A 72,089-nucleotide genomic window follows, 5' to 3' on the forward strand; every position below is an offset into this window, starting at 1 on the left:
TCACACCCCTTGTGAGCCGGTACATCAATAGGGACTCCACATGGGATCTGAGAGGAGAATTTTTCCCTGTAAGTGTAATCCATTTATTGGTTTATGGACCAGAGAACCTCTCGGGAGTGTTACAAACTCATGCGCTTTCAGGAGTGATGGGTTTTGCACTTGGATTTCGTATTTAATTGAAAGATGTGTAAAAACTTATGTATACATAGGGTTCCCTGTTGGTTACACATTTGAAGAGTATCTCAAGAGTATAAATTATTCCATCAAGGGGTTGGAATAAATTATACTCAATAATTGGAATCAATTTTCCCTAGAGTAAGCACAAAAAAAAAATTCCCATTAACATGGATAGAGGTTGCATATGAAGCATGAGATGAAACTATAATGTCACCCACAAATTAGCTTTGTGTTCTGGATAGCCAGGGAAACAGTGCAGTGAGATAAGCCCACTCATATAGCCTTTCTCAGTAAAGTTCCCATTGCACTTTGAATATACACAATGTCAGCAGATCAATAGCAGAAAAGAGAATATAGAAGGTAACGGCATAATCAGGGTGCTTCCCAGCTGCCACCTATTACACAACAGTAGGATGGCCTGGTTCTTATATACTGTATAGGAATTCTGGAAACTGCAGTTAGTTATGAAAATATGGCCTTGTCCTTTGAAGAAATAAAAGGTTGAGCCAGCCAGTTAAAGCACTGCTAACAGCAGTAATCAGCAGGCAGGAACAATGTAGGCAGTATTTTACTACACCATCCTGTTTACACAAAAATGCAGCAAAATAGCTACATATGTATACTCGGATCCCGGCGTCTCGGGGCTCAAATGTCAATGATATCCCCTTCTAGCTGAATAACTACATAAAGCACTGGTAAGAATCCCATCTACTTCACAGTGTTGCACAGATTCAACATGGCAGTTCACATGTGGCACACAGTGCATGCCTGGCGCACAGCAACCTCGGCCACCAGCGTTAACATTAGTCACAGGGAAGTGGGCACCATTTTATAGACGCATACACTCTGGGAGCACTGAAAGCTGAAACTTCCTGCTTTCCCACTTGTTTATATAGCAGTGGCATCTTTCCAGCTACTATTTTGAATAACGTATAATCCGCAGTGTTTTCTGCAATAGTCACTGCATTTAAGCTAAATCATTTCCTAGACCAAGTAAGTGATCCTCTTTGTGTTGGGGGGAAAAAGCAAATTTGTAGCAAGAGTTCCAAAATTAATTGATTCTGTACACTGCCTATGGAAGCTACATGACTACATTCAAATTAAAACTAGAAGTGAGCAATTAGTGGATTGTGGTGCATTTCCTATCTTCTTATAAAGAATGAATATTACAGCCGATGACTCATTTTTCAACTAAGATTCTTGACCATATAATAAGGAATTTTTCTTTAAAGAAAGAGGGAAGATGCCCCCATTCAGCTTGTATGGAAGAATGCCGTCTTCCTTACCAACCCTATTGGGATCTCTCCAGGTTGAAGTCATGTTTAACCATCTGATTCGCACTGGGCAATGAAATCTCAAAAGTTAGTGAACTTGATAAGGTCCAGGTGTAACAAAATATCCTTTCTTAAGGGGGAGGGGATGAGAAAAGAAAAGAAAAGAAAAGAAGCCACTCTCGGCTTCCAACCTCTACAAACACATAAGCTCACATATACACAAGCACACATAGTAACATAATTTTAAAGCTACTAATGGCATAGTGGTATAAAAAGAAAAAATAGGGAAAGGGAAAAGAGAAAGAGAAGAAATGGGATCCCAACATACATGTCAAGTCCCGTATGATCTTCTCTGTATCAATTAGGCCTCACCAACTGAAGTGCCTATAACCTGCCCCCAAACATTATCAACCAAAGACCAAAGACCAACTATTCAATGTGTAAGAGTTTTTATTAAAATACTTACTATTTATTCTTTGACAATTTTATGCATGTATACAATGTCTTGATCATATCTTCCCAAACTCCCATTTCTATTCTTCGTAGACTCCTCCAATACTTCTCCCTCCCACTTTATTGTCCTATTCTTTTTGTTTTATGATCATAGAATCTAAGCAGTACTGCTTGCATACTTAAGGAAGAATTACTCTGTTGTCATCAACTATCAATTGCCCACAGCTCCTCAGCTAGAAGTGAGGTCTCCGACCCTTTCCCTAAGTGTTCTGACATGTCTGTCAGCTTGTTCTACAGATCTTGCACAAGTAACCGTAGCTGCCGTGAATTCATGGGTGTTGCAAACCCGTTATTTCCAGAAAAAAGGCATTTCTTAATGGTCTTCGAAATCCAGTGGTTTTTATCTTCTTTCTAATCTCTCTTCTACAATATTCCCCTAGCCTGGGGAAAGCAGAGAGGGGCAGGATTTGATGTAAGTGTCCCATTTAGAGATGAGCACTCAACAGTGCTTCTCCTCAGCATTTTGATCACTATGAACGTCTTCGCTGATTGCTGCGCAGTAAAAGTAGCAGCAATATATGTCTAAACATAACTATTTAGAAGGCAGTTTAAAACTATTTCTACTTAGTAAAATAACAGTAGCAGGTAGCAGGTTCCCTCCTAGGGCCTATGACCTCTTTAGCACTGGGCTTCTGTCCAAGATCACAGTACCAAACATGAATTCTCTCCTATGGAGAAGATTCAAATCCAATCAAAAAATCAGTGAGTGGTTACGTCTATACCAATCATGCCACTATTATACCAGTAGCCACTGCATCTCACCTAGAAGGTTTGTTTTGTATTATGCACTATGGAATAAGTCCATTAATGTCTTTTCTCCTCCAGCATACTGCATCACCATCTAAATGCTAACAGAGAGATTATTTCCAGTTCAGTTTCCTCTTGATTTCCCTACTCCATGCAACCAAAGTGTGTGCTGTCTTCAGCAACAGCGTCTTACCATTTGGTCATGGTAGGCAACTAAAAGCAATAGCAGTATCCTGCCAGTACATGAGCTTTAAGATCCAAATCAAAGTACATAAGGCCTGATTCAAACCCTGAAATTTTGACTACAGAAGCTGAAAATTATAAATATTTCCTGACACTTCTACAAAGACTCTTCCTTTTGGTTGAGGACAAATGTTGCCAGGTATGGTGGCACACATTTTTAATCCCAGCACTTGGGAGGCAGAGACAGGAAGATCTGTGTTCAAAGTTAGCCCGATCTACAAAGTGAGTCCATGACAGCCAGGGCTACACAGAGAAATCCTGTCTCAAAAAAACAAGAACAAAAACAAGAAAGACAAATGTCATGTACATCAACAATCCTAGATTGAAATATAATTAATTTACTACTAATAATAATTAATAATAATAATAATAATAATAATAGATTCCCAGTCACTACTGTGAGCTGAAGTGACCTCATGTGAATGATGGCCACTCACTGAGCAAGACATAAATATTGCCAATAATTGGATTGTGAGCAGAGAGGAGATGTAGTAGAGGCCATTCAGAATGCAAGCAACCAACCTTAGCAACAATGTCTCACTGAGGAAAAACCACCAACACCCCTACTAATAAAAATCAGGGTAAGTGTTTTCATCTTGACTTCAACATCAGTTCTACTGCTGGCAACTCTCAAATAGTGCCTGATTCTAAAGCTAGAAAAAGAAAGCAGCAACTTCAAAAGAACCTTTTTGACATTTATTTCCTTGCTCTAAACACAGCTATAACATTGTCAAGATTTCATTCTTACAGAAACTAATCTCAGGCAGGGTCAGCACTCTCTGGGTCAGCAAATCTGCTCTCATATTTATCTTCCCCTTCAACAGACAGCTCTGCCCTTTCAGGAATCCTTTCTTGGAAATATTTCCAACTCAGCTCATTGCCTTCCCTGATGAGGAGACTGAGGTTCTTGAATAAGTAAAGTGCCCACCCTCTCAAAGGCCTCAGAAGCTTCTGTATCCCAGAGTGGTGTGTGGTTGTCTCTGAAGCCACTAAGGGTGTTGGGAAAGGCAGAAAGTAAAAAAGAAGGAAGGGGAGAGTGGGGTCTGACTTTCACACGAACTCATATTTGACCATGTCCCCTGGGTGGGGAGACCTGGTGGCACTCAGAGGAAGGATAGCAGGCTACCAAGAAGAGACTTGATACCCCATGAGCATATACAAGGGGAGGAAGTCCCCCTCAGTCACAGTCATAGGTGAGGGGAGTAAGAAGAAAATGGGAGAGAAGGAGGAATGCGAGGACACAAGGGATAGGATAACAACTGAGATGTGATATGAATAAATTAATAAAATATATTTTTTAAAAAGAGGCAGAGGGTCTGGAAAGCAGATATATTTGCAAATACATGGGATAGCTGGAGTCAGGTGCACTCCACGTTTAACTTTAGCAATTTTCAGGTTTCCAAAAACTTCAAATTTACACATACGTGAAAATCCACTGCCTACATAGCTTGGAGTAATTGACCTCAGGTCAGAAGAGAATAACAGGTTCTCCTCAAGACTAATAAAATCTGAGACGCCTTCATAAGATTTCAAGTTTTTGAATTAACATTAATCTTTTCCTCACACCATGTACAGATCACTTAATGCTGCATAAATTGCAATTTCATCTTATTCCACTTAGTTAATTTGAAAGACAAAAGTTTACACAATGTCAAATGCAAATAAAACTTCTTCAGTGTGTTCATTATTGTGGGCAGGGTCAGTGCACTTTGGCTTTTGTTTCAGGACAACTCTACACAGAAGCAAATGGACTCATAGAGACATGCGCACTGACTGCAGGCTCTTCCTGAAGAACTCGAAAGACACTGGAGTATGCAACTCCAGAACAAGCTCTCTGGTGACGTTTTGACTAATGGTTGTTAGCCACTTAGAAAAATGCCGAAACCCAGAAATTATTCCTTAAGCAATGACAACAGTTTGGAGTCAGGAAACATTTCTAAAGACACCCGATGAATTCTGTTTTGTTGTTGTTATCGTTTTTAATTTATGTTTCCATCACTCTTTTCAACCTACAAAGGAATGATGGCAAATCACTGTGAAATGCAGCAATCCTTTGAATTTATATTATTTATGCAAGGTAGTAGGATTACTGTCCTGACTTTTAGTTAATGCCTGCTTTAAAAAAAAAATAATAACTTTCCGCTTAATAGCCAGAATCCAAGTTCCTCTTGGTTACCTTTTTTGACCAAAGTACTCTACAGTGAACAAAAAATAGACAAGGAAAAACTTAGAGAAAATAATTTCAATTATGTTTATAAAACCTTGTACCCAGTTTGGGTCCTAACATCAGAAGTCAAATCAAATGAAATAATTGCAAGTAGAAGTTGCTTATCGTAAAGAAGCAATTCTCTGTATCACAAAACACATTCACAATTTATAATCCAAGAAGCCCTACAGAGACCATTCTAATCACTATATGCTATTTAAACATAATAATTATTGAAGTATCCCAGCACAAATTCTTGCTATTAAAAACATGTGAGGATTATCCAGCAAGCCTGACAGCCGCCATAGGGAACTCCTTGCTTATAAACAGTGTGGCTTCCTAAAAAGCTATAAATGATTCAAACATTTCAAAAACTTTTTATTGAATAGTTAACCATAAAATCCATTTCAAATCTGAAGCTAAAAAGAAAGATATAAATCCTATGTTTTTCTTTGAATTTTTGCAAATTTTATAGCATTGGTCAAAAAATGTGACTGGGGTAGTAAAATGTGACTGCTGCTCACTGGGATGGTATGTGTTTGAAATACAACCCATTTGCTTTTTGCTCATTTCTCCTTAATGGCTGGCCAACATTACAGAGTTTTTTCTATAAAATAGTCTTTGTTGTCCTGTTATTATATTTATGTAATTTCTCTATTTTATCTTTCTTGATAAAATATTTTTCCACTCGTGTCTGTCTTTTATCACTTTACAACTTACTGTCACATTCCCTTTTCTCTTGGCAAAGGTTATGAGGCGTCTTAGCTGGGAAAATGCTTGAACAGGCTTATCAGCCAGCAGTTGTCGCCTAGCGCTTGAGTGACCATTATGTTGTGGGCAGTCCTGGACCAGTCTGGTCTCCTGTTTTTACGTATCATGCTATGTGATCACCTTGGAAAAGTGAACCAGACTGGTTTTTCCTAAATTATTATAGGACAACTGGCAGGCAGAGTGCTCTGTTCACTTTCCCTGTCCAGCTCTCATGTACAGAGTTTCCATAAATCACACACGTAGGGCGTTGCTCATATTCCCATGTCAGTGCATCTGTGTGGAGGGAGGAATCGGCAGCAGCTGAGCAAGCTGAGCATTTAAATACCCCACTCATCCCTGGTTTTGGCTTCCATGCATTCATCTAGCTGTTTATGGGCACCCGAAAGCTCCAAAAGCTGTTTTCCTTGGCTGCCAATTGGACTCTATAAAGTGCGTCTTAGTGAGAGTATTGTATTCCTGTCCTGCAAAGCCCAGCCAGGTACTCCAGCTTTGGCAGCCTTGCTGCTGCCTGCATCCACGTGACTTTATTCCTTTACAATTACTGACAACACTCAGGTCCTCCTTGTCTTTCTGAAAGTGTCCTCTTTGCATTTTGTGACAGGACTTTAGATGACAACAGTTGTGCTCCCAATGAACAGTTTACGCTCCTGTAGCATCGAACTGCAGCTAATTATGTCTCCGGTTAAGAAAACACTAAGGCGAGAGCTTGTTCTCCCATTTAGAAACAAAAATTTTAAGGTCTATATTAGAACTTTGTAAAAAAGAAACTGAGCCCAATGTGCTCACAGTAGGCACTGTTTTAGGCAGTTTGTGAAACACAAAAAAAAAAATTGTACATCCCTAACATAGAACAGCATTGTTGACGAAGTAAAAAACATGTACTTCTAAATTAAGTGGAGAATCTCTATAATAAGAGCAAGCAATACATTGTCACCTGAATGTTACAGAATTTACAGTGTCACTTTATGTTAGGGAAAAGCTGTACATCCTTTAAATGTCTTTAGATTACTTATTTTATGTATATGAGTGCTTTGCCTGCATGTGTGCTTGTTCGCCAATTTGTTTCTGGTGCTAGTGAAGGTCAGCAAAGCAGATTGCATCCCCTGGACGGTTGTGGGCCACCATATGTGTGCTAGGAACTGAACCCAAGTCCTCTACAGGAGCAACAAGTGTTCTTTTTATCCCTTACTTATAAAATAAATCATTTAATTGGGGCTTGTTTACAGTTTCAGGGCTTTAGTTCATTAGCACCAGGCCAGGAAGCATGGTGGCATTCAGGCAGATGCTGGAGAAGGAGCTGAAAGTTAAGCAACCAGATTAATAGACAACAGAAAGAACAAGAAACTGGTCCTGGCATTAGACCCTTGACCCCATAAAGCCCAAGGCTCCAACAAGACCACACCTTCTAATCCTTCTAAAGCCATGCTATTCCCTCATGACTGCACATTCAAGTCTGTGAGCTGATGGGGCCCATTCTTAGTCAAACCATCACATTCTTTTTCTGAGTTCCACTTAAAAGTACAGGCATTTATTTAAATTTGTTTTTATAAATCTATTCACTTTACATCTCAATCATAGCCTCCTCCTCTCCTCTTAGTCACACCCTCCCTCCTTCTTTCCTGCCCCCCCTAGTCCTCAGAGAGGGGAGAGCCCTTCTTCCCTATCAACTGACCCCAGCCTACCAAGTCTCATCAGGACTGCCTGCATCCTCTTCCTCTGTGGCCTGGTAAGGCACTCCACCAAGAGGAAGAGATTGAAGAGCCTGCTACAGAGTTCATGGTAGAGACAAACCCTGCTCCCCTTACTAGGGGACCCCTGTGGAGACTGGGCTGCCTATCCACTACATCTGAGCAGGGGGCCTAGGTCCTCTCCATGCATGGTCCTTGTTTGATGCATCAGTTTCCACAGGACCCCCTGAGCCAGATTGCAACAAGCACTCTTTTTTTTTTTTTTAACACAACTTGCCTCAGGGCTTATTTGTAAAAACAGCATAGGACACTGGTCATCTGTAAATAGTGTGTACGTAGGTGTATAACACCAGTCCATCTATCTTCACACTGGCACCTTACAGGGCCTTAACAGAGGCCTGGGTACCCTTGGGAGCCTGAGCTGGGGCCAAAGCCTGGGCCTTAGCTGGAGCTGCAGCCTCTGCCTTGGTTTGCATCTTGGCCTTTGGCAGAGCCTACGACCCTTAGCCATGTAACTTCGAATCTTCATCCCAAGCTTGGGATGAGTGATGAAAGCAAGGCAGCTGAGTTTGTGGCTGGAGCCCTTTGACGTCTTGGGCTTAACGGCCTTAAGCTTCACAAGGGCCTTAATGGCCTCTGTATGTGCACTCATTGCCTTTGCATCTTCTTCAGTACTTTCTTGTGCTTTCTGGCAAAGCACATGTTCCTCAGAAACTTGGGGTCAACCCAAGTTGAGCCGGGTTTCTTGATACCATTCTGTGCCATTTGTGGGACTGGTTGTGTGTGGTGTGGTTCTTGGACTTGGCCATGTCTACCTGGTAACCCACGGCTCCCACAGTGCCTCGGACCGGAAGAGAAAGAGCTCAACAAGAATTCTTAACCATTGAACCATCTCTCCAGCTTGGTAGATGCCCTTTAAACAGAAACAATAGTTCAGAAGGAAAATATCAGTGGCCATTTGATCACAATGGAAGAAACCCCATGCTTCAGCAAGAACAAATAGAAGGTTTCAATTGGAGAAACCAAACCCAGTTCTCCAATTGAAGTATATTAATAAGTGATTGTCCACATACATGGTAAGAGTCCTAAAAGACAGTACCTTCACTTTAGATCTCTAAATGTAGACATGAGAGAGGAACAAAACAAAACAAAACAAACAAACAAGCAAGCAAAAATAGTAAACTGCCTTATTCACAAACTTCAACCTGAACCCTCACTGATGAATTGATGCACAAAAATAAAGACAGTAAATCTCAGGTAGTATCTGCCAAGGAGCTTCACTGAATTGCCCTGCTGGCTGGGACTCCTCTTGGTCTCCCACAATAGCAGCTCATGCAGACATACACACTGCACTCCATGCACACAGCCCATTTTGGAGGAAGGACATTACACTTGAGGCACTTAAAAAGAGATACTTCCGACTGGTGTGTCATGTCTAGGGAACCATGACCATGATACATAAAGATTTCCAACCTGCTCTGGCTAACAATAATGCAAGCCAACTGTGAATTATCAATTTTTAAGGTAGCGCTGAAAGTTTCCTATCCAACATAAATTTCATCTAAGTCTTTAAAACAACAGTAATTAAGGACGTAATGTGAGATTGTGTTATCTCTTGAAGTGACTATGGAGTCTGGGAAATGAAAATTATACAGCTCAACAATTATTCTGCCTATAGCCATTTTTTTTTAACATTGGCACTCATTAACAAATTAGCTTTGGATTCTAATATCCAAAATAAACAGAAGCCAGTCACTGAATTAAGCACCTTCTGTTCTGTCAGAAAGCAGAGCCCAGGGAAAGGTTTAGAAGCTGCTGCTTTATTAAGGAGTGCAATCCCAGGGATCAACAGTGAGGGACAAAGAAAACAGGAAGTAAAGAAGAGAAGCCAGTCATAGGCTGATGACTACTAAGTGTAACTCATGACTCGTCCTACGGCTTCATCCAGCCAAAAGCTCTGTACCTGTCTCTGAGCACACAGTCTGTCCAAACAGACAGAACAAGATAATTTTCCCCTTTTTCCTATTGTCTAATTGTGAACGGTGTGCCACGGGCCACTTTTCCTCCCCCAGCACATCTGGGCTCTGCCCAGGGATGCCCTGAGTAACATCCCTCAGCAACCTCTCCAACATCAGGACCAAAGACCCCAGCAGGTAGCACATGCACTGCTCTAGACTTGAGATGCAGCACTGTGGGGCTGTGGGCTGTCCATTCATTTCCTGCTGCTGTGCCCAGTTATACAGCACACAGCTACTCACAGGTTGACAGGAAGAAGGTATGCTGTCGGAAGCTACATCAAGGAGTCTGACTGCACTCATCACGTCACTTGCTCCTCTCAGCAAGCACATGCTGAGTCCATTCATGCCCCATTTTACACATGGAGAAGTACAGATTGAGCCCAGCAAAGAAGCTCCCTGAAAACCACCGAGCCGTTAGCAAGCTCCATCCATCCTATTGGCATCTGTTGGTCAACCTAGTCAAGTTTATGTCTGCAAAGTGTAAATGTCAAAAAATATACAACCTCATTTAATAAATAGGCAAATTCTTAGTTTGAGCCTCCCAAATGTCACTCAGGTAGGAGAAACTTTTGATGCTTACCTGACTTCTCGTAATGTTAGAAAAGAGTAGTGAAGGCAAATGCCACAGTCTCAAGGTGGAAGTTAAGTTTTACAATTTCCACTTGCCATCATCCTCCAAAAGGATGGGAATGTGTGCCTCAGGAAAACAAAAGCAGCACACTAAAGTGAACTTGTGACATCAGAGGCTGGGAAGACCTGACTTGCACTGGGCTGGATACTGTGAGGCTGAAACTACTATCCTTCCAGAGACCAAGGTGCTGAGCTGTGGGGATGGGGATAGGGAGCACAGGAAGAGAGAAGTAAGAGTGGAAGAGGTAGGAGATGAACAAACAGCATCTTCAGTCTACAGACCTAAGAGTTAAGGTGTCCTGGTCCAAGTTAAAATAGACTAGAAGAAGGGCCCATGTGTGTCTGGTCCTCACAGCTTCTTTTTCCCCAAGTGCCAGGTATCTGGCTGCTGCTATACATGGATAAATGCTGGACCCATTTATTTTTCTTTTCAGAACTTACTAAGATCTCTGTGTGCTGGGGGACGTTCTATGAGCTAAAGTACACTCAGTGTTAAGGAGATATGAAAGTCGACTGCCCTCTTAGAGTTCATATTCAACTGATAGTCCAATTAAAAGAGAGGAATGTATAGGAGGCCGAAAGGAGGAAGCTTAAATGGTAACAAGTGTGAACGTTTTGGGATGTGAAAGGGGAACAAATTGTTCAGCCTGGCTGGACTGTGGCTTTGTTATTTACAAAATGAAGATGAAACTTAATTCTCAAGATCACTAAAGATGGTAGATATATATGTGACATAATTTTCTAAAATGAAAAACATTCAATTTCTTTGCTAGTTTATTGTCAACTTGACACAAGTTAGAGTTATCTGAGAAGAGAGAATTACACTTTAGAAAATGGCTGCAAAGATGGGCCTGTAGGCAATTTTGTGGACATTTTCTTAATTAGTGATTGATGTGGAATTGCCCAGCTCATTGTGGGTGGTGTTAGTGTTTGGTAGGTGGTCCTAGGTGTATAAGAAAGCAGGCTAAGCAAACAGACCAAGCAAGCCAGTGAGCAGCATTTCTGCATGACCTCTCCATCAGTTCCTGGCTCCAGGTTGTGTCTTGAGTTCCTGCCGCCTTCCCTCAGTGATGAAGGAACAGTGAGCAGAAATAAACCCTTTCCTCTTCAAAAATTTTTTTTTGGTATGGTCTTTTATCACAGCAATGGAAAAGCAATTGCATTATTCAGCAAACATCACCTGTTGTTGTGGTCCTACTATTCTGTATCCATTTTTTTATCCAAATGCACAGCCTATCATTTTTCAGATCTTCAGGTGATTTCATGACATGTACAATTACATACATGTACACACCTGTGAATCCATTTAATAAATGTAAAACTAGACAGCATATAAGCAGATATATCCTGACATGAGCATAATCAGCTGGCAAATGAAGCTAAATTGAGTAAGTTCTATCTATGCATGTTTTATTGACGTCACCCCACCCTACTCAAGCACTGCAGCTACTTGAAAGACAAAACTCAAGGTTTCACAAACAAGACCTTCTGAGACCCTAGAAACTGATGAAAATTTTCAGGCATCTCAAATCTCGCTTACCCTGTCTTGGTAGACTTTGGCCATTGACTCTGCCTGCATCCACGATTGCCAGTTTTTAGGCAGAATTCTGTCAGTGGCAGAAATGAGGGCATTTAGCCCACTGGCTTGTTTGCCACATTTGAAGCCATCTCCATAAGGAGGTCCCTTGTTGCTCATTATCTTCTTTGACATAGGCTGGGTATTGCCAGGAGTTAACTTGTCTTATTGTCAATGAATCTTTAAAATAGTAAAAACATCTTTAAGTGCCATATTCTGTAGGTCTTTGAGGTTTTTGAAGACCTTATCTAATTATTTTACCTTATCTATCTATAGAATCATATCTATCTTTTTTTTTTATTAATTTATTCTTGTTACATCTCAATGTTTATCCCATCCCTTGTATCCTCCCATTCCTCCCCCCCCATTTTCCCATTATTCCCCTCCCCTATGACTGTTCCTGAGGGGGATTATGTCCCCCTATATATTCTCATAGGGTATCAAGTCTCTTCTTGGCTACTTGCTGTCCTTCCTCTGAGTGCCACCAGGTCTCCCCCTCCAGGGGACATGGTCAAATGTGAGGCACCAGAGTACGTGAGAAAGTCTAGCCAATGGTCAGAATATCTATCTTTTAAACTCAGGATGTATATTCTTGTAATATAAATAGACTAGTAACTGGCATGACCATGATCAACTAACGATTAACTTGTATAAATTACTTATCCTAAACAGCCTACAATAACACTTTCAAAGTATTAGAGGTAAACCTTGTATTCTACTTGAGTTATATGGCTACAATACCTCATATTATAGTAGAAATATATATATATATATATATACATATATATATAAAGTGTGTGAAGAATAATCTTATATTTGAATTCTATACCAATGTATCAAAACTACGCTTATTTTGCATCAGTATAAAAAATTTGGCATGACTGTTGAGGCAGCAAACAGTCTCTGTCATTTTTTTCCCTTCGGAAGCTGCTAACCTGTACTTCCTGTTTACTCAGGTAATTAATTTTATTCCGTCTCAAGCCTCTGATGGAGTTGAAGATCAGATAGTTTAGTTTTACAATTAAGCTTAGTTGTTTAAGGAATAAGATATTTTTATGTCTAGTTAGATGTTTTAAGTTGATAGAAATGAGATATGACAGATAATGATTTACATTCAAAATTTTAGACTCACCAAGATAAGAAAGATGTTTTCTTCAAGGTTGCAAAATACAAATATCCAAAACACAATGAATGTAACGTTAATATAATTCCTGATTTTTGTAGTTCTCCTTGCTGTATGTAATTTATTTTATATATGTGTAATAATATAAATATATATATAATATTTTTTAAAAAGAAAGAAAAATCAGCCTAGAGAGAAAGGAAAAAGATTAGAACGTGCAGCTTTCAAAATAACATTTTGCTTGATGTGGTTCTTTTAATATACAAATCCCTGAATGAATATTCAAAGCTTAACAACCTCTGCTGTCCGTAGATCTAGTTTCCATTTTATAATCGAGATTTCTTGGGAGATGTGAGGTGCGTTCTTCGTGTGATTTCATAGTGTGAAACTTGCTGATAATGGGCCCTCTTAATCTACAGCTCTTAATCCTTCTTACTCTGTTTTTATAAGGAGAGTTGATTAAGTACAGGACGCTCCTTGCACTCACAACATAGTTACTATTTGAACTCAAGTCTCGGAAACTGAAATTTATATGTTGAGGGATGGCACGAACACGATCACGCGCACTTACAACTTAAAATGCCATACATATTTGCCATAGTACACACTTAGCAATTCAACAAATTATTGCCCTCTCTTTTATTTTCCAGGCCCAGTTCAAACAAAATTAGGAAATCTGACCTGCACTTAATGACCAAATCTGTTAACAGTTTTGTCATGGTACCTAGTTTGGCCCAAATGGAATATTTCACAAACACCAGATGTCACAGGCTTAGTTTCATAAGCAGGAAAATGCACGCATGGTCATTTTTAGCAGAGGTATTTAAATAATTGTGATTGTGAAGCTTTTATATTTTCTGTATCTTGCTCCACAAAATACTTGAAGAGGAGCTAATAAAAGTCTTATCAACTGAAATATTCAACCTATGTGAAAGGTTTTTCCCTCCTAGTCTGCTCAGTATAAAATGACTTAAACACTTCCCAGCACTACTAGCTTTCAAAAAACTGTAATTCGATGAATAGGCTTCCCCTTTAACTCTGCATTTTTTTCTACTTGATCTCACACAAACTTAAGTTCTTACTTTAACCTTTTGTTTAAAGGACTTCCATCTACAGCTGTCAGCATTGTCTACGCATAATAGAAAAGATCACCTCCACCACCTCCACTGCCACCACTCGGCTCTAAGTACCTGGAAGCCAATTTGCATCCTGAGAAGGCAGAACTTATCACTTGCAAGTCACATCAGAAAGAGCCTAAAGACTTGATTATAACCCAGCAGGAGTGTTCGTATAAAGCAGGCAGGAACTGGCTAGTCAACTGGGAGTCATCCCAGCTATTCAAACAGGATAAAAACAGAAGCAGAGAAATAGAGATGCACTTCTCTGTCTCTGTCTCTCTGTCTCTGTGTCTGTCTCTCCATCTCTGTCTATCTCTGTCTGTCTGTCTGTCTCTCTCTCTGACACACACACATGCATCCTTTCCGTCCCTCTTCCTCTCACCCCCTTCCTCCCTCTTTCTTCCTCACTTTTCATTCCTCCTTCCTTCTCTATCTTCCTCCCTCCTTCTCTCTCTATAGCCCCCTCTGTGCATATATGCACGCTTGTGTGTGTGTGTGTGTGTGTGTGTGTGTGTGTGTGTGTGTGTTAGAAGAACAAACTGCCTTTCTGTGATAACTCTGAAATAACTGGACACAGAGAGAAAAGGTTATAAATAAGAGTTTAGTGATAAGTACTCCAGTCAACCTGAATTTATTGAAAATGACATACTAGCAGTCAGTGCTTGTATATTAAAGCTAGCCATTCCCCACATTGCTCTTCTCCAAGTTCCGTGGGTATGAACCAGGGTCACAGAACTTGACCTGCTCTTCACCAGTGATGTTTCCAAGACATCCAGGAAGGGGGTTGCTCAAGACCACACCCCTTCTGTGGGCTCTGTAGGAACACTGCTTCATTTTTTTTTCACAAAAATGTGGCTTGATCCCTTAATTTTTCATACAAATTTCTACAATAAGTTACTTGTTAAAGAACGACTAATTTGAATTTTTGCTACTAATCAGTAAATTTGGTCTGTTCTTCAATTTTCCTGAAATTTTAGAAAAAGAACCAGACAGCAAGGGTTTTTACAATGATGGCTAGTGTCTATTGTTAGGCAGAATCTCCAGCACATTACTATAACTGTGGGTCAAGAATAAAGAATAAGTCTTGGATTTCTGCTACAGCAAACCACATCTCCTCAAAGGTCTTCTTTCCAGAGAGAGGGGGGGGGGAGAGAGAGAGAGAGAAAGAAAGAACAATATCATCAACATATAATAGTGGACTGATGTATTATATATTATACTTACTTAACTTGAAGTTGCTCTTTTTCAAGAGCTTTCTGTTTTCAAAACTTGAACATAAGACCTTCACATGTTTGCATGTGAAAAACATATCCCTCTTCATTCCAAACTGAAAGAACTTTGCTTGTTCAGTTGCTCCAATAGCAGGTTCCTCTCAATGACTACTGAGTTATTGCTAGCTTTGGTATTCTATAAAAAAAATAAATAAATAAAATGTCTTCTTCAAGGCCCACGGCTTTGGCTTCATGGCACTGAGAGGGAGACATCTCCATGGCAAAGAGTGTTCCATTGTGAAAATAATAAAATCTCCATGATAAAATGTCCACAGTGCATGCTCATCTTTCACATTCCATAATTTTCTTTATGTAATTGTGTGTGAATATTAATGTGTGTGCAGGTGAATACATAGATGCATGCATGTGGAGGCCAGAAAATAATCTTGGGTATAATTGCGCAAGTGAGGCCTACCTTTGAGAAAGACTCTCTCCTGGCTTGGAACTCGTCAAGGAAGCTGGATTATCTAGCCTGGGAAGCCTCTGTCTTCACTGCCCCAGTGGTGGGGTATAAGTGCATGCTCTACGTCTGGCTTTCTTTATGTGAGCACTGGTATCAAACTTGGAATCTTGTGCTTTCAAGGCAAGCACTTTCCTGACTAAGCTATCTCCCCAGCCCTACAATTTATTTTGATGATACTCAGTGTATGCCAAGTTGGAAAGCCCAGTGTTTGGTGTCTTTAAATATTTTAATTACTGCTACACATTACTGAATAAATTTGACCAGAAAGCTATGATGGTTTCTAAATTATTAACTGCCTGCAGCTTAAATAATAAAGTTGATATCAATTACACAGAACAATTATTCTTCTATTTGCATCTGTTTGAGCACCCCTGCAGATAAGGACCCTGCTTTCTTTGGTCCAATCTGTCAATCATTTGCAGGAGGATTATGCTATTTCTTTATGCTCATCAATGTTAGTACATGACAATAAAAGAAAATAAAACAATGTTATAGTCTCAAGAGACTCAAAGAATTTGACAAGGAAAATATTTTAAAATGCCATTGCAAGGGAAATATTCCCAATAAAATTATCTACAGAATATGGCGTTTAAAATGCTTTTATTATTTTAAAGATTCACTGACAATAAGACAGGTTAACTCCTGGCAACACCCAGCCTACCTCAAAGAGGACGATGAGCACCAAAAAACCTACTTATGGAGATGGCTTCAAATGTGACAAACAAGCCACTGGGCAAAATGTACCACAGACAGAATTCTGCCTAGAAATCGGCAATCTTGGATGCAGGCAGAGTCAACGGCCAAACTCTGCCAAGACAGGGTAAGCAAGTCCTCAATAGTTCCTGCCTCACAAATATGTCTGACCAGAAGGCTGAAGATGATACTCGAATATTATAGACAGTTTGGGGTGACTATTCAGATAGCAAACGGTCTCTGTCATCTTCTCATTTGGAAATTTGCTAACCTGTACTCCCAGCATACTCAGGTAATCAAGTTTATTCCTTCTCAAGTCTCTAATAGGGTTGAAGATCATAGTTTAGTTTTACAATAAGGCTTGGTTGTTTAGGGGTTAGGATGTTTTTAGGTTTAGATAGATGTTGTAAGTTGATAATGACAAGATGTGATGGAGATTGATTTACATTCAGAATTTTAGATGCACCCCCAAGATAGGAAAGATGTTTTCTTCAAAGCTGCCAAATACAAATAGCCAAAATTCAAAGAATGTAACATTTATATAATTCCTGATTGTGCATTGGTTCTTCTTGCTATAGTTTATTGTATATATTGTAATAATATAAGTGTACATGTAAAACATAAAAAATGTTTTAAGAAAAGAAAAGAAATCTATACAAGGTTCTCCAGAAGCCCAGATGATAGAATAGGCTCTTCCTACCAACCTGTGTGGTGGTGAATATTGTCAGTTTGGCAGGATCCAAAATCACCAAGCAGTATGTCTGTTGAGGAAGTGTCTACATTAGGTTAACTTGGGAGATGAACCCTCAATGTAGGTGGCACCTTTCCATGGGCTGGGTCCCAGACAGAGTACAAAGAAGAGAGATCAAACAGCAGCCAGCTCTGCTTCCCAACCATGGATGCAATGTGACCAACTGACTTGTATTCCTGCTGCCATGACTTCATCACCATGATGGACTCTACCCTCAAACTATCTGCCAAAAATCGGCCTTGTATTCTTTAAATTGGCTCTATCAGGTATTTTGTCACAGCAATAAGAAAATAAGTAGTATAACCTACCAGCCAGAAAATTAAGAATTACTGCTTTCCTTTTTACAATCCTAGTCTTTTTCTGTTTCTTGTACCATGGATGTTAACTTAACTGGACCTTATCCTGCCCTGTTTAAGAATAATTAGATTGTGAATAATTTTACATACTTTTAGATTATTCTTTAATTTTCAAGCAATGAATCACTAAATTCATTTCTTTTTTAAATTTTTAAATTTTATTTTATTAATTTATTCTTGATACATCTCAATGGCTAACCCATTCCTTGTATCCTCCCATTCCTATAAATTCAAGATTAAGAAATGAATTTAGTTAGAAGGCTGTGGAGACTTTAGCCTGACGTAATTCATTTCTTAATCTTGAATTGATAAATATTTACCAGGTCATTTTCTAAAAAAGAAAAATAACATTTCTATCTGATGTCTCATCTTTAAATAGATTGTTGTCATTTTAAAAGGCTTTAGTGAGATTTTTGTCACCACATTTTTGTAGAATTATTTGTTAATTGGCCCTCTTAGATTTTAGATGTATTTTTTATATGGACATGGCATGTATGTAGAGGTCAGAGGGATACGTTTTGGCAGTCAGTTCTCTCTAGCTTGGAAGTTCTGGGGATCCAACTCAGGTGTTCAGGCTTAAAGGTAAGTGCCTTTTGCCTCTGAGCCATTTTGCCTGCCCATGTCTTTAACTTTTCCTCCTTAATTTGGACAAACTTGCTGTAAAGGTTAATGACACAGAATACAACTAGGCCAAGATCTCACTTGCAACCATGAACAGCTGTTAACTGACCTTCAATCACATAACCAATGTGTTCTAAACAACAAAACCAACAGGAGTCAAGAGCATACGAAATCATAACAAGCATTTCCTATTTATCTATCTATCTATCTACCTATCTCTTTATCTATTTAATATTCTGACTTCAGCTTTCCCTCCTTCTTCTCCTCCTAGTTACCCTCTACCCATCCTATGCACTTCTCCATTTCTCTTCAGAAAAAAGCAAGCCTCCCATGGAGATCAATCAGCCTTGACATAACAATTTTCAGTAAGAGTAGGCACCTCCTCTCTTATTAAGGCTAGATATGGCAATCCAGTGAAGGAAAGGGTCCCAAAGGCAGGCAACAGAGTCAGTGACAGCACCTGCTCCCATTGTTAGGAGCCCCACAAGAAGATCAAGCTACATAGCTATAACATATGTTCAGAGGGCCTATGCCATGAAGGCTCCCTGGTTGATGGTTTGGTCTTTATTAGCCCAGGTTAGTTGATTCTGTGTGTTTTCTTGTGGTGTCCTTGACCCCTCTGACTCCTACAATCCTTCCTCCCCTTTCACGGGATTCCCAAGCTCCACCTAATATATAGCTGTGGGTCTCTGCATCTGTTTCCATCAGTTGTTGGATGAAGCCTCCCTAATGACAACTGAACTAGATACCTATCAGAACATAACAGAATATCATTAGGAATCATTTTGTAGACTTTTTTTTTTTTTTTTTTTTTTTTTTTTGCCAGTCACATTTGGTTCTATCCTAGGTCTCTGGACTATCCAGCATCTATCTACTCCTGGTGCTTCAGGCAATGTCAAGGGTGGGCTTCCTGTTATATCATCTGCACAGAAATGGTGGGAGTGGCCAACCAATGACTGGTCAGCTTGAGTATTCCCATTTTTCATCCCAAAAAAGAGCATTCTCTGAGAATCTAGAGCTAATTCTATAATAATCAAACACAACTGATTAGAAGAATAATAGCCATTTGATTGTTGCTAAATGTCTCCTCTAAAGACATCGATTTAATACATCGTGAGAGAGGCCCAGGAAATCTTTCAAATAAAAATCTGAATGATTCTGAGCACCAGGAAAATTGAAGACATCTTTACATATCACAAGTCATTGTCATCAAGAAAGCAGTTAATGAGCTTGTCAGCTTCATGGCATAATACACTAATGCTGTTACCACACCCTTTCTTCTCTGTGATGGTAAATATTCCATGTTGCTGAAGGCATGCCAACAAAAAGAACCTTCCTATATTTCCTATTTCGGGAAGAAAAAGTTAGTGGCTAACATAAACAAGGGCAAGTTATTTACATGGTGTATACAAATCCAAAGAAAGAAATGGAAACACACAAAAGATGAAGTGAAGTCGTAAATATGAACCGACCACAGACTTGCTAATTAGGACACTCGGGGAATCATATACTCACTCCCCTGATGCACAATCATGCTTTGTCTTTGTAGCTACAGAAGCACGAGCTTTTGGCCGCCAGGCACATAAACAATCAGTGGAGCTTTCCACATACACTCCATGTACAGGGAAGTCTCTTTCTCAGATCAGCAGTCTTCTGCCTTTATACAAATTGCGACATTTCTAAGCCTTCATGATTCACATTTTGGGGGACTCTACCACACATTAAGTTAAACAGGTTAAGATAATGTATCTGTAAGATTAAATGTAATCTCCTGTTTTTAAGAAATACATTTAAATTTGTTAGAATTCGCCTTTTATTCATAATTTTCTTTTAATTGACCATTTTCCCTGAGGTTATCATGAATAGTAACCCTTATTTGGCATTCCCTGGTGTAGGACTGAATGGAGGCTTTTGACATAGCCAATCTGTAGGCCTCTCTGAAAAGACTAGAGGCCCTCCATGTTGCCCTAAGAGTCCTTAACAGCCCTGCCAACATGACACCTCTTTGGAATAAATAGACTCATCTCAGTGTGATGCCTTTCTGTACTTGGAAAGCCCTTCCAAAGTGTCTACACTTTGGGAGCAAGCTCTGCAAGGGTACTACATTTAGATGATGACCAGTGCAAATCTGCATTATAATCCAAGAGTCATTTTCTAACTGGCTGACTTCCCTTCTGCAATGCCTGGTGTTTGTGAAGTTGCTAGACCTTGGGTTTACATGTACAACTAACACATTAAAAAAAATAATAATCCCACTCCTCAGTTGTAAGTCTCAGGATAATGATCCTCACCAATGTGGATGGAGACAACTATCGCCTTGTGAGACCAGGCCGTACTGATTCTTAGTTGTTAATTGGGTAAATAATTCTGCTCTAGGTCGTTTTTAACTTCAATTATAATAATTAGATCTAGAAATGACAGAGCATGCCAGCCAAAAGCTCCTTTCTCAATATTTGTGTCTGAGTTAGCTACACAAATGCCGACAATCTCACATTCAATCCTGCTCTGCTAACGTCTGAGGACTTAACTATGTTTAGGCAGTTGAGATAAGCCTTACATAAGCAGCTGAATTTCTTGGTGCTTATGGAAAATGAACCAAATTCCTCTCCTTCTGAGATTCACTTATGTCTGACTCTAATGCATTCACATAGGAATATAGGAGCCTTGCTTTACATACCTAAGCTTACCATTACTATTAAGCAATGAGTTGAATATAGGTAGCCACGTGGCGCTCCATTCACAGCCATGAGCAGGGATCTTTTGTATTTGTTTTACTTCCAGCCAGTGGAATATGTTATTTGCCTTTTGCTAAAACAACTGCTGTGTCTCTCTGAGGGGTGGAGGCATGCTGTGGAAAAATGCATTCACAGTTTCAGAGGGAAAAAAACTGAATGATATAAAAACGATGAAAGTCTCCTTAGTGCTGAGATGTAGTAACAGGACAGCCAGTGGAAAGTGGGGGTAACAAGCCCTGTTTGCCTCATCTCATTAAAATCCATTGCTATGTCTATCTATCCATCCATTGGTTGCCGTTGACCTTGATTATAAACTGTTACCATTCTTTACCGAACTGAACTTACACGTTAAAAAGCTGAGTACTACCTGATAAAATGGCTTCAAATGGCGTTCTGTTCTACTCACAGATCAGTGCCTTAGTCATCCATTGTCAGAGAAGCTTCCTCCTGCAGCAAATAGGAACAAATATAGACACCCACAGCCAGACATTACATAAAGAGTAAGAGATCTTGGAACGCTCAGCCCTAAATGGGATATCTCATCAAATCCCTTCCCCACAGAGTTCAGGGAAACCCATGAAAGAAGAAGCAGAAAAACTCTAAGGGCCAGAGGGGCTGGAAAACATCAAGAAAACAGAGCCCTCTAAATCAACATGAACGAAGTTCATATGAGCTCATAGAGGCAGCACGCACAGATCTGCACGGATCTGTACCAGGCCCTCAGGATATACATCATGGTCTCCTGCTTCATGTTTTTAGGGGACTCCTGCGTGTGAGAATTAGTGGGTCTCTGATTCTTGTGCGTTCTCTCAGACTCTGTTGGTTTGCCCTGTCCAACTTCAATGTGATCAGTTTTTTATCTTATTATATTTTTTTGTTATATTTTTGAATATATGGAAGGAAGGAAAGAAAGAAGAAAGGGAGGGAGGAATGGATGGAAATCTAGCCACTATGGTAAAGGTTAACAACTGAACTGACATTTATATCTGCTGGAAGAGAAAACAAAAATCAATTTCCTCCAATGGCATGACAACGGGTGTATCAACCATCCCAGGGCAGGCCTCATTTTCAGGAGTAGCTAGGAAATAGGAAACAGACTCCATAGGTTTTGTGTGTGCCTATTTTGTTACAGTTTAGTAAGGTTTTTCTTCCTCCTTAGATAGGTTTTTACTTTCATTCATCGTTTTGTTGTATTTTTTTGTTAGTGTTTTGAGAAAGAGTTTAAAGTTGGGTTGAGAGAGTGGGAAAAGTATCTGGAAGAACTTGGGGGAGGAGAAGAATATAATCAAAATATATTTAAATTTAAAGTATGTTTTAACAAGTGATGGGATAACAATTGAGATATAATCTGAATAAATTAATAAAATAAAATTTAAAAAGAAATAAAATGTGTTTTAAATATAATGATAATAATTAATACTCAATAATAAAAGTTGAGCACTACCAATGTCTTTACCTCTTGTAACTGGATTGCTTGTATTAAGAATAAACCACCACCTCGCTTGTAAACATCTGTGATTTGTTGGCCCAAAGGACATTCCCTCTGGAGATGATTTCTGAATCTGTGGAAAACTTACAAATAAATAGTTTTTTTCTAAAAATTCAAAACATAAGGCTAAACAGCCAATCATAATAGTTTTAATTTTTTTTAGAACCAGATGGTTCTAAAAAAATTCTAAAACAATTCCACCCCCCCCCCCCAAAAAATGAAATAAATAACAAATAACACCATCAATCATTATAAACCGTAAACTAAAAGCAACCCTTTGTTAACCTACTGTTATGCTCAAGACACGGAAACAGGGCCTTCCATCTGCACTGCCCTATGCTGTTCCCCCAAGCACTCTTTGAAGGAAGTATGACCTTTCTATAGGTAAGGAAACTGAGGGGCAGAGATGAAATGGCTTGCCCAAAATCACACAGATATTAAATGACTATTGTATCACTGGAATTCGATGCTGCAGTTAGCATGTTGCTCATCTGTTAATATGAGATCAACATAAGGGAATGCACAAATTTGCTTCTCATCAAAGCCCTTGACAGCTTCTGCAGCTCCACCTGCTGTCAAAGTTCCCAACATGTTTTCCCATCAAAAAGGTCATAGCCGACTTAATCTCTTTGCTTCTGTGCACTCATCTCTAAAATGGGAACACATCCATGCTCAAGAGATCTGTTGCCAACACTCCAAGACACAATATCTAAAAGACAACATCTAAAGTTTCATAGATGTTTTCTCATATTGAAACATTCCCTCCAGGGCCAAGGGGAGACTCATGAGAGTCGAAACGTAAGCAGGTGTCACATGTCTGGAAAATCTGAAATCAGCAAGATTTTTAAAGCTCCCTCCCCAAGGTTTCAGAAGCAGCAAGTAACTACTAGGGGAGGAGACTGAACAGCTCAGCTGCCAAGAGACGAATTTTTCTGACAGTGGAGATGCCTGCAAGTTCTGTAGAGAGTTCCAGGGCCACAGCCCTGTGAGTCAGCACACATGTTTGGGGGGCTTTTCAGTGTGTTGCTGCTTTTCAGTCATTCTTGCTCCTCTAAGTAACTAATCAACAGTGCTCTTGCAAGTAACTACAATTTAAAATAATAAGTAAACAAACAAACAAACAAACATTGCTGGCTCATCAAGTTGGACTTTGGTGCAATCATTACTTTGGTTTGCTGTGATTTCCCTTCAGGTATGAGTAGACATGTGTGTGTGTGTGTGTGTGTGTGTGTGTGTGTGTGTGTGTGTGTGTGTGCGTGTGTGTCCCCAGGAAAAGTCTGTCACACAAGTTACTCACTGATATTCTAACAAAGTAAAAATTAAAAATTTCCCTCTGCCCTTATAAATCTATATGCCTTCCACCAAACAGAGAAAAGCTCTGGTTGGCCCAAAATTTTGATACTTAAACTAGGTCTATTGCTTAAGTGACAAACTGGGCAAAGGTGACAAAGAATACTACAATGTACTTTTGATAAAACACCAAGGCTATGCTTTGTCCAACATCACCAAGTAGTGTCTTACTTTGCTTTCCTACGGCTGTGATAAAACACTCTGACTCAAAGCAACTTCATTTGGCTTACAAGTTATAGTCCACCATCACTGAGGGAAGTCAAAGCAGAAACTTAATCAATCCAGGAACCTGTAGGCAGGAGATGAAACAGAGTCCCAGGAGAAATAATCTTTACTGGATTGCTCCTAGGCTCACATGTTTCAACCTCCCTGAGCCACCCAACCAGGAGCAGCACTGTCCACAGTAGGCTGACCCATCCCACATCAATCAAGAAAATGCCCCACAGACATCTACAAAGGCCAATGTGATGGAGGCATTTCATAGACCAAGGTTCCTTCTTCCCAGATGTGTCCCAGGTTGGGTCAAGTTGACAAAAAACTAATCAGCACATGGAGTAGTAAGATAGCTTTGTCACTTAGGTCTTGTCTGGCACTTTGCAATTCTTTTACGTATATTTGAGCTCACAACAACCCTGAAGATAGATATTATGTCCTTTTTATAGATTGGAAGCAAGCCTGTATTAGCTGGCTTTAGAGCACACAACCAGCAGGTAATAGCAGTGACAATTAAATCAGTCCTCTTAGTTTAAATCCCTCACTTATTCTATGAATTATACTAAAAAGTAAACGAGGAAACATAAGATACTGAAAGTGAAATGCCAATGTTATCTACTAGTAATAAGTATAATCCAACAGTAATGAATAATTAAGTTTGATAGGAAATCATAAAAAAACCCATACTATGATATCTCCTTGAACCCCAGTGACTCTCTGCCCCGATGACGGACTAGCCCAATCCCCAGACACCCTTCATGCAGACTTTTCTGCTGACTTCCTCAAAGCCCTGGCGCTCAATTGCCTCTATGACTTCCCACAGATTTCTCTCTTCCGTGGCTAGCTCAATCTCTGTTGTTCTTGATGATTCTCTATGTCTTTGCCACTGAAGTGCTCTGTTTCCTGTACTCATAAATCTCTGCTGTCCTTCTAGAATAAGAAACTCAAATGAGTGACTTCATCTGTCCAGAAATCATGCACAGCGATTTTGCTGCCACTTAAGTCTTGCATAGCCTCTCACTGTAGCAGAGCCCAGAACACCAGCTCTCAACACTTTGACTTGACTGCATCACCGTCAGAAACTTGTTATCCTTGTGAATAGCAGGTAATGAGACCCATGGAGATTCTTGAACAATCCTTAACCACAGATTTCTGGGATCTTCCTGGAATACCTGGACCACTGTTGGTAAGTCCAAGGCCCTCTCAACCCAAAGATAGATAGGAGAAATAAGCAGATAATTCATAAATTATAGCAAGGTAAAGGGATAGATAAATACATGAATAGATAGATGATAGATAGATAAATAGATATATAGATGATAGATAAATGATAGATATATAGATGATAGATGGATGAATAGATTATAAATAGATGGATGGATAGATGATAGATTAGATAGATGATAGATAATGATAGATAGATAGATAGATAGATAGATAGATAGATAGATAGATAGATGAGAGAAAGAGAGAGAGAGGAGAAGGGAGAGAGAGAATCTTATATTATCCTCAGCAATCAAGAGAACTCATGATAAACTCTCCATATTGGAGAATCTAAAGGCTGTGCTTCATCAGCCTTCTAGTAAGTTCTGCTTTACTTGTGCTTCAGTGCTCAAACGTGCTCCATGCAAGTTTGTGGCTTCTCTGCATTGGTTCATACAGTAAAAGACTGGTCTGCTTTGAGGCCTGCCCTCCCCTCCCCTGACACTCTCTGCTCTGTCCATCTACCTATCTTGAGTAAATGAATCCAAAACTTCTATCATTCAACTCCTAGCTCAAGTGCTATCTTGTTCATCCATGCTGGGAGACTCAGAACACAAGTCCAAGTGCAGCTTCCCCACAGCTTCTGCAAGGCTTTGGGCAACTGTGAAAATGGAAAGCCCATTTGTTACATACTCCAAACATTTAAGTTATAAATCAAACTGCTGAACTGCTGTATATGATACACTCTCCCTATCTACCTTAAGAAATATGCCTACCAGATAGACGGGTTCAGAGGTCAAATTCCTGAGCTCATAGTTATGAGCCCAAACTAGATGAATTAGGAGACCTTTCCCTTAGCTCCAAGACTATGCAACCTCCCTTTCTAAATGAACTATCCTTCTTACTTTATTCTTCACCACAATAGTTTCCTATGTGCAAATGTAGACATCCTAATACTGTCCACTCTCCATTTGCTGGATGTATAAACAGTTATCCTTGGGACATTGTTTTGCACAGATATGTGCACTCTTGCCATAGTCCAAGTCACAGAGTTGCCAAGAATATTATCCCTTGAAGGGGATGAAAATACTAGTAGGCTATGATCTATTAACTCTCCAGTTCTCCACCCCAAGACAATTGGCACAGTCACATAAGAGAAGCGATGGGGCTTTCCAAAGCACACAGGCCAGAGCAGGGTCCCTCTTGCTTGACTCTAAGAGTGATGCCAGGTTTATGGATGATGTGTGGTTCTCCTCATCAGACAGTGAGCTCTTCATTAGCTAAGACTGCTTCTTATTCATTGCTGCCAGCCAGCCGTAGTGTCTGAAGAATAAAAAGATGAAAGAGTGAATTTATAGAAAAGAAAAGAAAAGGCATAGATCCAGAAATGAGAAACCTATGAAATTACTATTGCACCCCAGATGACTCTCATCCAGATGCCCTGGCTGGTTGCTGCTCTCTACGAATAGAAAAGAAAACTTTGCTACCAAGAGACAGGGATTTTATTGGTATGCAGACTGGTAGGCGAGCTAAGAAACACAGTGATTTAAAATAGCTAAGAGGAACCCAAGAGCATGTCTCGTTATCCCTGAGATTCTGATGGCACACCCAGCACACAGATACACACGTACAGTTGAGACCACAAGGAGAACCCACTTCAAAATGAAATAACACTACCTGTCACTCAACAAATACAGTTGCTCAGAATTAGATTTCTCTCCAATTTAGCAGAGAAGGGTGGTATGGACATGGGTGGTTTTTCAAAGATGAAAAGCAGAAGTTAGTAAAGCTACATTGCTTTAAGGAAATTAATGTCTAGGCCCTAATGCACTGGCCATCACAAAGTAACTGCTTGATACTGAGAGATTAAACTTAGAAAAGAGCTCTGAGGGCTCTGCTTTGTACACAGCTGGCCCTGTTTCTCTTCAGTTGAGAAAAGACAAACAGATAGCACACAGCGAGGTCTTTTAGTCACTCACAGCTGCAGGAGCTATTCTCACACTTCCAAAACTCAAGGATGATTTTAAAATATTGTATTGTTATGAAATAATTTCACATTCCAGAGAATTCATTAATCCAAGCAGCACCCCCAGGAACCTTGCTGTGAATGTGTAGACTGAATGAGCGTGATGCAAAGTTTTTGATGTTTCCTTCACCAAATGTACAGACAGACTAAGTCATCAGCAACTGTTTGACAGTGCCCTGTGACTGACCAGAAACCAATAGGACACTGCCATCCCGATCCTTGCTTCAGATACAACTTTAGGACCAGGATGAAATTCTTTACTTCTCTTTGGTTTAACATGCCTGCTTCAAATGTTGTCTTTGATGTTTAAATTTACTGGTTGATTCAGGGTATCTTCACAGTGTTTCTTCATGGGGATGCTTCACCACTGCTTGATAACCCACTCTATCTGGAATGCAATAGTCCTATGAACAACACACCACACAGGACAGAAAAGCATTAAAACAAGCCAATGCTAACTTGATTGTCTGGTGAGCAGGATCCTGGGTCGTTATTCTTCAAGCTATAAGTAAATGTTATTCCCACAATGTGGGCTCATTTGACTGTGATACATTTTTATTAATAAGGATTGTTCTTTCACAAGCTTTCATACATGCACTCCGCATGTTATCCCTCTCATTCTTACTGTTTCCCTCTTCCTTCCTGCTCCTACCAACCACCTCACCCCCATAATTCCTTTCCCTGTTTCCTAGGCTTGGTTTTGCTTAGTGCTCTGCCCCCCTCCCAGAGTTTAACCAGACCTTTCTATGTGATCCTAAGTTTGGAACTAATCATCTGAGATAGTTAGGCTCAATGGTGGGTTCGCAGCCAGATACCATGCCTCCCACACACGCAGAATCTCTCCGCTGCCAATATGTCATTCGTGAGTCTAGCTTTGAGAATCCATAAAAGCCAACATAATCAGATAAATGAGGATCCATTTACGAGATTCTAATACAGCAGAGCACGTCAGTAAATTGACATCTTATCACACTTAATTGTACTTATCAAAGGCAATAATTATTTGCCTTAATTAAAATTAATTTGGGTCCTACTTTTAATTTGCTTTACTTAGTTCAATAATGTTATAGGTTCCTGGTAAATACAAACATGAATCTGTTTTTGTGTTTATATTTTGCATGTAAAAATAATAGCTATGATAATTTAAATAGCAATCCATTAATTGAAATATGTTGTGTTCTTTCAAAATACTCCTGAGACTCAAAACAGAAATACTATATGTGTAAAACTTCATACAACTATATTTTAAAAAATCAACTGAAATTTTGTTATTTTTGTCATCAATAAAAGTGTTTATAATGATGCCGTTGCTACCAGTGGCCTCAATGAATATAGCCTCAGATGCCTGCATGCCTTTTTGTCCAGTTCTTTTTTTTTTTTTTTAATATTCTTGCTAACATTTCACATGATAGTTCCTAATTTCCCTCAAATGCTGATCCTTTTGTTTTTGCCCATGTTATAAAATATAACTAATGGTCTTCTTGTGACCTGAAGTAAGGCTGAGCATCAAGTGATGGAGAGGTAAGGCTGAGAATCAAGTGATGGAGAGGCACGGCTGAACATCAAATAATGGAGAGGCAGGGCTGAGCATCAAGGAATGGAGAAGTAAGGCTGAGCATCTTCAGGCAGGCCATGTTACCAGGATCTCTCAAAATAGTAAAGCAAGCTGGAGCTCTAGGTTTGAACACCAGAGTTTATTGTGGAAATTCCATGTTCAATTACAACAACTACTAATTCCAGGTATATAATCCTATCTAATAACAAAGTTTAAATAATTTATAAAAATGTCAATTGTTTCGGCTGGAGATGTGGCTCTCTGTGTAAAAGCATAAACTGCCCAAGCCTGAAGACTGGAATTTGATCCCAACAATCTTTGTGAAAAGCCATAAGCACTGGCCCACATGTGTAACCTCAGCATTCCTACAGCAAAACATGAACTATAGGCATGGAAATTGCCCAGTATCTCATAGGCCAGCTAGCCTGCTATCAGCAATGCAGCAGCACAAAAGATAGAGGAAGTCTTCATTAACACCATAGAAGGAGAGAAAAGACACCCAAAAGTTGTGCTCTGACTCCTACACGTGCACTGCAGCACACACTTGTCAACAGTCTCATACACACACACACCATACACATACTAAATTAATGCATACTTTTAATTTCTTGATATAAAATTGAAAGCATTTGACTTTGTATAAGTGTGCTTTACTTTCATAATATTTTCATAGTTAACACAACTCTTTCAAACCACAAATAAGCAGACAAAACCAACAATGAGCCATTGGGACCTTCTGTTCATGTTTTATAATGAGGCAACAGCTACTAACACAACTTAACAAACTAGATTCTAGGCTTCAATTTACGTCTCAAACAGATGGCCTAGGACTCCATTTCTTAGATTCCTGGATGACTGCATTGTAAAAGGATCATCTGGGTACATGCTTTCACCCCAGACACAACAGTACACTCAATGTGTCTTTCAGAAGAGTTGCATTATATTTTTGAAACCATTGAAGCAAGACATGTTTACACACATTCAGGTTATTTAGAAAAGTTCTGTATCAATAAAAGGCACCATTCACCTCTATCATCCTAAAAGACATCCTCTACAGATTAAAATGATAGTTATTTCCTACTACACTCTCCTCAAAGACTAATGAATGGGCCCAGTTGGAAATATCCCACATTCCTGCAAACTTTTATATCATAACTGTCAACAACAATGACAAAAAATAATAAGATAATTTCTTATTATCTACATTGCCATGTACGCAAACAGTACACAAAGTGTAATTTCTGATCTTTCAGTTGTTTTAAATATGTAAATGCAAATATCTCTAACAAACACATAATATCTTCATGACATAAATTGAGAAAAAAAAATTTTTTTAATTGAGAAAATTTTTAATCCAAGAAATCTTAACCACAGAGTGTCATAAAAATGCTGGCTTGGAGTATCATGATCCGTCAGTAGTCCTGCACCGCAGGGTATTCAGATCGGTGCTGGAGCCCCACTCACTATACTGTTACCTCCACTATAACACCCCCTCCCCTCACATCTCTAAGCTTCATTCACAAAATTGGAAAAGCTGACAAAATACTAAAAATACTAGCACTTAACCACTCATTCCTTCTGGAAAACAAAAAATTAATCCAGAGCTGAGTTGTGTGCGTTCTGTTGATTTGCTCTCAATCGCTTGAAATCCTTACAGTAGATAGGCCCCAGTTTCAGGTTTTAGCAAAAATGTCCACCCTCCAACTTAGTCTTGTAAAATCATCAAATGTCCTTCTAAGGATGGAAGAACACAAAATGACATCAAGTAGTAAGATGGTCTGTTGTTTCTACATACATGATGGGACAGTGCCGGTGAATGAGAACATAAAAGAATCCTTTGTAGCGCATGAAAATAATTTATACAGAAAGATTAAAAAACAGTTCAGGAATTCTTAACCAGGTACATATATGTGCTTATTTTAGAACTGTGTGTTTTTCAAAGTCCTGTATTAAATTAGTCCTGTATACATTGTTTGTAAAATGTAAAGGCAGCATAAGTAAAGTAACAAATATCTCACAATGTGAGCTCACTAAAATGACACAGTGGGTAAAGACAATAGCCACCAGCCCTCAATATCTAAGTTTAATACTCAGAACCTACAAGGTAGAAGGAGAAAATCAGTTCCTGAAAGCTGTCCACTGACTTCCACATGTGCGTGTGTCATGTGCACATGTGTGTGAGAAAACACACAAATGCACACAAGATATTAATGAACAAATGTAAAAAGAAAAAAAAAACCCAACTATGTCACAATAAAATACAAAAAGAAAAAAATGATGGTATTCTTGCCTCAAAACAGATCTTTAAACCTGACCAAAACTGCAAAAGTCTAGATAAGAACTGAATATGTTTCCTCTAATTTTATATAAACTGTCTTCACATATAGACATTGACCGAATAAGCTACTCAAAAAGAAGCTGTGTCCATTGTGACCTGGCACTCATCTATGACATGAAGCTACGGCTATAGAACATCAGCCGAGACTTTCATGTGCTTGAACATAATACTGTGCTAATTGCATAGATGAAAACAAATCAACTTCATATGCTTTATTTTGTTGAGAACAGAAATATTTTTAAAGCTCTAAAATAAAATGCCATAAACGCCATTGTCTCTGTTTTGTTCCCATCCTTTCATGTCCAGAGCTGTTTGTTGGCTTTCATTTTATTTTTGTAATGATTGTGTAATGTGAACCTCACCACAGCTTTTCATTTAAAGTTTTGGAAATCTCTGGTTTCTTTCTTTATCGGCAAATAAAGATAAGAACAGCATGCTGAAAATGCCCATTTTGCTTTTAGACTTCAAAGCTGATAATGTGCTTTCCAAAGCAAATTTTCTTTTCTAAATCCAAAGACTCAGTAATATCACCTTAATAATCTTTTCATCTCAAATGGCACGATTCTTTGAAAATATTAATTACTGGGCTATTCACGAGACCGTTTTGAAATGATGTTAGACCACTTGTAACACTTTAGCAAATTCAAAATGTTGTACAAAGAGAAATCAATATTATTAGAGGGCTATTGACCAAGGAAGAGTGTTCAGAATCACCACTGTTCTTAGCTTGAGAGCATACAACAAGCCTGAGCATTAATTAGGTTCTGAAAACAAGCTTTATTTGGGTGGAGGAACATGTCATTAGTCATAAGTCCTATGAGTGGAAAAAATTTTAAGATACTTGAATCATGATATTTAAAAATAAATGCAGCTTCTAAAATAAGTCCTTCGTTCTAATCAGTTTTTGTGGTACACTTAATTGATGCATTCATGTGACAAATAACTGTAACTGGGAAAGATTATTAAAAGGGAGTCATGTGCTTATTTTAAAACTCAACAATTTCTACTGAAGTAAAAGAAAGAACAAATGTTAAACCTATGTGTTGTCCTGTAAATAATACTAAGATTTTTACTTTTCACCTATGCTTTGGGATCCTAACCACATTGTCTCACTGATGTGTAGCCCATCAGCCCAGGTGACAAATAGTCTTCTATATTCACACACTCCGAATATACAAGAAGCATACTGTATTAACAGCTGAAACTACAAACGCTGCTGTCAATCACACAGTCTGGCAGAGTACCATATTTCTTGTCACCAAGAGGCTTAAAGCAAAGAATCTGTGCCTAATTCTTTTAAACCTTATAGGTCAAAAGGTTTTAAAATTATTTTTGACACCATTTCTTTGCTTTGTCAACAGGCCTGAGTACTTTTTAGCTTGTAAAGGATATCGAAAACGGCTCATTTGAACATAACAAATTTATGGGGTTTAAGACATCACTTTTCACAGAAACGTAATTCTTCAGAGAGATTATATGATTGCTATGCCTCAGGAAGATGTTGATGTGATTTTGAAAATTATGCCCTAAAAGCTTGGCTGCATCATATGTAGAGCCAGGCCAAACAGCCAATAAACACTTTTAGGTTCTGCACTACATATTTGTGGCCCTGGGGTAAGTGGCCCTTACTCAGTTAAGTAAACCGCAGCTTCTAGGAACATTAATTCCTGCAGCCTACAGTCAATCACAAGGGCAAAACTTCTAAAATCTGTTTGCATTTTCATAAGCAAATGACATGTAAATTTTTATTCATCTCCCCTCCCCTGCTCCTCCTTCTCCCTCCACTACCCCCCTACATTTCCCCATTTAGTCCTTTCTACTTTCTTGACATGCTTTCGATTACTCTCTTTTCTTTCTCTCTCCACTTTAACATCTCTTCCTCTCACAGTCCCCTTTCTATTTTCTTCACACGCATATACACACACACACACACACACACACACACACACACACACACACACACCACAGAGGCATGCACATACCACTGAATCACATGATCATCTCAATAGATGTAGAAAAGACCTTTAACAAAATTTACTGTCTCTTCCTGGTCAAAACCATGGAGAAACTAGGAATAAAAGAAACCTAGTCAACGGTCAGTATATTCTCCACAGTTGAGTGGAGAGTGGGGTATGACTTTCTCACCTACTCTGGTGCCTCACATTTGACCATGTCCCCTGGAGGGGGAGACCTGGTGGCACTCAGAGGAAGGACAGCAGGTTGCCAAGAAGAGACTTGATACCCTATGAGCATATACAGGGGGAGGTAATCCCCCTCAGGAACAGTCATAGGGGAGGGGAATAAGGGGAAAATGAGGGGGAGGGAAGAAAGGGAGGATACAAGGGATGGGATAAACATTGAGATGTAACAAGAATAAATTAATAAAAAAAAGAGAAAAGAAAAAAGAAACCTATCTCAACATAATGAAGGCTGTGCAGAATAATCTCTAGCTGACATCATACAAGGGGGAGGGCAAAATCATTTCCTCTAAAATTGCGACCAAGACAAGGCTAGTCATTTCTACCACTGTTCGTCAGTACAGTGTTCAAAGTCTTACCTAGAATAATGAAAAAATAAAATGTCTGCAAAAAGAAAATGTTGAAGTAGTTCTATTTGCAAATGGCACAATTCTGTGCTTTAAAGATCCTAGTTACTTCCCAAAAATCTCTTGGGTCTTTTAAGACTGTAGGCAAGCAGCAAAACACAAAATCAATGTACAAAAGTCAAAACCATTTCTAAATACCAATAAGGTACTTGTCAAAAAATAAATCAGAGGAAAAGAGGGACCCATACAAAATAGCATTTTTAAAAATACCTGGAAATACCTAGAAGTAAAGCCATCTACAATGAAAACATTTGAAGTTAATTTCTCAGATATGAAATCATAGGAATCCCTTCACCTACCCATAAAGAATTTCCAGCAAAATTTGTCATGATTTTGTGAGGATACTTTCGGTGTCATACATACAAGATACTGTCTATAACCAGCATATTGCTCTTCTGGCTTTGACAGTCTTTCCCACCCCCTCTTCCATAATGCATCCTGAGCCCTAGGTGGACAGGTTGTGTTGTAACTGTAGCATTTGTAGCTGGCCATCCCATGGTCAACTCTGACCAGTTGTAAATGTCCATAATAATATCTGTTTGCTGGGAAAAAAAACTTTTCTAGAGAGGAATGAGAGCCGTGTTTATCTGTGGGTGTGAGGATCAGTCTTTAGAATGCAGTTAGAAATAATACAGTTTTAGTAAATTCTGGTCCATGACCTTACCAGTCATAGATTGTTGACTAGATTTCCAGTACTAGACATGAATTCCTTCTTACAAGCATATCTTAATGCCAATTAGAAAGATCCTGGATATCTTCTTCACCCACCCCCGTAAGAGATGTACTATTATTACATGCCTGGAAATATCTTGCCATGCTTGACTTTGTGGTTTACAGACTTTACACCTAGATAGAACTAGTGATTGTTTTTCTCCCTTGGCAGCTTGCAAGGCAGCTTCAGGTATCATATTCTTGGTCCTCACAGAGGACCCTTTCAAGTTATTTCTGTTTCACTCTTACAAGCCTGTATCCAAAGTATGTGGTATCTTCAGCAATGGGGTCTTACCTTCAAGTTCTGGGAAGAAGTAGGGTTAATGGCAATAACCTATATTGTTTGGGAAGTCTCTTGGGAGTACTCTTCTGACTAAAATCTGGAAGGGAAGTTTCCCATCCATAGGAATTTTGTTAGATAGGCTACGTCTCTAAGGGAGAATGTTATCACCACAAGTGGCTTGAGTTAGTGAGTGTGTGTGTGTGTGTGTGTGTGTGCATATGTGTGTCTGTTTATACACTTATATATTGTATTTTTAAGTAAACATATGATTCCCTGTGGCTTTCAAATATTCATAACATCATTTATCCTTCCTCTTTTCCATTCTTTCTGTATTGCGCTTCTCCTCCCCAATTAAAGCTTACCCTATTTTCCCCATCTCCCTTTCACAGCACCTGAATCCCATTATCTTCCTCTCTAGAGTCTCCCCTCACCCATAGCACTTGCATCCATAGTTTCTTTTTATTTTCCTGGCTTCTGCAATTGTTCCAGGTTATTTGGAGCAAGAAGACACAAATAAGAGCGAATACATGGCCTTTGTCTTTCACCTGGGTTACTCCCACTCAATAAAATGTGTTCTAGTTCCATCAGTTTGGCTTCGAAACTGATCGTTTCATTTTTCTTTACAGCCAAATAATATTCCACTGTATAGATACACATTTTTCATTACTCATTCATCAGCTGAAGGACATTTAGGTTGTTCCTAACTATTATGGATAAAGTGGCAATGACTAAAGATGAGTTAGTATCTGTGAGTAGAATGCCATGCCAAGTCCTTTGGGCACATGCCAAGGAGTACTATAGTAAGATAGGTTTATTTTTAGCTTTCTGAAAATTTCCCACACTGATGACTAGAGTGTCTGCATCAATTTGTAACCCGAGCTACACTGAATCAATAGTCCCTCTTTGCCCACATCCTCACCATCATTTGTTGTCAGTTGTTCTTTTGGTCTTAGCCGTTGTGACTTGGGTGAAATAAAATCTAAAAGCAGTTTTAATTTGCATTCACCTGATTGCAAAAAGTGTTGAATACGTTTTTAATTTCATAACCATTTTTGTTTCTTCTTTTGACAGTGCCAGGTGACATACTATCATGAGAGAGGGCGATCTCACAAGGACTCTTCCCTAGGCGAAGAATTATGGGTAATTAGTGGCTGCCTAGACAGAAAAAAACTATCAGTTTTCTCCAGGGACCAGCCTCCTGATAGTTTCTCTAATCCCAAGTGGTCACCCTAAAACATGTACAAAAACAAGCAACCCCAAATAGACTCATATGGAAACAACAATAATTAAAGAAGAGATCATGAATTTGAGAGGGAATTAATATATTGGGCAAAGGAGGTTTTGGTTGATTTCTCCTCTCCCTCAAACAGAAAGGGAAATTGTGTAAATTTTAAAATTAAATTAAAAATAAATATGGACCCCTCTTCCCAAGACTCAAAGGCCATTGTGAACGAGGGAATATAAGAGGCAGAAGTGGTGGATGACTACAAGGAAATTGTGTCCTCTACACACAGCAAGGAAGTTGCCATAGAAACTCACAGGGACTGAGAGAGCATGCTCAAAACCTGGGCAAGCCTACCCCAGACCAATTCCCAGAAGGGAGAGGTGTGTGTGGCCACAGTCCCACCCCTACCTGTGGAACTATAAGCATCTGTTAGCACCTGAAAGAGGCTCATCTCTATATAAGAGCGTAGCCCCAGGTGAACTGAGCACTCTTAAGTGCAAAACCACAGATCCAAAACTATTTGAGTAACAGAAGCTGGTTGACTTTTAAAAAGTAGGACACAGAGATGGATGGGAAAGGATGGATGGATCTGAGAAGAGCTGGAGGACAAAGGATAAGTATGATCAAAACATGAAAGTCTCAAACAACTAATAAAGATAGTAAATCAATACTTCATCTAATGCCCTTTTGTGTTACACAATATTTAACATTTTTAATATACACAAATATTTTTCTTTTATTGAAATAGATTTTTTTTCAATACAACATATTTTGGTTACAGTTTTCCCTCACTCCAACCCTCCCAGTTCCTCCCCACATCCTCTTTCATCCAGTTCCACACTCTTTCTGTCTCTCATTAGAAAACAAACAAACATCTAAGGGAAAAGAAAATAAAATAAAAGCACACAAATTGGAACCGGGCAAAACCAACAAACAGAAGGAAATGAGTCCAAGAAAAGGCACAAGATACAGTGACCCACTCCTTCAGACTCTCAAGAATTCCATAAAAACACAAAACTGGAAGTCATAATATACATGCAAAGGACCTGAAGGACCTATAAGGTTAAAATAAGTGAATAAATAAAAATGAAAACTATTTTTTTATTTGACTTGGTGTTATGAGGCAAGGAACCTCCAAAGACACTGTTGAGCTCAATCTCTCCTGGCCAGCTACTGTAGGTCATGCAGCATACACTTAAGAGTAGTTTGTTACCCCAGTGAGACTCCCATGGAAGATACTCTATACATTTGCAAGTGGTTTATTAGTTGGAGATAGCTTCTGGGTTAGGGATGGGGCATGTGTCCATTTCTCCTTTCAGCTCTAGGACCTCATCTGGTGTAGACACGTGGAAGTCATGTGCATGCTGCTTCAGTCTCTGCGAAACTCATATATGTGTTAATTGTGTTGATTTTGAGGGCCATCACTGGTGTCCTCCATCCCCTCTGGCTATTACATTCTTTCTGTCTCCTCTTTCTCAACATTGCTTGAACCCTGAGAGGAAGGAAGGATAGGATGGAGACTTCCAGTTTAGGGCTGAATAGTCCAAGGTCTTTCACTCTGTGTATAAACTAGCCATAGGTCTCTGTATTTGTTCCCATCTCCTGCAGGAAGAAGCTTCTCCGATGATGGCTGAGTAAGGCACTGATCTATGAGCATGGAATAATGTCATTAAGAGTCATTTCATTGCTCTGCTCCTTTAGTGGAATAGTAGTATTTAGATTTACCCTAGGTCCTTAGGATCTCTAGTCTCAGGTTTTTGGTCAAGCAGTGTTGGGTTCCACCTAATGGAGTTGGTCTTAAATCATATCAAATATAGGTTAGTTACTCCCACAGACTTTGTGCCACCATAGCACTAGTATATCTTGCCTGCAGGACACCATTGTACATTGAAGAATTTATAATTGAGTTAGTGTTTATGTTTCTCCTTTGGTAGCATACATAGCATCTTCCAGTACCCCAAAACTCTAGAGCATAGAGGTAAAGGCTCTAGGTAGGCATCATCTCAGCTTCTCCATGTTCAGTGAATTGTGTAGGTGCTGTCTTCAGCAATCTGGGTCTTGCCATCAGTTTGTGGAGAGCAATGGACAGCTGTGACAAGAGTCTATGTTGTTCAGTGGTTCCCATGGAAGTCCTTGGGCCAATAACTCAATTAGATGTAACCCTTTCCCAGTACTGGAAGCTTCATTTGGTGACAAGAAATGACCAGTTGGGGCTTTGTCTTTCTCATTATTTGGCAATTTTATCTAGTTCATCTTCATATATGTATATATTTTAGGAAAAGACTTCTACTGTATTAGGTTTCCATGCTTTCTCTCAAATGGCCTTTAATTTTTAGCTGTCTCTTCCCATATTCCCTCCCTCATCCTTCTCTTTCTTTCCCCTCTCCACTTAATCCTTCTGTTCAGCCTCCCCCATCCATCCATAAGTATATATTCTATTTACTCTTTCTAGAAAATCTGTCTCTCCCACCCTCTAGTCCGTTACTCTACCTATACATAACCTCTATAGTTTTATGAACTGTAGTTTGGTTTTCACTGACTTAACAGCTAAAATCCATGCATAAGCAAATGCATACTCCATGTGTCTTTCTGGGTCTGGATTACCTCACTCAAGATTTTTTTCTTAATTCCATATATTTAGCTGCTAATTTTATTATTTCATTTTTCTTCATTGGCTTAGTGATAATCCATTGTTTAAATGTATGAGATTTTCTTTATACATTCATCTGTTGATGGACATCTTGGCAATTTCCAATACAAAAATATATTTTGAAGCCCTAGATTTGTGTGTGTGTGTGTGTGTGTGTGTGAGTGTGTGGAGGGTGGTACCTCTGTAGAGGCTAGAACAGCACATTGTTGAAGTGGAAGTTTCTTGTTTCTTTGAAGACTCAGTTGTGTCTTGTGGTTTGGTTTTGTTTTTTGTTGCGGTTTTTGGGAGGTTGGTTGGTTCCTATTTGTTTATTTGTTTTTGTTTTTGTTTTTTGAAGATGTATTGTGAGAGGGCATGTGATGTTTTACTGGGAGCAGACATGTGAGAGAGTGTGTGATGGTTGGAAAGAGTATAAATAGAGTCATGGACAGTGGCATGACATTTTTGTATGGCTACATTGCTACTGCTGTGCCCTACAGCTCTTCACTGGCCATTGCTAGTCTTCATTGGTCTTTGCTAGTCTTCACCTCCCAGAGAGAAACATCCCAGAGAACTTCTTATAGTACTCCAGCTGATTCTAGCTAATTCTGCTGACTTGTGCCCATTCAGCAGAGCCTTGCTGTTTCTGCTGGATTGTGCCACTTCTACAGATTCCTGATGCTGTTTGGTGTTGGCTATTGGAGTGGACTGCTGGCATCCTGGCAATGCAAAATGGAATTGGCCCAAGGAGCTATGTCTAAACAGGTCCACAACCCCCTTTCCCTATTAACATTCTTTCTCCCTTTCCTCTGGTTTGTGGGTTAGAAGTGAGGTTGAAGTGTTTAATAACCCTAAATAAAATAGGTTTTGAAAAATCTAGGCTTATACATTGGTTTCTTTCTATATTACTCACTACCTTGAGACAGGTCTTTCACTAAACCAGAAATGGGCCAAGCTGACTGGGTTGCTTGGCACATGCAAACATGCCTTGCCATTGATAATTGCTACGAATTTTAAAATCACATCCTCAGGCTTGCACTGCAATCACTCTTACCCACTGAGGTGTCTTCCTAGCCTCTAGTAGTATTAGTTTCATAAATAAGCCACAATTAGGCTTGTTTCATGCTATCATAATTTTATTCTGATTCTGTTAATTAAAAATCCATGTTTAAATTCCCCTAGCCCTGAAAACACTGGAAAATGTAAAGAGGCATTAATTTGTATATTCTCTCTTATTATCTCAAGAAAATATCTCAATCTCAATAATGTGTAAATATTCTGCAGGTATGTGTGGGCTTGTTTATATTTTAAAATATAACATATGTATATTCCTATGCAAATAAGTGTATGTTCTTTAAAAGAAGAAAATCCCATTATTATCTCTGTGTACATGAAGATCTGGATACACATAGTCTTCCTTCATTTGGTATTAAGGATGCCTTAGATCCCTTCTGGTTTTTTTGAATGCCTATCCTATTCTGATTCAGGTTTAAAGAACTCTTCCTTACTCTAACATGATGTATTATACACAGACAACTCAAGTGGACTATAAGGTTTACCTCCAATACTTTGAAAGTGCTATTACAGACTGTCTAGGATAGTAAATTATAGAAGTTAATTGTTAGTTGATCAAATCATGGTCATGCCAATTACTATTCTATTTTTATCACAAGAATATACATCGTAGGTATAAATATAGATATGATTCTATAGATAGATAAGGTCTTCAAAAACCTCACAGTTATACAGAATATGGCACTTAAAGATTTTTTATTGTTTTAAGAATTATTTCACAATAAAACAGGTTAACTCCTGGCAACACCCAGCCTACCTCAAAGAAAATGATGAACAACAATGAACCTACTTATGGAGATGGCTTGAAATGTGGCAAACCAGCCACTGGGCAAAATGTCCTCATTTCTGCCACAGACAGAATTCTGCCTAAAAATAGACAAATGTGGATTCAGGCAGAGTCGAAGACCAAACTCTGCCAAGACAGGGTAAGCAAGTCCTCAGTAGTCCCTGCCTCACAAATATGTCTGCCAGATATATTGGACCAGAAGACGGAAGATGATGCTCCAACATTATAGAGAGTTTTGGGTGATTGTTCAGGTAGCAAACTGTCTCTGTCATTTTTTTTTTTCACTTTGGAAGCTGTTGATCTGCACTTCCTGTTTACTCAGCTAATTAATTTTACTCCTTCTCAAGTCTCTCATGGGGTTAAAGATCATATAGTTTAGTTTTACAATTCAGCTTAGTTGTTTAAGGGTTAAGATTTTTCAGGTCTAGATAGATGTTTTACTTTGATAGAAATGAGATAGGATAGATATTGGTTTACATTCAGAAATTTAGACTCGGCAAGATAGGAAAATGTTTTCTTCAAGGTTGCCAAATACAAATAGCCAAAACATTATGAATGTAACATTAATACAATTCCTGATTGCTTTGTGATTCTTCTTGCTGTATGTAGTTTATTTTATATGAGTATAATAATATAAATGTATCTATAAAAATTTTTACAAGATCTCCTCCTTTCACATCTGATGAACAACACTGTATCTCCATCCTCTTGCTTGTCTTCCTTTGATTCTTGACACCTCTGCTGAACCTACTCTTCTTAGTTCTTTTTTCATGAGGAAGAAGTCTTACTCCTAAGAGACACCCTGATCCTTTGCTTTTTTGTTTAATGCTCCTATCCTAATATCAAAAAGCCACAATTGTGAACCACACACCTTATACCTGTGTGTTCTCTTAGTGAACCACTCTTTCCATGGACTCTTCTCTCTATCTGACTTTTCTTGACATATTTGAAAGGCAGAAACAAACACCTTTTGGCCTCACCCTGACTAAACATGAGGCATGTCTCATGGCCTCTCAGTCACTACCCAACAATAATAGACAGTGCAGTCATGAGCTGTCAAATAACTTCTTTCATTTTCTTGGTATTCCCACACTGCAAGGAGGATACCTTTATGTCAGTCTGCATAGATGTTGCTGATGAGCAACCACAGAGGTCTAGAAGTTACACGTGATGCAGTAATGCATTATATGCAACAGCTGAATGGCATCATTTTTACAATGAATGCTTAGAACTCTTTCTCCTTCAACTTCTACTCTGACTTAATATGTATTACTCCTTCTTTCACTATTACTTAGAACCCCCTGAGTTTCCCGTATCAGTAAAGATAGAGAGACTGCGGGGGAGAAAGTGATTAAAATATTCATTCATGCCTGAGAAAGAGAAACAAAACTTCACGATTACATAATAACTAAGACAAATATACACTATTATGAAAAAGTGTAGGAGTGTCCTTGGCTGGTGCCATAGTTTGAGCAGGACCCCTGGGCCCAGATCTGCCCATCATAATGTTCCCAGATATAACCAATGGACAGGACATTCTCCACAGTTGAGTGGAGAGTGGGGTCTGGGTTTCATCCGAACTCTGGTGCCCCATATTTGGCCACGTCCCCTGGATGGGGAAGCCTGGTGGCACTCAGAGGAAGGATAGCAGGCTACCAAGAAGAGACTTGATAGCCTATGAGCGTATACAGGGGGAGGAGGTCTCAATCACAGTCATAGGGGAGGGGGGTAAGGGGAAAATGGAAGGGAGGGAGGAATGGGAGGATACAGGGATGGGATAACAATTGAGATGTAATATTAATAAATTAATAAAATATATTTAAAAAGAAAAAGTGTAATCACAGAATATTTTAAAGCTAGCACTAAACACCATCCCCCAGGAGACTGGAGGGCTGGTTCAGTGTGTAAAAGCATTTACTGCTCTTTCAGAGGACCAAAGTTTGAGTCTTGGCACCCACATGACATCTCACACCTGTTCATAATTCTAGTTCTGGAGGAGCCAGTGTCCTCTTCTGGTCTCCTTAGGCACATACATACACACAAATAAAACATTCATCACATTAAGTACATAGATCTTTAATCAAGCTAAAATACCATCTCCTAGGTATTTGGAATTATCTCATGGTTATCTTTAGATTCTTTCTTGTGACCTAAGCTCTCAACACTTAGAAACACATCCTGCTGTGCTAATAGTTACTTTACTATTAATTTTTGGTACCATATTCAATAAAAGTCAAGCCGGCTGAAACCAGGGCATGAAGACTTTTTCAGTCAGTGATGGTATATACTAAACCACAGCTTTAGGTTTTAGTTGTTTGGAATGTGCTTTAAGCTAAGGATTTGATGATGTTTAAAGTCTATCATATTATATCCAAATGTCATTTTACAAGCTGCATGACTATAAATCTGGGTTCTAATTGTTATTGTGAGTGAATAAAAGGTTCTCAGCATATTGTCATGGAATGGATTTTCAATTACAATGACTCCTCAAAGTATCTGATTTGTTTTAATTTGTTGAAGAAAATGTCACAATTAATAATATGTGTACTCTGATGATGGGGGATGGGATTGGAAATCTCGGTTGATGTTGCCAGTAAGCTACTTTTAATACTTTTCTTTGTGAAATTTTTGTCTTCAAAGCCTAAACTATTAACTGAACTTTTGTTTTCTGAGCTTTTGTCTTCTTATTTAGTTTCTTAGTTTTCTATTTTAATGAATGTGTGCCTGAAAAACTTAAAGTAAGCTACTTTCCTAGATCAGTGGCATCAAATGTATGCCTTGGACATTTGCAAATCATTTTACCATGCACCCTTCTATTTCATGACTTGAACCAAACAAAGTGACATTAGCACAGGACATCTGTGATCATATCACACACAGAAACATAAGACTACTGTCTTTAAAAATATAATTAATCTGCTCTACTGAAATTTCTTGAGTTACAAAGATTTCATATGTAGTGTACAGACAGTATTAAGATTCATATGGATGCAATTTGAAGGGGGGGATCTCAAGTTTAGAGTTAAAGGCTATGACAAGGCTTACTTTGCTTTGGAGAAGATTCTGTGGGACTCAATGACCAGTGACATATAACCTTTGTTGTTGTTTTAAGACTTGTTTTCATTAATTCATTCATTTACCGTGTGTGTGTGTGTGTGTGTGTGTGTGTGTGAGTGTGTGCGCGCGCGTGTGCATGTGTGTTTCATGCCTCATGTATACTGCTGCCTGCAAAGGCTCAAAGAGGGAATCAGATCTCATTTGAGTCAGAGTTACAAGAGTTTGTGATACACCTGGTGCGGGTGCCCCAGAACTGAACTCAGGCCCCTTAGAAGAACACCAAGCATTTTGTAATGGCTGAGCCATGTCTCCAGCCCTGAGAGTGACATGTTGATACAGTTGTACTGGAAGCTTTTAAAGACTGTGCCTTGTACTAAACTGAAATGCTAGAGATGAGTAGTGGACTGATAAAGTCTTATATGCCATTTACCTTTTACCTGGCAACCAAGTAGTTCATCTATACTGAAAGTAAAGCCAACAGAAACCTCAGTGCTAGGGAAAGTGGTACTGTGTATGAGCCACAAAAAAGCAGCCATCCCATCTTCCTCTTAATTTCCAGCTTTTAACTGCTTTCTTTAGATGCAAGCAAGCCAGTTGTGTTGGTGCATGTATTTAATCTAAGCATTCAGAAAACTGAAACAGGAGGATCATAAGTTTTAGGCTGGCCTCAGATACATCACAAAACCGTCTCACTAACAAAAGAAGAAAACAGAAGGAATCAGTTCATGAAGACATGACTGGCATTAGTCATATTATTTACAACAACTTTTTGAGGGTTGTATTTTGAGATGTTTATTACATAGCATTCAAATGTTTCACAACAATGTAATTGAGATTGCAGCCACCATGCAAAACGCCCAGTATTTTAGAGCTAAGTAAGTGTGAACTTTAGAGAAAGAAGGAGAAGAAAGAAGAAGAGATGGAAGAAGTTACTGTAAAAGGTAACTTAATAAATACAATACAATGATAGCATCACAATTCAGTTTGTTAATACACATGAACTGCTATTACTAGGCAGAAGAGACAATTGCTACAAGGGACAGAGCTCATTGGTAGAATGCTTGCCTGAAAGGCATTTGCCATTTGTCCTGACTCTCCACTGTACTGACTCATTTCATTCACAAGTATGTGATGAAGTCTCCTTATAGACTCTAAAACCATTGACATCTTCTTGTGAAATACCCAGAAGAGAAGCTTGGTTAGTGGTTTGGTTGGTTGGTTGGTTGGTGGATTGGTTGGTTGGTTAGTTGCTTCACTGGTTAGCTGGTTGATTAGTTTGAAAAGGGGTCTTATGTATCCTGGACTTGGCCTCAAGCTGGCTATATAGTTGAGAATGACCATGAATTTCTCACTCTCCTGCCTTCCCCTCTGAATGTGTGTATGTAACGTGTACCCCCATACAAGGTTTCTCTTGTCTTGATTTGCAGCATGCATGAACTATTTGGCTGCCAGGTAAAGAGGGATCAAACCCATGCTTTCACATATGCTATTCAGCCACTCCACCAAATCCCCCGTAACATTTTTAACAACTCTTTTCACTTCAGTTTCATTTCACTTTATTGCTCTTTGATTATAGTATTATCAAGCAAAAAATAAGTGAACAAACAAAATGTACTTTCTCATAAACAGGAATTGCAACTCTTAGTGTTGGGTCCTCTCTATGTACCCTATCACACATTCTTGCCCATAAGAAGCTGAGTGAGCTACAAAGTCTATTGATGGTCCCACCCCCTTTCCACAGATTACACTGTCTTCATTCTGTTTTGTTTTTGGTCCAATGCCAAAACAATACATCCAGCGGCAAGAAAGCAATGCCACTAATTAAAACAACATATGTGATTCCAAGCATACACAAAAGTAAGTAAATATTTACACAAACACGAATCTGAGTTTTAAAATTGTCATGATTAAAATTATATGAAAGAAAAGGAAGTCTTGAGAACAGTGGGTACTCTCCCCCAAATCTCCCATCCAGACAAGCTTAAGAGATCACCTAAGTCCAACAACTTAAAGATAAGATAATAAATTTGAAATTAAAAAGTAGACAAAAAGTTTACAGTAATGGCTCAAAGTATGAAATATTTCAAAGTAAATGTTCACTGAAATTATTTTAAAGCTTTACTATAAATTTTTAATACAAATGTATTCTAATTTTAATGATATTAAATTGTACTTCAATTATTAAATCATGCTTCTGTAAAGGCTTCATTTATTCCAAAACTATCCCCTGAGTAACTATTAGATGAAAGGCACTGTTTTAGGTGTAATAATACTTTAATACAGCCAACCACCAATAGAGCAGTGATTTTCAAGCTACAGATTGTAACCCCTTTGGCAAACCTTTATCTCCAAAGATATTTACACTATGATTAATAACTATCAAAATCACAGTTATGAAGTAGCAATGAAAATAACTTTATGGTTGGGCATCACCACAACATGAGGAACTATATTAAAGGGTCACAGCATTAGGAAGGTTAGGAGAACCACTGCAGTAGAGCAATGAAGGAAAAGAAATGAGTGAAGAAAATAGTTAATTTGAAGAATGGAGATGGTACCCACACAGACAGAGCAAAGAGATTCAGCCCAGAAAGATAGTCATGCAAAGGCCTACTGACAAGAGGGACTGGAGAATCTAGGACTGACAGATCATCAAGGGGAAAGAGCCTAAGTATTTTTAAAAGGCTAGAGAAAAATTAGGGATGAGCTTTAGAGCCTGGAAGAACTGCAACTAGGGTGATTGTGGAAGGAGAGTGGGCAGTATGAAGACTTATGTTTGGAGATGAGAAAATCCACCTGACAGGATTGTTGTATTGATATCTCAGAAAGCTAAGAGAATGAAACCCAGAAATGTTAAACAGGTGTAGTACAAGGTCACACATATAGCGGCAGTCCCAGCACTAAATTTCATATAGCCCATATCATAAACCTAAATGTCTTATATCAAACCTCTTGTCATAGTTTCTCATATCATGCTCCAATGCTTGGATTTATTATATCAAGCCTGAGACTGTAATCAAGATACAATTATGAATGCATGCATATGTATATGTGAATGGCTTGAATATAAAGTTTTAATCTTCATAAGCCATAAAACGTCTTATCTAAGAATTCAGAAAGAGATGACTTTCTTTTACAGTCCCCTGATCAAGTTAATGTTAAACTACAATTGTCATACATTTCCCAACAAGGGCCCAATGGAGAAGCTATTATCTGCCACCAAAAGACCATGCTCCAGGTGGGGCATATGTTGACCCAGGTGAATTCTATTTCCAAGTCTCTCTCTCTCTCTCTCTCTCTCTCTCTCTCTCTCTCTCTCTCTCTCTCTCTCTGTATTTCATTTATGAACAATCACGTATTAAGTTCTCAGCAATAGGATAGAAAGGAAATTACCTTTGCTACTTCTAGAATTGACCTGCAGGTTCATTCCTGGTGTTGAACTTGCCTTGTTTACATGCTCTTTCTTCTGCTTACAAGCCTAAATCCAGATAGAGTGGGAATCCAGCCCAGACCATGAAGATAGTGGCAATGTCCTGGGAGATACCAGACAAATGGCTCTGAGAAAGCCCAGATCAAGCAGTCCAAGCATGTGTGGTGGATTGAACAAGAATGTCCTTCATAGGCTCACACACTTAAATACTTGGTCCCTGGTTGGTGGTTGTTTAGGAGGATTGAGTGATGTGACCTTGCTAGAGGAAGTGTGTCACTGGGGGGTGAGTTTCGAGGTTTCAAAAGACTTACACCATTTCAGGTTAGGCATCGTAGGCCTCATTGTTTTTTGCTTGTGGTTAAAGACACGGGCTCTCAGCTGATGCTGCAATCAACATTTCTACTACTTGTTGGTCGCTATGGGGTCCTTCCGTGATGGACTCTTATCTCTCTGGCCATTGTGTTTTATCCCAGGAATAAAAAAATTTACTAATCCAGAAGTTGGTACCAGGAAGTGGGTTTTTGCTGTAACAGATCTGACCATACTGATATTTGAAGGAATGTGAAAGATTTTGGGACTCTGAACAAGAAGAGTGTTTGGTGTAAACAGAACAGACATTAATTCTGAGAGCAATGGAGACTATAGAGGTCCAGTTCAAGTGGTTTCAGAGAGGGACCATACTAGCAACTGGAATTAGAGAGCATTTGGAGGGAAAAAACATGGCTGCTTTCTGCTTTTGTCCTAAGAATAAGTTTGAGGCTAAATTTAAAAATATGAACCAATTTTTTGGCAGAGAAGATTTCAATACACCTTAATACTTACTGTCATGTGGTTGTTAGTGATCACTCGTGGCATTTGGAGTTTTCCCTGCTAGGTTTCAGTCTTGCTGTTGTCCAGTATTTTCTCACTATATCTCAAATCTTCTGTGCTGTCTAGTCTTATGCCAACTTGACATAAGTTAGAGTTATCTGAAGGGAGGGAACCTTAATTCAAAAAATGCCTCAATATGATTCAGCTGTAAAGCATTTTTCTTAACTAATGTTTTATGGGGGAGAGCCCAGCCCATTGTGGATGGTGCTGTCCTTGAGCCAGTGGTCGTGGGTTCTATAAGGAAGCAGGCTGAGAAAGCCATGAAGAGCAAGCCAGTAGGCAACATCCCTCCATGGCCTCTGCATCAGCTCCTGCCTCTAGGTTCCTGTCCTGTTTGAGTTCCTGTCCTGCTTTCCTTCAGTGGTAAACAACAATATAAAAGTATAAGCTAAATAAAGCCTTTCCTCCCCAACTTGCCTTTTGGTCATGGTGTTTTTAATAAATACCCGGGCCTTTATATGTTGGAAGTCTATGATTTGCTTCTATTTTTAAGCAGGGGGTTTACAGTTAGGAGATTGCCTTGAGGCTCATAACAGACACTGAACTTTAAACTATAAAGTGTTGAGACTGCAAAACACTATGGGGAACTTTGTTGTAGGAGTAAATGCATTTTTATTATGATATGGCCATGAGTCTATGAAGACCAAGGAGTGGAATGTAATGGCTTGAATGAGAATGGACTTCATATGGTCATATATTTGAATACTTGGTCCCCAGTTGGTGGCAGTTTGTGGAGGATTAAGACGTATGGCCTTGCCGGGGGAAGTATATAACAAGGGACAGGCTTTGAGGTTTCAAACAACTCATGCTGAGCTTCCTCTGCCTTCGACTTGTGCTTGAAATGTAAGCGTCAGCTGTTCTTGTCACCATGCCTTCACTCCACCATCATGGACTTCAACCCTCTGGAGCCAAAAACCCAATGAAACACTTTCTTTTTATAAGTTGCCTTCATCACAGCATTAGAGAAGTAACTAATGCAGAAGACGTTCCCACAATGTTGGAAATCCTAAATTAGACGGACACAAAGATCTTTGTTTTGAAGCCACTCTGTTAGAGGATTTCTGTATGTCAGCAACCTAGCTTGTCTTAAATAATGAATATCCATAAATATGTGACAGTATAATTATGCCTCCAATGTTAAAAATAATCTTGAGCTCTAATAAGGAGGAATATGAAAAGTCATAGTTGAGCAGCTCACTACTCTGTCCATGTGGTATACAGAAACTTTTGTATCAACCAAGGACAATGCATGCAATAAGCCTAGACACACACACCCAATTCAGATCTAGCCAATGGACAGTGCATTCTCCACAGTTGTGTGGAGAGTGGGGACTGACTCTGTCATGAACTCTGGTGCCCCCTACTTGACCACTTCCCCTTGGTGGGGAGGCCTGGTGGCACTCAGAGGAAGGGGAAGCAGATAACCCAAATGAGACCTGATAAGCTGTGATCATATGGTGGGGGAAGAAGTACCCTTCTGTCACAGGCCTATGGGAGGGGAAAGGGTGAAAGAGGGAAGGAGGGGGGAAAGGGAAGATGCACATGAAGGGACAACAATCGAGATGTAATCTGAATAGATTATTTAAATTTTAAAAATGTCTTGTTAGATGTGGGAATGCTTCTAACGCATTTGTCTCCACCTCATCCTCTATCCACACACAGCATTGAGACAGGTTGCTCTTCTAAGGAGGTACTTCTCAAATGGCAGGCAATATACTGCTATGAGTTTCAGTCTCTAGCATATCTGCAGGTACCCCCAAAAGAATGTATTACCATAGTGTTGCTTGGGAGACAGATTATTATGCTACGGGTCTGGGATGTGGGATCCACTAAGCTTTACCTCCTGGGAGGAAGGCATGGATGAGCAGATGAGCTCCTTCAGAGTTAGAGCTACTGTATAAGTCATGACTATAAGGGTGGGATCCAAGTAACAAAACTTGCAGAGCCACCAATTGTATTGGTGACCTAGTCTCAGAGCTCTGACAATGGACTCCTTTTGTCTTGGCTGACAAAAGTTCTATTCGAATATCAAGAAGAAGACAGCCCAGAACCATTGGCTCTTGGGTACCAATGCCCAATCCAGTCAGTTATTTTCAGGAAAGCAGAGCCATGTGGCAACAGATAGCAGCTCCAACTGTATCCCTCAGAGGGCTGACCTAGAAGTTGATGTCATATCATGACGACTGCAGTAATGTTTCCTGAGCACAGACCCAGACACAGGCAAAATGTCAGATGCCTTCTATATATTCCTGTATTCAATTTTCATATAGCCCCATTAATATTCTCATCTTCTAGTAAAAGAAACCAAAAATTAGAGATGGTGATTGGGGGAGCTAGTCACCAAAGTCAAGCAGCATTGTTCCCAGGCTACATGTTTAACCATTTTATAATACTATGACCTTATTTAAACAGAGGCAGTCATTTTCATATTTGGGCCCCCAGCACATCTGGCATAAAGTTACCTGAATGCAATAAGTAACCAGTATATACAAGTGTGAGGCCCATGTTTAACTAATCAAAACAATACACTCAGCTTCAGCAAGCGAAACAAACCTCAGTACGGCATTCCAGAGATATTTGTAAATTAACATCTTATTCTCTAATTGCAACAAAGCTCAATTTACAGTGCAAAACATGAATGTAAAGACTATGAGAGCCTTGCAGATGGGATCATTAAAATAAATGTCTCCATATACATTTCAGCTTCAGCTCACAGAAATAAAGCTTCCCCTGCCCCCTATTCCATGTGCATTATTGCTGACAAGATGCTTTCCAATCTGTGACCCGCTCCTATACCCGGAAGGATGCATTACAAGCCAGTTAACAAGAACCTTTTATTCATGGCACTTCTTCTACTAATGGGCAATTTTTCAGTGTCTCAAAAGTTAGAATGACTTCCTGAAGTCAGGAGCATGTCTTCTTGTTCTTGGTTCATGCATTAGGATATGGGTTTGCCTAATCGTGTATATGCCTGAACAGTGAGAGGCCCTGCATTCATGGGTGTGTCTATATAGAGCTACTCAATAGTTTCAGCCTGCAGTTGTCACCCAGCCCCAGGCTCCTTGCGTGATGAATACATACAGTCAGTCTTTCTGATAGGCTGCAAAAGCTCCGTGGACACCTGAGTCCCACAGTCATGCCTGGAAGTCCCAAACCTAACATCTCCATAAAAACTGTGCACTGAGGTATTTGGAAGTAGATTTGATGCCTGGGATACTTCTTACATGGACTGTGTAAATGTGGGCTCCAGAGGAAAACAAGTGAGTGCTACAGCAAGCCAATAAGGACTGAAGACTTACACAGCTGTATAATGAATATGGTACTTGGGGGCATATGACCTTCAAAGAGGAAGATGTATGAAGTTTTATGAGCTAAAACTCAGAAAAACTTCTGCAAACTGTTGTATATTAATTTAAGCCATTGGCTCATCCTCATAATAAATTCACATCAGGCTTTGATTGAAAGTTCAATTAAGAACAAGACACCTAGTTTAGCTAAGTGGCTGGAAATGTCATCATGACATTGTGGGATTGGAATTTTTGCTCCATGATAAAGATCTTCACACACACACACACACACACACACACACACACACACACACACACACACATACACACACACCACTTTTCTTTCATCCTTTTCTTTCTTTATGTTGTTGGGACAGAAAGCGGGGCCTCAAACACATTAGGAACAAATGTGCTTTGCACACAGAAATTCTTTGACACTTTTGCTATACATTGATGAATTAGCATCTTGTGGCCTTTAGCAGTTGCTTAAGCTATCATAAGTAGTTCTGGATCCAACTTATTTAGCAACTTTTACTACTGTTTCTTGTGTTCTTACATAAACCCACAAGGTATGACAGCAAGGATTTCTACTCACTCTTGGTAAAACAAACAGATGAGAAGTTTTTCACATAAAAACTGCAAACTCCTGTAAGCCACATCGGTCAAGAAAGCAGTTAAAAAACAACCATGGACAAGAAAGAGAACTTGAATACGAGGAGTTAATATTTCACAATTCGAGTGAGAAACAGGCACTGAATAGGAAAATACAGTTTTCAGGATACATATATGATAAACATATGAAAATATTTTCTGAGCACTACTTAATTAAAAACTATGATAGTGTTTTCATTACTCAGAATGAAAAAAAAAGTTAACAAATTGGAACTGTGATCCATAAAATTCCTGGAAATATAAGCAGCTAAATTTGTGGTATAGTATAAGTAGAAGTGTCAATGAAAGATTAAAATGTGTAATACTGCACAAGTGAGCAATCTCACTGTGAGGGTGTGTGTGTGTGTGTGTGTGTGTGTGTGTGTGTGTGAGAGAGAGAGAGAGAGAGAGGAGAGAGAGAGAGAAGGTGTTTACACATTTGTATATGTGTGGATGCACATGCCCAAGGAAGCCAAAGAAAAACATTTGTCTATTTTTTTTTTCTTTTAATCTCTCTGCCTCGCTTGTTTGAGGGTCTCTCACTGTACCAGGAGCTCGCTTTTCAGCTAGGCTAGTTGCCACCATGCTTTGTGTGTCCTCCTGTCCCTACCCCAACTCTGGGGTTACTGGCATAGGGCCATATCATATCAGAAAAGATGTTAAATAGCTGAAGGCATTGCTTTATAGTGGAATCTCGTTTAACATAAGTGAAGATACATAATACAGTGGAACAAAATGTAAATGCTCTGACCACTGAGGAACTGTGACAGTGAAGATAGTCCACCACACCAATAGAAAACAAAAGTCGTCACCAAACAGAATTCAAATTCAATCTTTCAAACCACAGCAAATTCACTGGCTGAACTGTTTTTGTCAGGAGGAGACTGCGACACCTCATACAATATTAAAGGAACTGATCTAGAGGAACAGCCACCCGTACAGCTAAAGGCACAAAAGCAATTTGCAGTGCCAGTGAACATCGCTGCCTCGTGGCTACAAATGCGTAAGACTGCCCATAAACAGAGAAGGCAGACTGAAAAGCAAAGTATTGATGCTTGAGTTCCTCTACAGCAAAATGTGAAGCGCTCAGGAGCTCTCACATACTGAGGTATGTTTCCTCTCAACTTGTTATTTTGGGGAATGGTTGCCTTTTGTGGGGATTTTTATTGTTGTTTTGAAATAGAACTTTAAGCAAAACAAAATTATTCCCGCAGTTCATAGGTAAAATCACACACACACACACACACACACACACACACACACACACACACACACACACAGGACTGTCTTCCTTCAGTGTCATAACTGGTTATATCTAACTTGGGACATATCATATAATTAGTCAATTATGGGATAAATGTGTTTTTATGAGAAAGCATTGTTATTAGAATTTAAAAATTAATGTACATATTTAAACACTGGTTTATACCAAATAAAGACATCAGAATGAGAAATTTTAATAGCTTGGAAATTTTTTGTCAAGATTTTTCTAAGTATTTAAGAAAGTTTAATTCAAATCGCACCAGACATAGCACACTGTGGGTGTCACCAACTCACAGAATCACGTGCAGTGCTTCAAAGAAAGCCCCTTGAATACTACAATGAAAATTGCAACATGCTCTGTACCTGGTTAGCCTGTGCTAGGCATCACTTAAGCAAGCATCATGAGTTCCAGAAAAGGCAGCCTTGACAGGACCTTCCTGAGTCTAAGGCAGATAGTTTTTTTCATATTATGGTTTTGGTGCATTTGAGAACCACGCTGTTTTAAAATGCTCACCAAGTGCATATGGACATGCGCATATCTGTGCTATTTTTATTGGCTACGTTATTCTGGTTCGCCATGCTTCCCAATCAGGCTGAACTTGAAAAAGAGTTGCTAGTAAACACAGAAAGTTTTCTCAAGGACATAGGTAGGCAGGCTTGATTTTGTTCTTTCAACAGTACCAGAATTTCCAGGGCCAAGGTGCCTACATCACTTCTTAATAGAGTACATTGCAGCAGCATCACTTGTCACTAAAACAGGCTCCCAGATTCAAAAGTAGAACCAGCATGTCTGTGTAGGGACACAAGGCATAGATCAGATGGTCTCCTAATAACAATCTGAACTACAAAGCAGGGGAGAATGTGTGCTTTCTTATCAATTGTTGAATTAATAATGCCAACAATTAAAAGTCAAAATAAAATACATTCTGGCTAGTCATGTTGCCTCCAGATCTTTAAGGTATCTTTATTCATATCAGGCCTGAGATGTCTTGCAAATTACAGTGTAAATACTGTGGGCTTTTTGTCATTTTTGTAGTTGTTGAAGTCCAGCTTTAGTCTATGGTGATCTGATAGGATACAAGGTATTATTTTAATCTTCTTGTAACTGTTGAGGCTTGTTTTGTGACGTATTATATGATCAGTTTTGGAGTAGATTCCATGAGGTGCTGAGAAGAAGGTATATTCTTTTGTATTTGGGTGAAAAGCTCTGTAGATATCTGTTAGATCCATTTGATTCATGATACTTGTTAAAGTCATTTTTTCTCGATTTATTTTCTGTTTCATTGGCCTATCCTTTAGTGAAAGCGGGGTATTGAAGTCACCCACTATCAGTGTGTGTGCGTTGATGTGTGGAGTAAGCTTTGTTAATATTTCTATTACAAATGTATGTGCCCTTGTATTGGGAGCATAGATGTTCAGAATTGTGACGTCATCTTGGTTGACATTACCTTTGATGTATATGAAGTGTCTTTCCTCATCTCTTTTGATTAGTTTTGGTTTAAAATCTATTTTATTAGATATTAAAATGGTTATACCAGCTTACATCCTGTGTCCATTTGCTTGGAGTACCTTTTTTCCAGCCTTTTGCCCTGAGGTAATGTGTATCCTTGTGGCCGAGATATGTTTCTTGGATGCAGAAGAATGTTGGGTCTTGTTTATGTGTCCATTCGGTTAGTCTGTGACTTTTTATTGTAGAATTGAGACCATTGATGTTGAGAGATATTAGTGACCAGTGACTGTTAAGTCCCTTGATTTTGATGTTGGTTGTCAGAGAGTGTTTGTATGGTTATGTTTTTGCAATGGTGTAGTTATTTATTTCCCATGTAATTTTGGTTGGAGTTTGTCACTTTGGGTTGGAGTTTTCTTTCTAGTAACTTCTGTAAGGCCAGATTTGTGGTTAGGTACTGTTTGAATTTGTTTTTAGCATGGAATATCTTGTTTTCTCCATCCATGATTATTGATAGTTTTTCTAGATAATGTAGTCTGGTCTGTTATCTGTGGTCTCTTAGGGTTTGCAGGATCTCTGTCCAGGCCCTTCTGGCTTTTATGGTCTCTGCTGATAAGTTGGGTGCAATTCTAATAGGTTTGCCATTGTATGTTACTTGGCCTTTTTCTCGTGCCATTTTTATTATTTTTCTTTATTCCACTTATTTTGTGTTTTTATTATTATGTGGCGGGAAGATTTTCTTTTCTGGCCTATTCTATTTGGTGTTCTGTAGGCCTCTTGTATGTTTATATGCATCTCCTTCTTTAAATTGGGGGAATTTTCTTCTATGATTTTATTGAAGATATTTTCTGGGCCTTGGAGTCAAATATCTTCTCTTTCCTCAATGCCTATTATTCTCAGGTTTTGTCTTTTCATGGTGTCCTTGATTTCTTGGATATTTTGAGTCAGGAATTTTTCAGATTTAGCATTTTCTTTGATGGTTGCTTTGAGTTCTATAATTGTATCTTCTAGTCCCGAGATTCATTTCTCCATTTCTTGGATTCTGTTAGAGAAGCTCACCTCTGTGTTGCTTACTTTCTTCTCAAAGGTCTCTCATTCCCATTTTTCTTCTGTCTGTGCTTTTATCACTGTTTCCATTTTCGTCTTCAGATCTTGAACTATTTTATTGATTTCCTTCATCTGGTTGTTTGTATTTTCCTGAAAATTTCCAGTGTCTCTCTATAGGACTCTTTAATGTCTTCCACCTGTTTGGCTGTGTCTTCCTGCATTTTATTATGCATTTTATTCATTTCCTCCATTATCATCTTCATTACTAAGGATTTGAGGTCATGTTCTTGTATTTCAATTGTGTTTGAGTTCTCAGGGCTGCCTTCTTTGGGATAGCTGGGATCTGGAGATGCCAAGTTGTTTTGGTTTTTGTTGTTTGCATTCTCACACTGTCCTTTAGTCATCTTGCTATCTTTGATGTTCGGTGGTAGTTTCTAGTGTCCTTCCCTGGTCATTGAGAGTGGATAGTTGGTGAGTGGTTATTGGTCATGTGCCCTCGCCTGTGGGGATCAAGGAGTTCTTCCCTGGAACCAACAGGGGACATGGTTTCTGCTCCAGGAGACTTTGCTCTACACCTTAAGCTCCTGACTGGGTCACCAGAGATAGATTTCTGCCTGATCCTGTTCACACTACTGAGGGGATTCAGACCAGCTGTGTTGGGGGCCGCTGTTTAATTTTCTGTCCTGACCCCTCTGGGCAGTCCAGCCTCTCCCAAATGTGTGGGAGACCCTGCCAGGCCATGGTGACTGGCCAGAGCAGGTTTTAACTGCCCAACTGTGCAGGCACAGAGTGCTGTGGTGGGTAGATAGGTTCCTGCCAGGACCTGTTCAGACAGAAGGACTGTGGTGGTTCTGTCTGACTGAGTTATGGCTGCAGTTCAGACCCCATCTAGATCAATAAGGGTTGTCCAGCCTCTCCCAAGAGCATGGGAGTCTCTGCTGGGCCATGGGGACTGTCCAGGCTGGGCTTTATCTGGCCAATTGTCCAGGTCTGGACCGCTGTGGCCTGCAGTCAAGTTCCTGGCCCGACCTGTCTAGATAGTGGACCCGTGTAGATTGTGCACCTTTGGTGGTTCAGTCCCATTGAGTTGCCACAATTCAAACCCACTTCCAGACCTGTAAGGGCAGTCCATATTCTCTCACACGAGCATTGGATTCCCTGCCAGGACATGGGGACTGTCCATGCTGGGCTTTATCTACCCAATTGTCCAGTCCCAGACCGCTGTGGCCCACAGTCAGGTTCCTGGCCAGACCAGTCTTGATAAGGAACCAGTCTAGTAACCTTTGTCAGTTCATTCCCACTGAGCTGTAGTCACAATTCAGACCCCCTTCCAGACGCCTCAGGGCAGTCCAGCTTCTCCCACAAGTGTGGAACTCACTGCCAGGCTGGGTTCTAGCAGACCACTTTGCCAGGTTTGGTCCATTGAGGCTGGCTGCCTGGCTCCAGTGTGGACCTGTTCAAACCAGGCATGCTGTGGCTGGGCACCATGGGCTTCCCCATGGCCTCTAGGGCTTCCCTTGGACTGGGTGGGGCAGGTGCGGGTGTCCGAGGACAGATTCACCTGTTTACCTGAGACTTCCTCAGGCCAGGAGCTCCGGTGTTCCACCGATCTACACACTGCCCCTGGGCTATAGAGGCCAGCTGCAGTCCTCAGGTGAGTACCACAACTTTATGTTCAAGTTAATATTTTTATATCCATAGAACAGTGATCAAAGCCAGAAAATTAAACTGTATCAGCTATTGCTCTTTTTTTCTCCCTTAGACAAGATGCAATCATTTCAAATTCCATGTAGTGCTAAGCTATATGGCTTTTTTTTAAGTGTGTGTATGTGCGTGTGTGTGTGTGTGTGTGTGTGTCTGTGTCTGTGTCTGTGTCTGTGTCTGTGTATGCAAGCACATGTGAATCTAAATGAACAAGGAGGCCAGATACATCAGATCCTTGAGAAGCTGGAGTTACAGGCAGTTGTGAGATACCTGACATGGTTGCTGGGAATCAAATGCCCCAGTCCTCTTTGAGAGTCATATGCACTCTTAACCACTGAGCTATTTCTAGCCATTATGTATGTTTTTGTTCCAGGACTCCTCCAGCTAAAAGTAATATTATACTCTCCTTTAAAATTCTATTTTGCATTTCTATTTTATTTCCTTCCTAAATTGTGTACATTTTAAAGTTATGTCTAGTCATGATTCTCCTCTACTCAAAACCCTATGATGAGCAGGCATGCTGTCATGCCACACACACTAGCTTGAGTTACAGAATAACTGCATTTTTTTTTAAAAAAAGATTCAAGCTACTATATCAACCAAAGACAATTCATGCAGTAAATATTGAACCTCTACTCAGATCTAGCCAAGGGACAGGACAGTATCCACAGTTATGTGTAGAGTGAGGACTGACTCTGACATGAACTCTGGTGCCCATATTCGACCACTTCTTCTTGGTGAGGAGGCCTGGTAGCACTCAGAGAAAGAATAGGAAGGCTACCAAGATGAGACTTGATAGGCTGTGAACATATGGTGGGGGAGGAGGTCCCCTTCTGTCACAGACCTAGGGGATAGGAACAGGGTGAAAGAGATAGGGAGGGAGGAATGGGAATAGACAAGCAAGGGTATAAAAATTTAGATGTAATCTGAATAAATTAATAAAAAAATAAATGTTTAGTTTGCATCAACTTTTTAAAAAAGAGGCTAGAGCAAAAGCTTGCCTTGTAAACATGAACAAGGACCTGAGTTGGAAAACTCACAATCGAGAGGGGAGGGGAGACAGAGAGACAGACAGACATTGACAGAGAGATTGAGGAAAAGAGAGAAAGACAGACAGACACACAGACATACAGAGACAGAGAGGGGGGAGAGAAAGAGAGAGAGAGAGAGAAAAAAAGAAAGAGAGACAGAGAGAACCAAGTATGGTGAGACTCACTAACAGCCAATGAAATGAGAGGCTCTGCCTCATAAAAATAAGGTAGACAGCAGACAAAGTTAGGTTGTCCTCTCTCTCTCTCTCTCTCTCTCTCTCTCTCTCTCTCTCTCTCTCTCTCTCTCTCTCTCTCTCACACACACACACACACACACACACACACACATGAATACAAACATACACATACAAGGAACAAAACAAAAACATGTGCTTCTCCAGATGAAGAAAATGCCACAGTTCCCAGCTCACTCCCTAGTGTCATTTAAATGTTATAATCTCTCCCTTGGTCCTACAGAATTCATGCTGTTCAAGTTACCCAGGCCCCTGGCTCTTTATCAAACACTTCTAGGCCTTTGCTTCAAACCTAGTTACTCTGCACTGTTTACTATGTTTAAAACAAACAAACAAACAAATAACAATGATATCAAAGGAACATGTTTTCAGAGAAGACATTTTCTGCTCAAACAACAGTATTCAACTATATTTGGTGTGGAAGAGTTTAATTATCTTCACCAAGTGTTATTCAGCAGCAGCATCTAATAAAGCACAGCAGGTCTCACTATAATAAACAAATCCAATCAGTCATGACAAAACTGTCTTAAGTTTTCTTATAAATTTATTTTTAATTCTATCAAACTATATAATGCAAAATGTTATGTGTCATGTCATAAGCCTAACATCTAGGAGGCAGAGACAAAAGGATTGAAAATTCAAGACTAGCCTGAGCTATATAGAGAATTGCATATTGGACCAGGCTACACACTAGTACTCTTGTCTCAATCAATAAATCTCGAGTTATTTTTAATTATATGTCTGCACATGTGTCTGTGCATGGATTATGCACACATGAGTTTGTACAGGCTCTCTCAGAGGCCTAAAAATGTGAGCTCCTCTGAAGCTAGCCTTACAAGGCAGTTGTTAGCTGCCTTTAATGGGTGATGGGTACCCAACCCAGGGCCTCTAGAACAGTTGTATGCTTTTAATGACTGAAGCCATTTGCTTCTCCAACCTGTAGGTAACTCAGGTTTTTAAGCCCTTCTTCTATCAACTTTGTTTTAATGTACAGCTCAATGTCACTAAGAACACACACATTATTATTCATGTGACAACCACCATTAATATACAAAACCTTTTCTCTGTCCCAAATGAAAACTTTGCACCCATCAAATAATAAAAATCTCTCATTTCCTCCTCCAGGCAGCCTCCAACATGCTGGCCTTGTGACTGTCTAATTCCACTGGGCATGTTCCCCTGTAACATGCATCACAGAGTAATTGAATAATTATTTTGCTTTTACTCTTTGTCCATGTTCCCACCAATAGACACTTGAGCCACCCTCTTTGTGACTGTTACAAATAATGCCACTATCAAGATGTTCATTAACGTCAAATACTTTATCAAGGTCTCCTTTCCAAATCTTTTTGGGGTAGCAGCCTGGGGTGGATTTGCAAGGTCATGCAGTTATGATCATTTAGTTTTTATTGTTCTGAGGGACCACTGTGATGTTTTCCACAACAGCTGCACCATTCCTAGCCAGTAGAGCACTGAGTTCCAATTCCTCCACATCCTTGCCAACACCTGTTATTTTCTATTTTCTTTGATAGTAGCCATCCTAGCAGATGTAAGGCAGTGGTAACAAATCAATTTTTATACCAGAAAAGAGTTGTAAATGGATACTCTTTGTCATGGCCTATGTACCCAACCAGACCATGTCTCATACCAGATCAGAATCTGTTCCATAAAGATGAAGTATTTTAACACCTACCTTAATATTCCCTTTCTGTACATGTGGGTTGGCAATAACCCACTACTTAGTATGAAAAATATGCAGAAAAGATGCTTAAGACAAGCAGAAGAGAAGTGGAAAGGATATCAGAAAATTAATATAGAACTCTTTAGGTGGTATGCACTCACAAAAATCATAGTCCTAGCCTAAAGTCCTAAATGTTTTGTCTTTTTGATGACAAAAAGATGGAAAATTATTAAACTTATATCACATGTTTTGAGGGTAGGATCCTGGGTCTCGTCTACATTTTTCTGTTGCAACAAGTTGTGTCCTATCACTGAACTTGACAATTTTAATGTTGCTACATGTTGAGGATTATTGTTCATATTTTAGTACATAGTTATTTTCCTTTAAACATGCATTGTCAAAAGTGTTGCATACTTGAGAGTGATCCTATTACATTCTAGGATCAGCCTTTTTTGTCCCCAAGAGTAATAGTCAATAATTGTATAATGCTAGTCAACAGGAAAACAGGATTCACTTAAGAGAATTTGTTTTTCTCTCAGCTTTGCAGGGACATGCTTACTCCACCGAGAATGGGCTACCTGTACTGACTTCCACTCAGAGAAGTAATAACTTGGCAAATCCTACTTATCAGCATGTATCCTTTTCTCAATTAATTCAAGATTTCGAGTTTGTTTACTTTCATCTCCAAAATAGCAACAACTTCCTTTAATATTTCAGACAGTCTGGCATTTAAGTAACTGATTGATGAATGTTCAATTGCACTCAGAAGTCGACAGCAATTCTCATCATCCGTAATTCATTAGCATATAATGGAAATGCCGTGCCAATCAAATTAAAGTTGCATGTGATAAGAGCTCTTCCTTATTGATTGAATTTTTTTTTCTCTGCAACTGTTGTAACCTCATTTGATAGAAAGAGGGCCTCTGCCTGCACACAAGTCGTTCCCACTCCTTCTCCCTCCTCTCAAATGTCACATTCTAATACTGTGCCTCCACAATTGTGAGCATCGTTTCTCCGCCAATCTTGCTTTCAGCTGTATGTTTCTGTTGTTCTGTCTCCGTCTATTTGCATTATTCATCGCTGAGGCTGGGCTACAGCTAAATATTGGAATGTGTAGCAGATGGCAACAGGAAAGGCAGTCCATCCCTCCTCTGAATTTATGTTGTATATGTTTAAATGCTTTCAGCTTAAAGAGGTGGTCACACCAAAATTAAAGCTATTTGCATATATGCTACCCACTACATGCCCTATGGCCCTATGCCCTTACATAGAGCATAAGCACCAAGCATCCATGCCAGTGTTTTTAGAAAGGCATAAAAATATGATTTATATACATTTTTTGTTGTGCTTTTTTAAACAAGGGTTAAGTAACCAAATAAAACATGTCACATTTTGTTTATTCTTTCAGGCCTCACAGCCCAGCATGTCTTCAGTCTGCAAACATTTAAAATTTTTAACTTCAACATTTCACCACAGAAAACATCTGAAGGTTATCCTCTTCCCTCGACTCTAATAAATTCTATAACTCAGTGCTTGATCAAAGCCCTACTCTCTTAACTCTAACAATGTAAAGAAAGAAAATTTTAAATTGAAGTCATTTAGAATTCCTCAGTAGTTAAAATGTTTTTCATAGACACAATCAAACCTTCTTTAAAGTTGCAATTAATTCTTAGTTAGAGGAAAAATTCCATATGGAATAAAATTCTCTTTGGAAATCACGTGTTTGCATTCTTGCTGTATGATTATCCTTACCACACCAGAAACTTCTTAATTAATTGCACTCTTCATGGCTACACTGAAACAGATGTAAATGAGTGCTTTTTATAACCATTAACTTTCACAGCAGGCTTTTTCACCAGTATGGTGTAGCCTAGGGTGTGGGAGGTTCGGGCCAGGGAGGGCTTTCCCCTAGCCTTTGCCTAGGCAGCCACATCCACCAAATACAAGATGCTCCCCAACCAAAGAGCTCCACAGCAGCCAATAGGACTGGGTTTTCACTGGTGCTTACAGAATTAGTGAGGGTAGGGGCGGCGGTGGGGGAGGGATTGGAGTTGGGATAGGGGCTAGAGGAACCTCCCCTTAGCTCAGTGGGTAATATTTTTAAGTTGGCGAGAAAGCAAGGAGGCTACCGAGAGTCTCAACCAATGAAAAATGAAAGAGTGGGAGAAATGAGAGTGCTAAGAACTAATAAAAAACAAATAAAAAACAAGGTCGTGTAAGGAGTCCAAGAGGAGTGGTGCTGGCGGGAGGCCAAGACCGCGGATCCAAGGCTGGAGCTGGTTAGAAGGAGCGGGCTGCTGTCTTCTAGGAATCCCAGGACAGCAACAGCGCAGTGGCAGGACCAGAGCCCATCTGTGTGCACACTCATAGCTGGGGATTCCTCACAAGTAGTCATGTTAACATACTTTTTGAGGTTGGTTGGGGGAGGAAAAAAAAAAGAAGGAAAAGAAAAAACAGAAAATACTACAGCTAACAAACGCATTGTGCCTGGCATTGTCTAACAGCCAAGGGTAGATAGGCCTCTTCTCATCGGGACCTTTCAGCATGAGCTGATTTGTAAATTACCAGATTACCACAGGATCTGAGAGAATCTTTGAGGGAGAGCCACTCTTACTAAGCCAGGAAGATTTTCTCAAAGAAGAAAGTCTGCATTGGAGGGTAACCAGTACTGACATGCAAATCACACTTGAAACACGCGTTGTTTTGATAAAGCCAGGTAAATTTTATTCCAGAGATGAGATTCTTCTGTGTGAAAAGGAACAGTGGACACCTGCTTCCATGGGTGAGATGCACCCAGAGATTTTAACCTGTGACTTGTTAGACTACACACTAGTTTAAAAAAAAAAAAAAAAATGTTCACTTGCAGCAATGGGTTGGGAGAAAGGGGGCCAGCAAGAAGGAGTCGGGGCGACAGGTAATAACAAAGCATGCATGAAAATGCTATAATGAAGCCCATTCCTGTGTGTAATCACTTTAAAGAATGAATAGAAAAGGAAAGGAACCTTCATCCATCATTCTTCTCACCGGCTTGACGTAGTAACAGCTTCACAGAACAGCAGCCCATCTCTAGATCAATCAATGAACCACCTCGTTGCAGTTTCTGACACCTGAATTTTGTGCTTAGTTATAGCAACAGCAACAGCTGCAAGTTATCAAATGCCAGACAGGATACCTAATCACCTCTAATTCCTAGAACAGTGTGTCTTTTTTTTTTTTTTTTTTTTTTAATCTCCATTTTTGCAAATGAAGCCCGGAGTCAGAGAAATTAAATAATAGGTTCAACGTCACAGAGATAGTCAACATAACAGCCAGGAAGAGCCACCTGCCCTCAGAGCCTCAGCTCTTTTTATTACCCCTCCATGGCTAGGACACCTTCCACACAGCAAGAGCAAATGCAGGCAGGATCCAAGATGGCGGCGAGCAGTGTGGACCGTGTTTGGAGGCTCCAGTGAACAATTCATGGAATTGCACAGATTTCTGAGCCAGGAACACCGAGGTCCCTGAGCCAGGAACACCGAGGTCCCCACACCACGGCAGCAGGAGTGCTCCATGGTCCGGAGGGACCAGGGTGCGGAGGACCTGCGTGCCCCTGCACACAGGAGGAGAGCAGATTTTCTCAGATCGGAGCAGCAGCAGCAGAGGCAGCAGCACAGCAGCGGCACCAGTGACACCAGCAGCGGTGGCTGAGGTTTACAGCTCAGAGCCTTCCGGTGGTGGCGATTGGTGTGGTGGCTGGTGGGAGTTGCTGCGGGAGAGGGGACTCTGTGCAGGATTTGGGTCGTGTGGTGCCTTGGGACCCAGACTGGACTTGGCAGACAGTTCAGCCCCAGAGTCCCGGGTTCAGCTCAGTGCACAGTGCCGTGGAGACGCTGGCTTAGCTCAGCAAGCAATTCTGCACAAGACACTGGCTCACCGCAGCCACAACTCCCCTGCTGTGACGCAGGCTGGGCGGAGCACTCGGTTCCACCGGAGGTGGGGGCTCGGCTCAGCAAGCAGTTTTGCCCGAGACACTAGCTCAGCTCGGTGGGCAGTTCTGGGGCACTGACGCAGACTAAGGTCAGCACACAGATTCAGCCCAGAGGCCCTAGCTGGACTTGCTAGGCAGTTTGGGTCCAGAGACTCAAGCTGAGCTGTGTGCACAGGCTTGGCGGCCCTAAGGCTCTGGCTGGACTATCCACGCAGTTTAGTCCCAGAGTCCCAGGCTGAACTCAGCGTGCAGTGTGAGTCCAGAGTCCCTGGCTGAGCTTGGTGCACAATTCTGCCCCAGAGACTCAGGGGCAGCTCGGCGTGCAGTTTGGGGCCAGAGTCCCTAACTGTGCTTGGCAGACAGATTAGGCCCAGTGACTCTTTAGGCACAGTCCTGACTCTAAGACTCTGGTTGGACACAGTATGCAGTTTGAATCCAGAATTCCTGGCTGAGCTTGGTGGACAGTTCGGGCCCTGAGTCAATAACTGACCACAGCACACACTTTGGGCCAAAAGCCCCTAGCTGAGCTTGGTGCGCAGTCCCAGCCCAAAAATTCTGGCTGGACCCTGTGTGCGTTTTGGGCCTAGAATCCCTAGCTGAGCTCGGCAGATGGTTCAGGCCCTGAGAATCTAGCTGAGTTCAGCCCATGGTGCGGGCCCAGTGTTCCTGGCTGGACTTGGCAGGGGACACAGAAGGCTGTGGATACCTTGGCCTGACCCAAGGCTCATTCAGAGACCCAGAACAATTGCAGGACCCACAGCACAGGGGAGCTGAGGATCACTGGCTGTGAGAGTCCAAAACGACAGGGCTAACCTACCATCCGCACCAGTGAAGCATTAGAGCTTCCAGCCTAGGGAAATCGTGAGTAACAAGTGAATCTATCATGAGACTCCCTCCATCCAACTCTGGAAGCTACCCAACAAAAACAAAGACGGCAAGATGTCTAAAGGACAGTGTAAAAGCATACGAAAAAAAAAAAAAAAACCATGGCATCTCCAGTTTCCAGCTATCCCAAAGAAAACAATCCAGAGAACTAATACAATGGAAATACAAGAAAATGACCTCAAATCCTTAGTAATGAGGATGATAATGGAGGAAACAAATAAAATTCGTAATCAAATGCAGGAAGACACAGACAAACAGGTGAGAGGCAGATAGAGTGGATAGATAGCAGATAGAGTGGAACTGGAAAAATTTCAGGAAAATGCAAACAACCAGATGAAAGAAATAAATAAAACGGTTCAAGCTCTGAAGACCTATAAAGTGGCAATGGAAGAAACTCAGGAATATACAAGCAATCAGATGAAAGAAATCAAAAAATCAGTTCAAGATCTGAAGATGAAAATGGATTCGATGATAAACACACAGACAGAAGAATAACGAGAACGTGAGACCTCAGAGAAGAAGACGAGCAACACAGAGGTGAGCTTTTCTAACAGAATCCAAGAGATGGAAGAATGAATGTCAGGTCTAGAAGATACAATCACAGATATTGAATCAACCATTAAAGAAAATGCCAAATCTGGAAAACTCCTGACACAAAACATCCAAGAAATTAAGGACACCATGAAAAGAAGAAATCTGAGGATAATAGGCATTGAAGAAAGAGAAGACATCAGACTCCAGGGCCCAGAAACTATTCTCAACAAAATCATAGAAGAAAATTTCCCCAATCTAAAGAAAGAGATGCCTATAAACATACAAGAGGCCTACAGAACACCAAATAGAATTGACCAGAAAAGAAAAACTGCCTGCCACATAATAATCAAAACACAAAACATGCAGAACAAAGAAAAAATATTAAAAGCTGCAAGGGAAAAGGGCCAAATAACATTTAATGGTAAACCTATCAGAATTACACCTGACTTCTCAGCAGAGACCATAAAAGCCAGAAGGGCCTGGACAGAGATCCTGCAAACCCTAAGAGACCACAGATGCCAGGCCAGACTACTTTACCCAGCGAAACTATCAATAACCATTGATGGAGAAAACAAAATATTCCATGACAAAAACAAATTCAAACAGTACCTATCCACAAATCCAGCAATACAAAAAGTACTAGAAGGAAAACTCCATCTCAAAGGGTCAAGCTACAACCAAAACTACTCAGGAAATAGATAACTATACCATGGCAAAAACAGAACTACAAAAACTCTTGACTGGAAACAACATCATAATTAAGACTCTTAACAGTGACTGGTCATTAATATCTCTCAACATTAATGGTCTCAATTCTCCAATAAGAAGGCACAGACTAACTGAATGGGTGCATAAACAAGATCCAACATTCTTCTGCATTCAAGAAACACATCTCACCCATAACGATAGGCATTACCTTAGGGTAAAAGGTTGGAAAAAATATTCCAAGCAAATGGTCACGAGAAGCAAGCAGGTGTAGCCATTTTAATATCGAACAAAATAGACTTTCAACCAAAATTAATCAAAAGGGATGAGAAAGGACACTTCATACTCATCAAAGGTAAAGCCAACCAAGATGAATCACAATTCTGAACATCTATGCTCCCAATACAAGGGCACCCACATTTGTAAAAGGATCTGCTATAAAAGCTTAAACTACACATCAATCCACACACAATAATAGTGGGAGACTTCAACACCCCACTCTCATTGAAGGATAAGTCATTGAAACAGAAACTAAGCCGAGAAATAACGTCATTAACCAATGCCATGGGTCAAATGGATCTAACAGATATCTATAGAACCTTTCACCCAAACAAGAAAGAATATACCTTCTTCCCTGCACCCCATGGAACCTTCTCCAAAATTGATCACATCATAGGTCACAAAGCAAGCCTCAATAGATACACGAGGATTGAAATAATACCTTGTATCCTATCAGATCACCATGTTCTTAGGCTGAAATTCAACAACAACAGAAATAACAAAAAGCCTACATGTACGTGGAAACTAAACAACTCTCTGCTAAATGACACCTGGGTCAGGGAAGAAATAAAGAAAGAAATCAAGGAATTTCTGAAATTCAATGAAAACGAAGGAACAACATACCCAAATTTGTGGGATACATTGAAAGCAGTGCTAAGAGGAAAATTCATAGCACTAAGTACCTTTAAAAAGAAATTGGAAACACCACACATAAGCATCTTAACGACACAAGTGGAAGCCCTAGAAAAAAAAGAAGCAGAAACACCTAAGAGGAGAAGATGTCTGGAAATAATCAAACTCAGGGCTGAAATTAACAAATTAGAAACTAAGAAAACAGTCCAAAGAATCAACAAAATCAAGGGCTGGTTCTTTGAGAAAATCAACAAGATAGACAGACCATTAGCCAAACTAACTAAAAGGCAGAGAGACAGTATTGAAATCAACAAAATCAGAAATGAAAAGGGAGACATAACAACAAGCACTGAAGAAATAAAAAGAATCATAAGATCCTACTTTGAAGGCATATATGCCACAAAATTTGAAAATCGAAGGGAAATGGACGATTTTCTTGATCAATTTCACTTGCCAAAGTTGAGTGAAGAACAGATAAACAAGCTAAATAGTCCCATTTCCCCTACAGAAATAGACGCAATCATTGATTGTCTCCCAACCAGAAAAAGCCCAGGGCCAGATGGTTTCAGTGCAGAATTCTACCAGACCTTCAAGGGCGAGCTAATACCGATACTCTTCAAGGTACTCCAAAAGATAGACATGGATGGAACATTACCAAATTCATTCTATGAGGCCATAGTCTCATTGATACCTAAACCTCACAAAGACTCAACAAAGAAAGAGAATTTCAGACCAATTTCTCTTATGAACATCGATGCAAAAATACTAAATAAAATACTTGCAAAATGAATACAAGAACACATCAAAGATATCATTCATCATGACCAAGTAGCCTTCATTCCAGGTATGCAGGGATGGTTTAATACACAGAAATCCATCAATGTAATCCACCATATAAACAAACTGAGAATAAAAAACCACATGATCATCTCTTTAAATGCAGAGAAAGCATTTAATAAAATCCAACACCCATTCATGTTTAAAGTTTTAGAGAGATCGGGGATACAAGGCACTTTCCTCAATATAATAAAGGCTATATACAGCAAGCCAATAGCCAAAATCAAAGTAAATGGTGAGATACTCAAGGAAATTCCTCTAAAATCGGGAACAAGGCAAGGCTGCCCACTCTCTCCATATCTCTTCAATATAGTACTCGAAGTTCTAGCCAGAGCAATAAGACAACAAAAGGAGATCAAGGGTATCCAAATGGGAAAGGAGGAAGTCAAATTATCCCTATTTGCAGATGATATGATAGTGTACATAAGTGACCCTCAAAATGCCACCAGAGAACTCCTACAGCTGATAAACACCTTCAGCAAATTGGCTGGATACAAAATTAACTCAAAAAAGTCTGTAGCCTTCCTATACACAAATGACAAGCTTGCAGAGGAAGAAATTAGGAAAACCACACCCTTCACATTAGCCACAAGCAATATAAAATATTTATGAGTTACTCTAATTAAGCAAGTGAAGGACTTGTTTGAAAAAAATTTCAAAACTCTGAAGAAAGAGATTGAAGATGACCTGAGAAGATGGAATGATCTTCCTTGCTCATGGATCAGGAGAATTAACATAGTAAAAATGGCCATCCCACCAAAAGCAATCTACAGATTCAATGCAATCCCTATCAAAATACCTACACAATTTTTTAAAGACATTGAAAGTTCAATTTTGAATTTCATATGGAAAAACAAAAAACCCAGAATAGCTAAAACAATCTTGTACAATAAAAGGTGCTCCGGAGGAATCTCCATACCTGATCTCAAACTGTACTATAAAGCAATAGTAATTAAAACAGCATGGTACTGGCACAGCAACAGGCTGGTTGATCAGTGGAATCAAATCGAAGACCCAGATATGAATCCATACACATATGGTCACTTGATTTTTGACAAAGAAGTCAAATCCATTCAATGGAAAAAGGATAGCATCTTCAACAAATGCTGCTGGTCTAACTGGAGGTCTATGTGTAAAACAATGCAACTGGACCCATATTTGTCACCTTGCACAAAACTTAAATCCAAGTGGATTAAAGACCTCAACATAAAACCAGAGACACTAAGTCATTTAGAAGAAAAAGTGGGGAAGTGCCTGGAACATATTGGCACAGGAGACAACTTCCTGAACAGAACACCAACGGCCCAGGCCTTAATGTCAACAATTAATAAATGGGACCTCATGAGGCTGAGAAGCTTCTGTAAGGCAGGAGACACTGTCAACAGAACAAAGCAACAGCCTACAGACTGGGAAAAGATCTTCACCAACCCTACATCTGACAAAGGTCTAATATCCAAAATATATAAAGAACTCAAGAAATTAAACACCACCGAACCAAATAACCCAACTGAGAAATGGGGCTTGGAACTAAACAGAATTCTCAACAGAGGAATATCAAATGGCTGAGAAACACTTAAAGAAATGCTCAACCTCCTTAGTCATCAGGGAAATGCAAATCAAAACAACTCTGAGATTCCATCTTACACCCATTGTAATGGCTAAGATCAAAAATTCAAGTGACATCACATGATGGCGAGGATGTGGAGAGAGAGGAACACTCCTTCATTGCTGGTGGGAATGCAAACTAGTACAGCCACTTTGGAAATCTGTCTGGTGCTATCTCAGAAAAATGGGAATAGGGCTTTCTCAAGACCCAGCTATTCCACTCCTTGGAATATACCCAGAAGATGCTCCAGCACACAACAAGAAAATTTGCTCAACCATGTTCATAGCAGCCTATTCATAATAGCCAGAACATGGAAACAGCCTAAGTGTCCCTCAGTAGAAGAATGGATAAAGAAACTGTGGTACATTTACACAATGGAATACCACTCAGCTATTAAAAACAAGGAATTCCCGAAATTTGTGGATAAATGGATTGAGCTAGAAATGATCATAATGAGTGATTTAACCCAGAAGCAGAAAGAGTCAAATGGTATATACTCACTTATATCTGCATACTAGCCCAAGGGGCATGTCCCATGAAAGCCTTCACTTACCAGGAAACTGGGACAGAGGGAGGACATCCTATTGGGACTCTAGATGAGAGAAGCATGGGAGAATAGCAAAGTAGAAGGATCCAGAGGGTCCTAGAAACCTACAAGTAGAACATTATGATAGGCAGATTTGGGCCCAGGGGTCCCACTCAAACTAAGGCACCAGCCAAGGACAATACAGGCGGTAAACTTTAAACCCCTACCCAGATCTAGCCAATGGTCAGAACATTCTCCACAGTAGAGTGGAGAGTGGGATATGACTTTCTCATGTACTCTGGTGCCTCACATTTGACCATGTCCCCTGGAGGGGGAGACCTGGTGGCACTCAGAGGAAGGACAGTAGCTTACCAAGAAGAGACTTGATACCCTATGAGCAAATACAGGGGGAGGTAATCCCCCTCAGGAACAGTCATAGGGGAGGGGAATAATGGGAAAATGGGAAGGAGGGAAGAATGGGAGGATACAAGGGATGGGATAACCATTGAGATGTAACAAGAATAAATTAATTTAAAAAAATTTTTTTTTAAACTAAAAGAAAAAAAAAGAGCAAACGTGGGGTGTGTGTGCACAAGTGCACACGCATGTATGTGTGTGTGTGTGTATGTGTGTGTCTCTGTGTGTGTGTGTGTGTGTGTCTGTGTGTGTGTGTCTGTGTCTGTGTGTGTGTGTGTGTGTGTGTGTCTGTGTGTGTGTGTGTGTGTGTGTGTGTGTGTTTTGGAGGGGGAGAGTGACATTGCCCTGAACATCGTCTCCCAAAGAAAGCCAAAGGATTATCTTGGTCTTTACAACCTCTCATAAAATAAGATTAATCCAGCTTCATGATATTTATAACTCTATTTTAAGGGATGGGACTAAAGTCCAAATACAGATGTGGCGGTGATTACCCTCACACCTATGTTGTATGAGATGCCTACATTATCGTGCAGGTGCGGCTTCTGCCTGGCTCGAGGACCTGAGCCGTCCCATCTTTTACCAAAGTCTCCCTTGTTTACAAGCAGTTGTCACTTGGAAGGTGCATCGGCTTCTCACATATGTGCGAACACACACACACCCACATGCATGCCTCCTGAGCTTATCTGTCTATTGATCCTTTTTCCTTTGCAATGCGTTCCTGCAAGTTTTCGATTGCAGTGGTCTTCAATGAATATTATCATTCACAACCAACCAAGAAAGTCTGATAAAAGAGAAAATGGTAGCTTGGGTTTAAAATATATATGTGTGTGCATATGTGTGCATATGTGCATGTGTCTGTGTGTGTGTGTGTGTGTGTGTGTGTGTGTGTGTGTGTACTTACATATGAGGCCTCAAGGCCCAGTTCCCCCTTTTATTTTTTTTTTTCTTTTTTTTTTTTTTATTAATTTATTCTTGTTACATCTCAATGTTTATCCCATCCCTTGTATCCTCCCATTCCTCCCCCCCCCCCCATTTTCCCATTATTCCCCTCCCCTATGACTGTTCCTGAGGGGGATTACGTCCCCCTATATATTCTCATAGGGTATCAAGTCTCTTCTTGGCTACTTGCTGTCCTTCCTCTGAGTGCCACCAGGTCTCCCCCTCCAGGGGACATGGTCAAATGTGAGGCACCAGAGTATGTGAGAAAGTCGTATCACACTCTCCACTCAACTGTGGAGAATATTCTGACCATTGGCTAGATCTGGGAAGGGGTTTAAAGTTTACCTCCTGTATTGTCCTTGGCTGGTGCCTTAGTTTGAGCGGGACCCCTGGGCCCAAATCTGCCTATCATATTGTTCTACTTGTAGATTTCTAGGACCCTCTGGATCCTTTTATTTTGCTGTTCTCCCATGCGTCTCTCATTTAGCGTCCCAATAGGATGCCTTCCCATCTGTCCCAGTTTCCTGGTAAGTGAAGGCTTTCGTGGGACATGCCCCTTGGGCTAGTATGCAGATAT

Source organism: Acomys russatus, chromosome 23 (genome assembly GCF_903995435.1).
Source record: "Acomys russatus chromosome 23, mAcoRus1.1, whole genome shotgun sequence".
Taxonomy (NCBI): Eukaryota; Metazoa; Chordata; class Mammalia; order Rodentia; family Muridae; genus Acomys; species Acomys russatus.